The following is a 70,757-nucleotide window of genomic DNA, read 5'->3' on the forward strand; positions in this document are numbered from 1 at the left end:
TCCATTGAGCCCTATCCCTCCGTGCTAAGGTAACTGTGTAACTCGAGCTAGGCCAATCAGAGTCCCTCTCTTGGGGACTTGAATCTTGAGCAGGTACCCTAGGGACAAAAATAATTAGTTCATTTGTCTTTTGAGGCAGCCACCATTCCTGCTGCTCTGGTCCCTGGGACTACCCCGGTCACCGGCCTTTCTGTGGCTTATTGTTTATCTCATATTGCAGTTCCCTGAGCTTTCAGTAACTCTCCAGTTTGCCCTCCCCTTGTTTTTAAGCTAGACTCCATCTGCTTTTTTGTTACAGAGCTGGCCACCAACAGAGAGGAAGGAGTCCCAACTCTCTGGACTGTCTGCTTTGCCAGGAGGACTTGGGGGGGGGGGGGTTCAGTGGGGGAAGGTCTTAACATAATACTCAGCAGTAGCCTGAGAAGTTCAGAACCCCCTCGAGATTTTTGCCAGTTCTCAGAAGTATTCGGGTTTCCAGGGTTCTTGCTTCCGCACTTTGTGGCCCCACATCCCCCCAGACTCGAAGCTCAGCTTCCTGCTTGAGCTCCATTTAAAAAAACAATAGACAGAAATCCAATTGCACAAACTATTTGTGAGGATAATAGATTTCAGGGGCGGAGTGGAAGACAGGAGGGGTTAACCTCGCTCGAGTGAAAACAACTTCAAAATGGAACACGAGGCATCAAGATTTTTCAAATATCCCCGGATCGGCACTCTTCGGGGGTTGGTGGTGGTGACGAGGGTGATTCAGACCCCTTTCCCTCACCCAGCTCCAGCCTCTAAACATCTTGCTGGGTTTGCTCTGTCTCTCACCTCCGCAGGCTCTCCTAATCTCACCTCCCCACCGTCTGCCCTGGCACAAAAGCATCCATTAGCTTCATTATCTAGTACAGAGTGACTTCAGACTTCTCTCCAAAAGCTTCCGGAGATCCGACATCCAGGCCCTTGCATCTTACCTTTTATTCCCGACCCTGCAACTTCAGTAGCCAGCTGTTGGTAGCATGATATTTCCCCATGTAATTGTGACGATTATTTTTAGCCATGACCACAGACCAGCCCAGGAACCTCCATCTTAGCCTGTCCCCCTCCTCTGCTCACTGCCTTCCCAGGGCATCACCCCCGGAACCAGAGATCTGGCTGTAGCACCAGGTGCCTGCTGAGGACATGAGAATTGGTGTGATGTCCAATGTCACCATCGGGGGAAGGAGCTAAAATAAAAGAGAATGGCTCTCTGTTTCATTGAGCGCTTACTCTGGGCCAGGCCCTGAGCCACGCACCGGGTCTACATTGCCTCTTTCAGTCTTCATGAGGACCTAGGAGGTGGGGTGCCGACGTGATCCCCTGTTCCCAGATGTGGAAACTGAGGTTTGGAGGAGCGGGTGTATCTGGGCCTCCACACCCCATGACATCACTTGTTCCCGGACCACAGATACAAGACTCAAGCGCCACCCCCCCTCCACCACCATGTGGGCTGGCCTGCATTCGCTAAATCCACTTCTGGATCGTGTTTGCCCTGCAATCGACACGGTAATGGCCAGAGCCTAGAGTCCTGCTCTTCACGCTGCAAATTGAATTACATCCATCAGCCTGGCGCCAGCACTATTGTTCCCAGGGCCTTCCCAGCTTTAATTAGAATATTTTTATTTTCCCTAGGAGAGGGAGGACAGCCGATCTCAGCTTCAATAACCTTGCCGGGGGCCAGAATCTGGAAGCGCAGGGCTGGCGCGCCATCAGATGGAGCAGCGCGCAGGAGTGGGAGCAGAGGGCAGAGATTCTGTGTTGGCGTGGGGTCCCCTCTGCCCTCTCCCACCTTCTGGGAGCTGCTGTGATGCCAACAGTGGTGAAGAAGGAGCCCAGCAGGAAGTGACTTTGACGAGCGCACGTGCTTACACACACTCACTCACTAAGGCTCGAGGGACAAGGGACACAGCTCCTAGGCACACTTGGACTGAAATCAAAGTGCAGCAACCTCAGAAGGACCTGTGTGGAGAGGCTGGGAGCCAAGGCTAATGGTTCATCCCCATGCATCAGGAACCACGTAGCAAGGTGGTTAGGACAGCACTCCCCCGAAGAAACATAATGCACACTCCATATGTAATTTAAAATTTTCTAGAAGCCACATTCAAAAAAAAAAAAAAAAAGGTAAGGGGCACCTGGATGGCTCAGTCGGTTAAGCATCCGACTTTGGCCTAGGTCACGATCTCACCATTCATGGGTTTGAGCCCCACGTCGGGCTCTCTGCTGACACCTCAGAACCCGGAGCCTGCTTCGGATTCTGTGTCCCTCGCTCTCTCTGTTCCTCCCCTACTCGCACTCGATAAATACATAAACATTAAAAATGGTAAAAAGAGGGGCGCCTGGGTGGCTCAGTCGGTGGGGCGTCCGACTTCGGCTCAGGTCATGATCTTGAGTTCGAGCGCCGCGTCGGGCCCTTAAATACAATGATCTCTTGTATTTAAGCCAGTACATCCAACTATGATCATGTCAACATGGAATTAATGTGAGAAATCATTTACGAGATTTTTCAAAGGGAGTCTTCAGCATCCGGTGTGTGTTTGACATTCACAACACACCCCCGTTCAGACCTGACACTTCTCTGTGCTCACCGGCCACATGGGGCCGCCGTCCCGCCGGGTGCAGGGTGGGGGTTTGCAGAGTTGAGCCTGACGCTGTGGGCTCAAGCCCTGTCCTGGTATTCGTTTATGGCATCATCTAAGTTCCCAGCCTCTCTTCCTCACCTCCTTCGTCTGCGGGACGTTTGAGGACAATGACCTTTAACTCCCAGGCTGCTGTGGGCATTCAATGAAGCACTTCACGTCAGTCCCTTAGCAGAGCGCCGGCGCATAGTAGGTCCAGGCGTGTGAGCTCTTCAGTGACTCTACCCGTAAAGTAACGGCAGCTCACGAACCGGGCGGTGTCCTCCAGGCCAGGCCTTTTACCGGCTTGCTTGACACTATGCCTTCGCTGTAAGCCCATCACGGTGCTTTGAGGTAGGAATGATTAACATCGATATTTTACAGACGCAGCAACCGAAGCTCAGAGAGGGGCAGTAAGGATTTTACTGCCCCCAGGATGAGCTCTTCGTGCGGCTGGTGGGGGGCTTTGTGATCCGTCCCTCTCCACCTGGATAGCCAGGCGGCAGGGTGACGGAGAATATGCATGCGAGAGCCTGCTGACCTGGGCTCGAATCCCATTTCCACCACGTACTATCTCTGTGACGCCAGGCAGGTTACCGCCCCCCCCCACTCTGAGCCTCAAATTTCATCATCTGCGAAATGGGGGCAATCTACCGCATGAGGTCCTTGCCAAGATTTATTGGGTTAATATAGGAAGAGTGCTTGGCACAGAGTAAGGAGCGTAAAGTGTAGGCACTTTTATTATTTTTATTGATGGCATTTTTTATCACTGCCTGTCCCCTCTCTAAGGAAGACTGTGACTAGCAGTTCTGTCCCCCGATGGACCCCATTCTCTCCTTTCATACTGTGGGTCTTTGCCCAGCCTGTTCCTTATCTGCATCACGTCCCTTCCTTCTCTTGTTCCTTTCTGGTTTCGCCGCCCCCTTGGTCTAGAAAATCTGGACACGGTCCCCTCCCGGGGGAATCTGCTGTCCTCCCCATTCCTTCACCCCCCCCCCCCCCCCCCGTGGCTCTGGAATGGCTGCTCCCCTGTCCCGGGGTCAAACCCTGCATCAGGACAGGACCGTCCCAGCCCCAGCACAGGCCTGGCTCAGGGACACATGCGAGCTGAACAGAGATCTTCCCAATCCCTGGAAATGAGGTGGTGGCTGTCTTTCTGTGTTTGGTTCAGGCTGGCTGTTGGTTTGTGGCACAACTCCATCATTTTCTCGCCGTACGAGACACTTCACCTCTTCATTCTTTTCCCTGTACTCTATCAAGGCATAATTTACATACAATACAATGAACAAATCTTAAACCGGCTCAGTTAATTTTGCCAAATGCAACACTCTTTTTTTTTTAAATTGTTTTTAATGTTTATTTATTTTTGACAGAGAGAGAGAGAGAGAGAGAGAGAGAGAGAGACAGAGCATGAGTGGGGGAGGGGCAGAGAGAGAGAGGGAGACACAGAATCCCAAGCAGGCTCCAGGCTCCGAGCTTGTCAGCACAGAGCCCGACGCGGGGCTCGAACTCACAGACTGCGAGATCATGACCTGAGTCGAAGTCGGCCGCCCAACCGACTGAGCCACCCAGGCGCCCCCAAACGCAACACTCTTGTATCACCCTGACCGATTTATGTAAAATCCTTCCAGAAGCGTCCCTGCCCTGTGCCCCTTCCTACTCCGTACTTTTCCCCCCAGAGGTGAGCAATCCTCTGATTCCTAGCACCTTTGGGAAACTCTGCCTGCCCTTGAACTTCAGGTGCATGGACTCCTACTGCATGCTCCATCATTTCCATGAGATTCGTCCATGCTGTTGCACATCAGTGGCTCATTGCTTTTTATTGTTGAACAACATTTTGCTGTACGGACACCTAATTACCGCCCCCCTCCCCCCCCCCCCATATTCTCTTATTGGGTGGACATTTGGGCTGTTTCCTGGGAAATCTTTGTGTTTTCATTTCTTTTGGATAAATGCCTCCAAGTAGAATTGGTCCTATGATAAGACTATGTACTACTTTATTAGAAACTGACCAACAGATGCCCCAAGTGGTTGTAGTTTGTTTTCAAGACGCCACTTTCCCTGCCTAAGCTGAGGATGATACCGTGTCCTTCTGTCTTGGGGGCTTGGTGAGAAGGAAGTCAGGAACCTGCATGCCAAGTGGCTTACCCACGGTCATTATTATTCGCATTTGCTCTCCCGTGGGGTAATTTGCACCCGTGGTTGGCGGGTCCCACTGGTCTGGGTGCTGTGGGCCCTGAATGTCAGCACCAAACAGGAGACGTTTCACCTTGGAGGTGTCCTTCCTCACAGACTCCTCAGCGGGATTTCATTATCTCCCCGCTCTGTGAGGCAATTCAAATAACCACGATTATGTGCACATCCTCTGAACCAGAGAGGGCAGAAGACAAATGGCCCCCGCAAATCCCCCCTGCTGCCGGCATAAACCTCTTTCCTCCCTGGTTTAGCTTGGCCAGGAAGGGACATCCTAAACAGAATTCACGGCCTGTTCCCTGGGCCCTGCAGAGACGGCCTTCTTTAGGTTGTCATTAAGGCTCCGTCACAGGCTCAGCTAGAAACAACGGTTTCCTGGGGATTTGGATTCAGTTGTCAAAACGGCTCTGGTTTGCAACTCTGCATATAAAGTCCAAGCCCCGAAGCCTGTGATTCTGAAGCTGTGTCTCTGGGTCTCTCCTGTTTGCAGAACTTCCCACCCGTATCTTTTTATACAGATTTCCAAAGGCCCAGTGGCTCAGTCGGACAGGCATTGGTTCACCCCAGGCTTTGCCACATATTGGCTGAGTGACCTCTGACAAGTCAGTGCCTCCCTCTGGGCCTCAGCTTCCCCTCAATTTCAGTTTCTGAAAAGCAGAATTATTGCTACTTCTATGGCCTAGACCTCGAGTGCCCTCCCTCCACCAGGTAGCCACGCTCTCGTTTCCTTCCCTAACTTGGACATGGACTCATGGTCACCTGGAGTAAAACCTTTATTTTTCCATCACTCCCTGTGGCTCAAGGTAGTCATGGGACTAATTCCGGCCAGGGAGACGTGTAAACAAATGTCACCTGCAACTGCCTGGAAGGACCCTAAGAGGGAGACGTGAACTCTCTCCTGCCTGCTGACTGGAATGTGGTTGTGAGGCAGGAGCTGAAGCAGCCATTTTGGGCCATGAGGAGAGAGCCACATGCTGAGGATGACAGAACCTCCAAGAAGAAGGAACTCTAGTCATTGACATCTGTCTTGGACCAGCTGTTTCTGAACTCATTTCACCATGAGAGAAAAATAAGCTTTCTGGGGCACCTGGGTGGCTCAGTCGGTTAAGCGTCTGACTCTTGATCTCAGCTCAGGTCTTGATCTCACAGTCATGAGAGCCCCATATTGGGCTCCAGTCTGGGCATGAAGTCTACTTAAAAATAAATAAATAAATAAATAAATAAATAAATAAATAAGCAAGCTTCCTTCCTTAAGCCATGGTTACTTTATTTCTTGTCCTTGCAACCTGTCGGAATCCTAATCACTACCTGGTATTGGGAGGATTACATGAACTGATTCCTGTAAAGATGTTAGCACAGTGCCTGGCTCCTAGAAATCACTCAATACGGCATAATGTGTGTATTACTTTTTGTTTTCAGTTTATTTCGAGAGAGAGATGAAAGCAGGCTCCGCCCTGTCCACGCAGAGCCCGAAGCGGGGCTTGAGCTCACGAAGCGTGAGATGGTGACCTGAGCTGAGGTCGGATACTTAACCAAGCCACCCAGGTGCCCCAATGTTTCTATTACTTTAAAGGGATTGTGGATTGTGGCTGGACAATCGTGGGTGTCATTTCTGACTTGACTGAGGTGAAAGAAAGAAATTCTAAATAGAGCTCCCTGAGCTGGTGTGTGTGTGTGTGTGTGTGTGTGTGTGTGTGTCCTCAAGGACTACTGCCAGGATCTCCTACGTGGGGTGGGGGGGGGGGGTCTGTTTATTCCCAGGGCTTTGGTCTGGGTAAAGCTGGCTCCCACCCTCAGACAACTCCTACTCTGTCTGCTTCTAGAATCTTCTCTCTTAATTTCTAGTCACCCGGTCTGGGGCCCCGGCCTGGAAGCTGTGGGCTGTGCTATAATTCCTCAGTGTTTCCTCAGCACACGGAGTGCTCCAGGGACGAAACTGGCCCAGATGATCCCTTATTGCCTTTTTTATCCAGGAATTAAGGCCCCCTGGGCACAGCTCTGGAGGAGGCTGGGAAGGACAAGGGATCAGCCACCCCAGCTCTGATTCCTTAAAAGTAGAAATCTGAAAACAAGAGCCCTACAGGATGCGGCACAGTCGTGCTGAGTACCTTTGTCCCTGCTGCTCCTGCCAGCTGAGGCGCTCGCTTGGCCCCCAGCCACAATAACGCGAGTATTATGTGTCGAGCCCCTGCTTGGTGCTAAACCCCTTCCGTGCACTCTCTCATTTAATCTTCATGCCGTGCCTGGCATCCAGCCCACTTCGCAGGTGTGGAAGCAGAGGTTTCGTGGTCAAAGAGCACGCCCTGCATCACAGGCTCGTCTGGAGTTAGGCTCCAAGGCTTGGGTTAACCAAGACGCCACCCTCCTCAAGTTGCCTTTTCCCCCTGGAGCCCTCCGCCCTGAACTCTGCTCCCATTAGGTGCTACGGATGGTCAGGGTCCCTGCAATCTTACCCCGGGAGACAGGAGTCTCAGGCAGGGCTGGCCTCAGAATGCCTCTGCTCATTCACAGGAAGCAAACATTTTCCTTCCACACAGGAAATGCTTTATGGCTCCTTTTTGATTAGAAGAGCGATTTATGCTCTTCTAAGACATGCAGATGATACATAAAGGTGTAGAGAAACGCGTGAGCTTCCTGCCTAAGGAACCATGCGTGTGAATGTGTAGTGAGCCCTCCTGTGGGTCAGCCCGGGAGCAGGTAGTGTAGACAGGGGTGCCCAGCAGAGACTCATCCCTGCTCCCAGGAACTCCCTGCCAGCGCGTGGACCTGTGTCCAGCTCATTTTCCAGGCAAAATCACATGACACGTTTTTTCAAAAAGAATGGGGCCATCCTGTGGAACTGTCACAGTTTTTCTCTTACTATCATCTGATGATGTCCTTCCAGTCCCTAAAAGGAAAATAGACGCTACGGAGTGTGGCTTCACCAGGGCTGCCTGCAAGCAAATGGCTTCGGCTTCGGGTTCCCAGGTGAGAAATGCATTCCTCCGGTGAATACCCGCCCCGCCACAGGCTGTTCCCCTCTCTCTTCCACCGTCCCCACCTGTAAAACAAACAACACTGCCCTCCCATATTCTGTCAAAGAGCAAATGAGATAACACACCCGTAGCACAGTGCCTGACACACAGTAGGTGTTTCAAAAATGCTGGGCTCCTTCTGCTAGGACTTTGTTTTGCATATGAGCCTAGTAGGGTGATTTTGTCTTGAGTTTTATTGTTTCCAACCTGGGGTGCTGAGGCTGAGGTGCTCATGTTTCCTGGCTTAGGACACATTCACATTACTGTCTGCAAGCGTCTTCCGTGTGTCATTCATTCATTCATTTCCATTTATCCTCACGCCCCACTCTTGTCCACCCCTCCCGTACATGCCCCACAGGCAGCCAGTCTGATCCGTTTGATGTCCTTTTATTTATATTTGTCCCCGGAAAACATGTTTTGTGTGCATGTGTTTTTTTATTTACCGGAACGGCACGGTGCCGTGGGTTGCATCCTGCTTATTGTTTCCTTCGTGGTGCTGTGATATTAACATCCACCCGTGCTGTCGTGTCCGCATCTCGGACTGCCCGGACGGTGCTCCCTGGTGTGGGTCCACCATAGTTTGCCCCTCCGTTTGTGTTAGGGGCAGACCCTTACAGGGACTCAGCTTGTTGCCAGTGTAGATGGCGTGGTGGTGACCAGTCTCTCGTGTAGCCCCCCACCCCTGTCCTGCGGCCTCGGGTGAAATTTCTCTGCGGTGGATTGCCCTCGGCTGCCCTCCCAATCAGTACTTGCATACGATGCCAACATTAGCAAGTTTCTTCTGATTGACCCCACCGGGGGTCACTGCATCGGGACCCCTCCCATCCTCTGCTTGGGATCATTTTTGGAAAGCCAAACGTAAGTGTAACTTTGTAAAGGTCTTCGTAGCTATTTGGGATCCCCGCCAACTTCAGAGCTCCGGGGGCTGCTCAGAGCCTCATTGTCCTCACTTGTACGATGAGGAGAGGGGGTTAGATCATCTGGAAAATCAGCAGAGCAGAAAGGGTCAGAAGACCTTGGGTTTGAGTCCTAGCTCCGCCATTTACCAGCTATGTGCTCTTGAGCAAGTGGCTTCACCTGTCTGAGCCTCTGCTTCCCCATCTGTAACAGGGGTCCCTAAAAGTATCCATTTCCGAGGGTATTGTAAGAGATAATGAGATAATGCATGGAAAGCTCTTAGCCCCTTGCCTAGCTGTTCCCACAGCCACTCTTACTGGTGTTGATGTGAAGACTGATGATGGTTGAAATAACGAGAGAGCATAACTCCAGGTTCTGATCATCCTGAGCCTATGATAAACGCAGTAGCGCAACTAATGGCTTGACCGACTGCAGTTCATTTCTTCCCCTGCATTTCCCCATACCACCTGGAGGGGGCAGTAATAAGTCACCAGCCTGTGACCTAAGCAACGAACGTTCGGAAGATTCAGAAAAAGTCCTCTGCTGAACCTCTTTCTACGGGTTTCAAATCACGAATCCTGTCATTGGATTTCTTTCCTGCGCCCATCCCCAACCTGGCCCCTGCCAACATTTTTAAAAGGCTGGTAAGTTGAACACATTCTCCTCAGCAAGTGCCGGTCTTCTATCTAGCCTGCTGGGGTTAGCTGGCCTCCCGTGTAAATTTTAATGCAGGTGTTCAGTTTTCATTGTTTGCTGTGCACGTGGACCCTACTCTAATGGGACAGTATATCTCACTTTTATGGAGTAGATGTATGCCAGGCTGCAGACTGGCTTTTCTCTAAATCATTCTCTCGCGCTGGATCCCACTTTCTAGTATATACCTGTATTTCTTTTCCAGGTTTTATTTTTAAGCAATCTCTACACCCAACGTGGGGCTCAACCTCACAACCCCGAGGTCAAGAGTCGCACGCTCTACCGACTAAACCAGCCAGGCACCCCAGTATATACCTGTATTGATACGGGCAACAAATGTTTATTGAGCACCTAGTATGGTCCTGCCGCTGTGTTCTCCACAAGGGAAGGCAGGTATTGAACTTTCAGTGCCTAGGAGAAGGCAGATATGGAACAACGAATTACAAAGATAATAAGTTAAATTAAAATGTCACAAAGTTATTATACTGCATTACACTATGCTATGATCTAGTATGCAAACATACACAAACACAGGCACACAGAGAAGTATGGGAAGAGATAGAGCAAAATGTGACTGCTGATTTTCTTTGGATGATGGGTGTATTGAACAGGATTCTTTCAGTTGCAAGACTCAAACGCAATTTAAACTCAGTTAAGTAGGGAAAGGGATTTGTTGTCTCGTGTATTAAGCTGAATGATATGAAATTGTCTTTGGAGGGAGGGGGTCAAAAGTTGCCAAATGTTGGAATTCATATGGCTCAATTTAATAACTGAAAACTCTATTAAAAGACTGGCTTCAGGTGTAGTTGGATCCAGGTGCTGAGACACTGTCAGAAATCTCTCTCTCCCTATGTCTCAGCTCTCCTTTCTTCTGTGGAGTTGGCTTCATTCTCAGGCAAACTCTCCACACACTGAGGCAAGACTGGCCACTTCCTGCTCCCAACCTCTTTGCAACTTAGGACAAGTAAAAAGAAAAAAAAAAAGAAGAAGAAGAAAAGCCTCTTTCTCTCCGATTCCAGGGAAAGTTCTGGGCAGAGCTCTAATTGGCCGGGATTGGTTGTGCTCCCTTCCATGAACCAATCACTGTGGCCAGGGTTGGGATGCTCTAATTGGCCATTTCTGGGTCACGTGCTCCTCCCCTCACCCCACCCCCACCCCCACCCCCACCCCCACCCCCAGCCTGGGGATGGCGTCAGCCGCTAATTAGCTGGGTGGAGAGTGGGACATGTATGTTTAAATTTGAGCACGGCTACTAGATGAAATGGAAAGACATGGCTGCCTCAGAAAGATTTCAAGCAATTTTTTTTCTTTATTCTTTTTTTTTTTTTTTGCCTCTCTATGTTTCCTAAATTTCTACAATGAACATGAATTACTTGCAGAAAAACATTCTCAAGTTATTAGAAAGAAACCCAAAGGTATTGAAAATGGAATTTGGACGCGAATGTGGCCTGGCGTTATTCCAGGCCAATAATGGCTTTCTGTGTTATCCTCCAGGTACGATTTGCATTTTAACCAGAGTCAAAACACCGTGACTCCAAGGAGAGTGTAATGAAGGAATTTAGGGCACAGAGCGAGCCCAGGAGGCCCTGGAGCCCATTGTCTGCCTTCTCTAGGGCCATATTGCCACGAGATCCGGTTGACCTTGAAACGCTTTCATGCGGATTAAATCAACAACCTCAGAAGTGGTGTTTAGCTCTGAAACTCGGTTTCCTCACCGGCCAGGTGAGGGTAATAACAGTTCCTTCCTTACAGGATTGCTGTGAGATTAGCGAGCCAGCACAGGTAAGCACAGCCCTAAAACAATGGTCACCCCGTTCCTGCTCCTCCAGAAGGCCCTCTTCCCAGGCAGGCCGTGGGGGACTGAGCAAAGCTGAATTCAAAGCCAGCCCTGCCATGTACCAGCTGTGTGGCCTCCCACAGGACATGAAACCTCATGGCATCTGAGTTCCCTCGCCTGAAAACTGGGCATGAAATTATTCTCGGTGCAGAACTGAGAGAATGTGACAGGGTAGCATTAAAAAAAATTTTTTTAAGTTTATTCTGAGAGAGATTGAGAGCAGGAGTGGGGGAGGGAGAGAGAGAGAGAGAGAGAGAGGGAGAGAGAATCCCAAGCAGACTCCGCACTGACAGTGTGTAGCCTGATGTGGGGCTCAAACTCATGAACCTGTGAGATCATGACCTGAGCCGAGATCAAGTCAGACAGTTAATCCCACCGACTGAGCCACCCAGGCACCCCGCCAGGGTAGCATTTTAATAAAACAACTTGATGCTTAGCGGACACTCTGTAAACGTTTGCTATTGTTCCCTTTCTGGTGACTTTTAACCTCTTTCCCAGAATCATCAACACAGATCACATCCGTGTAATTAGAGACCGTGTTTTAGAAATATATTTACATGCATAACTATGATCATTACATAACACAGCGAGATGGCAAATTCATGCAGAATCAGCAAGTTCCTAGGCTAGGATTTTAAAGATGTTGATTTACTTCTTAAAAATTTTTTTAAAGCTTATTTATTTTGAGAGAAAGAATGTGCACAGTGGGGTCGGGGAGGGGCAGAGTGAGAGGGAGAGAGAATCCCACCCACGTAGGCTCGAACCCCTGAATCGGGAGATCATGACCTGAGCTGAAATCAAGAGTCAGACGCTTAACTCACCAAGCCAGCCAGGCTCCCCCGATTTACCTTTTCTATTTAAAAAAGATAGGGGCGCCTGGGTGGCTCAGTCGGTTAAGCGTCCGACTTCGGCTCAGGTCACGATCTCGCGGTCCGTGAGTTCGAGCCCCACGTCGGGCTCTGGGCTGACGGCTCAGAGCCTGGAGCCTGCTTCCGATTCTGTGTCTCCCTCTCTCTCTGCCCCTCCCCCGTTCATGCTCTGTCTCTCTCTGTCTCAAAAATAAATAAAAAACGTTAAAAAAAATTAAAAAAATAAAAAAGATATACGTCCAGCTGTTCCAAAATGCTAAATTACCAAAGGTGTTTACTTATAAAATTTTCTGAAGCATGACTTGGGGGCTGATATTTCACACCTTGAGTTGTCTGTCCATCCATCCATTCATCTTTCCTTTTCTTCCTTCCTTTCCTCCTTCCTTCTTTCTTTCCTGCCATCCTTCCACCCATCCATCCATTCATGAATCCATATGGCCATCCAGTCATTCATCCATATATCCATCAATCCATTCATCTGTTCATTCACCCATCCATCCACACACACCCCCACCCCCATTCATCCCTTCAACATATAATGGATGCTGTGTGCCAAGTCCTTGTTCTGGATGCTGGGCACACAGTGACAAATAGGACAAACACGGTTCCTGACCTCACCGAACTTACTCCAGGTTCCTGGGAAGCAGAACGTGACTGAAAAGGCTGAGGCTGAGCACTGATCCGGGGACTCAGCTTGGTCCCCAGGGGGGTGAGGTGGTCCTCTGGGACACCAGGTGAGTCATTCTCTGCGGTGGAAGCCCCTCCCTGCAGGTGGATCCATGAACCACCCAGGAATGGTCAGCGTGGGTGGGATTTTTAACAGGAAGAGGTGGATGTCCTTGTGTGCAGGGGCCTTGAGCCATCAACTGGCATGTTCACGTGATGTCACTTTTTTACACCCGAAATTTAAGATTGGGCTTATACCCATTTAAAAAAATTTTTTTTAACGTTTATTCACTTTTTGAGAGACTGAGACAGAGTGCGAGCAGGGCAGGGGCAGAGAGAGAGGGAGACACAGAATCTGAAGCAGGCTTCAGGCTCTGAGCTGTCAGCACAGAGCCCGACATGGGGCTTGAACCCACGAACTGTGAGATCGTGACCTGAGCCCAAGTCAGACACTTAACCGGCTGAGCCACCCAGGCACTCTGGGCTTATACCCATTTTGAGTAGACCCTCACCCTCCTGAGTTTAGCTTCAACTAATCTGAATGGGGTTTTGTTACAGCCAGCATGCCCTTACTGCAGCCTGTGAGGATTATTTTGCTTAATCTTTGTACCAGCACTGCGAAGCTGGATCTGTTACTGACACCAACTTAGAGAAGAGGAAAGACAATCTCAGACAGGTGAAGTGGCTTGGCCTGGGTCAGACACTCAGAGGCGGGGCTTGTGCCCAAGTCCTAAGCTGGATTTGAAGGCGAATGTAGGGGAGGGCACTCCAGGCGGCGTCAATTGCGTGCAGGGGAGCTGGGAGAGGGCCCACGGGCATTGCCTTGCAGCTCTGCGCAGGGAGGAGATCGAGGACGTGAACTAGGCACACAGATCTGATCGCCGCTGTCCCCAAGCACATTGGGCCCGTGTGCTGGAGAATGCCGACCTAGAGGAGGGTTACTCCACACTGCCCCATTATGAGCACACACCACACTCCCCCACCCCCCCCACCCCCCCCCCCACCCCCCGCTACCCTGGCGGAGGCTCGTGCAGTGACAGCTCTTATGACAGCCTGGACCAGGGGCCTTTTTCTGCAAACAGATTACATCATTACCTTGAGAGACGCTGCGTTGTGAGCATGACAGTTTTATGGCCTGTAGATCCCTACAACTGGAACCATCTGGACTTTTAAAAGCTTGGTAATGCAACAGCATAAACAGGCCTCTGCGCGAGTCTCACTGCGTGCTGAGATTCAGAATGAGGAGTTTGCCGTCGGGGAGGCAGCCAGGTCTGATGAGGACTCAGGCTCTTAAGGGTTTAGGCAGGGTGATTTGCTGTGCAGCCCCAGGCAGATGTCTCCCCTTTTCTGGGCTTCACTTTTCCTCCTTACTGAGCCTGTTTTCTCAACGCGTAGGGAGGCTTGGAATGAGAAATGATACGCGTGTTCTTTGTTTAAACCACCCCTAAGCCCCTTCTCTCAAGATCCCAGGGCTTCCCACCATCCTGCCACCCCCAGTTATGGAAACATCGGTTCCAAGTGGCTAGGACATGATGTGTGTGCCCAGGGTGACGGGGATGCTCACAGCAGAGCTCCGTCTGAGGCCCTAAGTGATCTGCACGAAGGGAACACACAGACGTAGCTGCAGAAATGCCGGCACGCACCGGGGGCGTGAATGAAATATTCTTCTTAAAGGCCAGGCCTTCCCTCCATCACAGCACAGGTCTCCTTGCCTCCAGCCCAGGTTTTCGGTACCTGACCTGAAGGAGACCATGAACAGACTGCTTTCAGGCCGAGCTGATGAGCCGTCTGTTTTCACGTTGTCACCCGGAAGGACAGAGTCCAGAGACATTTCCAGGTGTGGTATGTGGGGGATTGGGGAAGCTTTCGAGCCCCCAGAGCTCAGTCGGGGGAGGAAGGCAGAAGGTGAATGGTGACAGACAAGTCGATACCATGTGGCTCATGAGGTTCTGCGGCAGCGACCCACGTAGCAAGCAGATTAAGAAGAATGATAACAGGAAGTTATTGTCAACAATACAATTGTGGACACACGGCCACTCTCATGCCTCAGTGTATAAATTGGTCCCTGTAGGGAAATTTTGCCGTAGATACTGAGAATTTAGAATGTCCAGACTCTTTGATCCAACTATTCACTACTAGGGATTTATCCTAAGGCAAAAATTGGACAAGTGCAAATATTTGTATTATAGGGTCACTTGAAAGCTTGTGAGTGAAAGCTTGTAAGTCACACAAATGTCTGACCAATGAGACAGATTTTGTAAAATATACTTCTGCCCCGCAGTGGAATATATACAGCTATGTTGTTTTTTTTTTATGAGCCTGACATCTTGACATCCTTTCCTAGGCATAGAAATGATAAGGCTATTTCTGTTTTGAAACGTGGAATTAAATGATGTCAGAAGGGGGCCTGGGTGGCTCAGTCGGTTAAGCTTCCGACTTCAGCTCAGGTCAAGAGCTCACAGTTCGTGAGTTTGAGCCCCGCCTTGGGCTCTCTGCTGTCCGCACAGAGCCTGCTTCGGATCCTCTGTCCCCCTCTCTCTCTGCCCCTCCTCTGCCCATTCTGTCACTCTCTCAAAAATAAGTAAACTTAAAAAAACAAAGATCTTTAAAACATGATGTCAGAAAACTAGACTCCATTCACAAGACTCTTACTTTTCTCCATCCCCATGGTTTGCTCACAGAGAAGGTTCTTCTCGTTCAGCTTCCTGGACGTCATCTTGCCCAAAGTTCCCAGATCTTCCCAGGGGCTCCAAGCCCTGCTGGAAGTGAAGGCTTTGTTTTCTGAACCTCACTCTCCTGTTGTGTTTCATTGTCTGCCTGGTATTAAGGTGAGCTATGCCTGTGCCTTCCATGCCTTCCTGAACTTGGCTAGATCCATGTCTGAAACACCTTTGATCCCCAGGGCATGGATAATTGTGGGGAAGGAGTAAATGATGCCTAGCAAATTCTCTAACATGAGAGAGAAGTTTATGTGAGGCCCTGCAGCTAATTTCTATACCAAATGCCTTAGTGTCGCTTGATATTCTGGCTGGTGTTGCCTTGAACTTGCCCCACGTCCTCATGAAGGTCAGCACCAGCTCCTGCTTGCTGTGATGCCTGTGATAAAGAATCCACAAATGTGTGAAACCGCCAAACTAAAGGGGGAAGGAAGAAAAGGTGCTGACCTAAGTAACTTTGGAAACGTGCAGAGTCTGAGAGACTAAAGGATACCGGAGTTGAAGAATTACGTGAATGGATGGTGCATGGTGGGAACCAGGCTTCTCATTGTTGAAGTATAAAATGAACAAGGGTAGGAGGCTAGATGATTCGTGTGGTAATAGATTAGAGCTGGGGACATCGGTATGAACTCATGTATAGCTTAAAATATGTACATGCTGGGGTTTTTGTGTGTGTTTCTTTTTTATTTTAGAGAGAGCGAGTGTGAACAGGGGAGAGGGACAGAGGGAGGGAGAGAGAGAGAGAGAGAGAGAGAATTTTAAGCAGGCTCCATGCTCAGGGCGGAGGCTGACTCAGGGCTTGATCCCATGGGAGCATGACCTGAGCCAAAATCGAAAGTTGGACACTCAACCGACTGAACCACCCATGTACCCCATACATATTGTTACACACAGAAATATTTATATACACTTGTGTATATGTAGGTCAGCGTGCTGACAGTTCCTGCTCTTCACTGAGAGGGCCTAGAAGCAATGACACCCCAGTAGCAACACAAACATCTAATGCCTGGGTCTTGGTTTAAAACCCCATTCTCCCATAAAAGGAACCAGGGATTGTAGGAGAAATGGCTGATTCAATGACCAGGACGGTAAATATGCAAGGTGAGCCGGGAGCACCTTATCCTGCCATACTGTAAGAATGCGCTCCAAACTAAAAACGAAAAAGAAATTGGGGTATGTCAAAGGAACAAAGGAACCAACTGAGAAGCTCCCAGGGGCCCAAGCTGGGACAATGTGAACCAGATAAATAAAGAATTATTGGATTATAACTCAACATGTAAAACAAATAGCCATGAGTCCATACTGATATAAATAAATGATTGAATAACTTAAATGGGAAAGAGACACAAGTATCCCATGCGGAAGAATTCCAAATAATTTATGTAGATACTCTGCCCTCAAGGAGGGGGAGCATAACTCTTCACTTCTCAAGTGTGGGCCAAGTGTGGGCTGTGCAGGTTAACTTCCCTCCAAAGTGTACGGGATGGAAAGGGGGCAAATGAGCACCTTGACAGTGGAGAAATCTGACAGACAGTACCTCAGCCAGATGGGATCAAGGCCCACATCAGGGGTCACGTGTCATGTTAATGCTATGTATCCTTGATATGATGTGATGAAAATTTTACGTCTCCAGTCTTCCTCCCCAAAACCCATAACCCCAGTCAATTCGTTAAGGGAAAAAAATCAGACAAGGGTGCCTGGCTGGCCCAGTTGGAAGAACGTGCGACTCTTGATCTCATGAGTTCGAGCCCCACGTTGGGTGTAGACATTACTTAAATAAACGAATGAGAACTTAAAAAAAAAAAATTTTTTTGGTACTAATAGAGACATTCTACAAAATACCTAACCAGTACTCCTGAAAAGTGTCACGGTCATCCAAAATGAGGCAAGTCTGTGAAACCTAAGGAGACATGGCAACTATATGAAAGGTGCCATCGTGGATGGGATTCTGGATGCCAGAAGGGAAGTTAAGTGAAAAGTAAGGAAAATGTGAATAAAATATGAAGTCTGGTTAATAATTAGGCATCAGTATCAGCTCATCAGCTGTAACAAATGTACCGTATTGAGGTAAGATGATACTAATAGGCAAAACTGAGCGGGGATACGTGGGAAGTCTCCGTACTCTCTTCTCAAATTTTCTGTCAGTGTAAAACTTTTCTAAAAAAGTTCAGTCTATCTTTTAAAAAATTACCAATTAGGTGCAGGTGAAGAATGATATCTTGAGTTTTCCTTAGTTAACTTTCTTTGTTTACTGTTGCTGTGAAGCGTTTTCATGTATGTGGTGGCTACTTCTATTTCTTCTGTGGATTGCCGATTGTCACGTTGTAGGGTTATTTGTTATGCGGCATTATTGCAGCCATAGCTAACTGATACAATCTTACTGAATTCCTGCAGCCCTATGAAGTATTATTTGTCCCCTTTCCATTATTCAAATATCCATTAAACAGACGAAGCAATGGAGACCCAGAGAGACTAAGTCATTTCCCCAAATTCGGACTCAGTGTCTCACCTAAGCTTTGAACCCACGGCTGTCTGACTCCAGAATTTTCTGACCACCACGCTATACTGTGAAGTACCATGAGTGATGATGGCAGGGGGAGGGGAGGGAATCCTGACAGCTAGTTGGGCGTCCAGTGACGAGCTTTGAATTCTGCGCTTTCGTGTAGGGATGCCAGTATGCCAAAGAGGGGCACCATGCAGCTAAACTAGAAATGATAGAGGATATCCTCGGGGCGCCTGGCTGGCTCAGTCGGTGGAGCGTGCGACTCTTAATCTCAGGATTGCGGGTTCGAGCCCCACGTTGGGTGTAGAGATTACTTAAAAATAAAATCTTAAAACAAGGAGATCCTCGAGTGGCTGCCATGAGAAATGGCTCGTGAGGGCACCAAACTTCCTGTCCCAAGCAGGGGGGCTGGGGTAGGACACTCCAGACTCTGCTGAGAACAGCAAAATGGGCTCTCTGGAGTTGTGCCTGGAAGAAATGTGATTGTCAGGTGCTAGCAGGCAGCACAATCCCATGCCATACATTATCATAATTTAACGTCAAGGCTCTGAATACTGGAGCCAGGAAGCACTATCTCCTCTCAAGAATGCTTAACCAACGCCCAAGATGTGGGGGCCCCCACTCACTGGCCCCTGCCTTCCCAGGGCTCGACCTCAAGGAGGTGGACTGAAATCTGAAGGTTCTGGGCTCAAGAACCAGGTTTGACTTCTGGCTCGGCTGACTGTGCTGTGCGGCCTGGGGCAAGTCAGCTCAGTGCTCTGGTCCTTGGTTTGTTCATTAGAAAATGAGAACCGTAGCCCTTGCCTTACTGACCTCACGGAATTTTCCAGTGGATAAATCATAGTACTGATGGTTACCGCACACTCTCCACATACCAGAATTTTGCATGCATCGACTCTTTGAATACTCACAGCAATCTCAATGGACGGGTGCTTATACTATCCTCGTTGTACAGATGGAAAAACAGGTCTGGAGGCAAAAACAGACTGGTCACTTGCCTGAGGTCACCCAGCCTGCAAAGATTAAGTCAGAATTTAGAGCCCATCTTGTTCACCAAAGAGGATGTCACTCACCATATTCCCATATGATGCTAGACGGAAAAAAAGCTTGAGGGACTTGGGACCCTTGGGGAAGAAATTGGCGGGGGGGAGGGGGGGCAGGCTGGAGAAGCAGGATAGGGTGGGCGTGGTTACCAGCCAGGGCTTGGTCCTTATCGCCGGTTGGGGGTTTGGAGAAGCAAGGTGCAGAGAGAAACCAGCCTGAGTGGACAAAGCTGGCAGAGGGGACAAAAGAGAGTTGTGGCAGCTGCCCAAAAATAATGCAAATCTGGTGAAGACAGAAACACCGGAAGGGGAGTTTTAGGAAGCTTTGCTCACAGATGGGCTCTGTAATCTCCATCCTCTGGCCTCCGCTACACCTGCAGTAAAATCCCCGGGTTTTGCCAATGCCTTAAGAGGTGAATCCAGGTGCGCTTTGGATTTTGACAGCCTGAGACTGGCCACAGAGTGGCCAGGGGGCCGACCCCATTCCTCCGCCCTGGGCTCCTTGGCATGAGCCTGCCTCAGGCCCAGGACAGCCCCAGGGAGTCCGCAGGCTGCGGTTTCCAGAAGCTCTGGCTCTGAGGCCATCAAGGACAACAGATTTGTTTTTTTTAAGTTTATGTATTTAGAGAGAGAGCGCGCCGCAGGGGAGGGGCAGAGAGAAAGGGAGAGAGAGAATCCCAAGCAGGCTCTGTGCCGTCTGCCCAGAGCCTGATGTAGGGATCCATCCCACAAACCGTGAGAACATGACCTGAGCGGAAATTGAGAATTGGATGCTCAACCAACAGAGCCACTCCTGCGCCCCAAGGACAACAGCTTTTTAAAGGAGTTAACTGTTGGGGCACCTGGGTGGCTCAGTCGGTTAAGCGGCCGACTTCGGCTCAGGTCATGATCTCGCGGTCTGTGAGTTCGAGCCCCGCATTGGGCTCTGTGCTGACAGCTCAGAGCCTGGAGCCTGTTTCGGATTCTGTGTCTCCCTCTCTCTGACCCTCCCCCGTTCATGCTCTGTCTCTCTCTGTCTCAAAAATAAAAACGTTAAAAAAAAATTTTTTTTAAAGGAGTTAACTGTGCAGGCGTAGCATCCTAGCTGGGTCCTGGCCGAGGTGTCTTCTCGAACAGATGTGAGTTAGAGGCCCAGTCAGCCTTCTCTTTCTCTTCCTTTTACCTTTTTCTTGGCCATTCCTTCTTTCTCTTTCTCTCATTTTCTTCCTTCCTTCTCTCTCGCTTCCCATCTCCCCCTTTCCCTCCAGGTCCCGCTCTCTTGGACAGCAGGATCCTGGTGAGTTGTTTTTTTTTTTTTTTTTTTCATCATCTCATCTGGTAAAATATGGATCATTCACCTTCCATTCTCGGGGTTATTTTCTAAGCGTTTCTTCCACGTAGCTACACAACCTTCTTCCTTGTTAATGGCTACGTGATGTGCCACCAAGTACTCTCATTTGCATAACGGGCTCCCTGTTGTGGAACACTAGGTAGTTTCGAGGTTTTGTATCCTTACAGGTGAAAGTATTCGTTTTTTCTGGTCTGCCGTGTGTGGGGCTCGTGGGTCCAAGTTAAGTGGGGGCCTGGGAGGCACGAGGTAGATGATTGGCATGGGGTGGTAGTTCGTCCAGGAGCTGCTTCCTGCCTGCCATCATCCCCAGGGCAGCTCTGAGTATACAGCAGGTGCCTCACGAATGCTGCCTGAGGATGCCTCTCGGCCTCTATTCCTGCACCTGGCATACTGCCTCAGTGCGCTCTCCATTGAAGCGTCCTCTTTCCCACCTGGCCGTGACCTTCCATAGCCTTTTTATCTCTATGTCCCCCGTGCCTGGCACCAGGAAGCCCCTCAGGAATGGAAGGGAAGGAAACAAAGTAAAGGAAGAGGAAGCCAGAGAACGCTCACTTACTCTGGCCACCCCTCATTAATAGGGCCTGGGATTGCCGTGGGACATTAGTGACAGAACATGTTGACATTGTGTAATTTATTAGCCTGAACTATACAAATTATACCTTCCCCCAGGATGCCCGCGACGAGAAGCTGCTTTTCATGAGTTTATCCTGGGGACTCGAATAAATAAGCAGAGAAACAAAAAAACCTCATGAATTTTTTAAAGAGCTTATTGGAATCAGGAGAAAACCTGGTGTTCCGGGTGCAGAAGTAAGTATCCAATAGATCAGCATTCATTTCTCTTTACCCTCTGAAGTCTTTTTTAATCCTCTTGCTTGCCAGTGTTAATCCGTGTTTTTCTGTGAATTTCCCTCCAGATTGGCAAGCGAACAATACCCACCCAGGGGGCCTCTCCCCATGCATTTCCCACCACACTGGGGGAGGGGGGGGAGGCCAGTGCCTGGTGAAGGGTGGGCCTTGGAGCCCCAGAGGTGCTGTGACCCCATCCTCTGCCTGCACCTGTAGGGAGTGAGATTAGAGGTGTGGAATTGCCGCGCTGAGAGCCTTGGTGTGCTCTTAAAAAAAGCTTCTTGGCTACGAGAAACACCTGAGTTGATCATCCCCCAAATGTCAGCCTCGCCGAAAGTTAAGCGGTTTACAAGGTCTTGCTGAGAAATTCCATGTATTAGAAGCTAATAGAAGGTCAGCATTTTCCATTTCGATATTTTTTTTCTTCCTGCTGCCCAGGGTCTAGGTAATACTCCCTTTGGCATTTTGAAGACGCTTCTACGAATTGTGGCATGGTAGCTAAGCGCTTGATGGGATTTACCCTCCCAAAGCCTGTGAAACAGAAGTTGTTATTATGCCCATTTTATAAATGAGGAAATTGAGGCTTGAGTGGAGAGGGGTCCCTTGCCCAAAGTCACACACAGCAGGTGATGGAGCTGGGTTCTGTCTGATGTCTGTCGGAATCCAAAGCCCATGCTTCGATGCATTATGACTTCTTCCTCTACTCGGCACGTCGGGAATGTCTCCTCCCCTCCCTTCCCCTCTGCAGACGTCTTCCTCGGTGGTGACTCCGTAATCGATGCTAGCAGCCTGAGATCCAAGTTAGAGAACTGCAACCTTGAATAGGCACAGTGGACATTCCATCTCTGGTTTCCTGTAATTTCCTGCAGCCAAGGTCAGTGAACTATAGCCCTTGGTCCAAATCCGGCCCGCTGCCAGTTTATGTAAATAAAGTTTTATTGGCACTCAGCCACGCACATTCATTTACACATGGTCTGTGGCTGCTTTCAATGCTACAAAAGCACAGATGAGTAGTGGGACAGACACCATATGGTCCACAAAGCCTAAAATATTGACTTTCAGGCGGTTAGAGAAAAAGTTTTCTGACTCCTACAATGCAGAGTTGTCAACGTTTATTACCCCAGAATCTAACGTGATAAATGATAACATCACTCCTATGAGTAGATGGCATTTTTGGAGGGCCAACTATGAGCCAGGCATTCTGCTAGTTGCTTTCGGGGGATGATCTCCTGGAATCCTCCAACAATAGCATCGAGCAGGTGCTCCAAGAGGTGAGTAACTGCCCATAGTCACAGTCACGGGGTCTGAGACACGACCCTTGAGCTGTCTGGCAGTTCATACACTGCAAAGTGTTCTACAGCAATAAAGCACCGTTTCCAGATTGTCTACCCAGTGCCTGGCATCATGCTGGATGCTGGGATGCAGCGTGATACATGACAAGCAAGGGACGGTCTCCATCCTTGGGAAACCCGTGGACTTATGGGAAAGACAGGCCTCCATCTAGATCAGCTGGCGAGATGAGCAGTCAAGAGCTCACAGGAGGAAGAAGCACTGAGAAGGTGAACTTCGAATTAGGTCTTTCATGACGAACAGAAATGTGATCATTGAAATAGAAGAGAGAGAAGAACACCCCAGGGACAAGTTAAGCAAAGGCTTGGATTGAAATAATTGCCAGGCACCTGAGTCCAGGGTGAGTGAGGGGCAGAAGGGAGCAGAGGGTGGTCACAAACGACAATAGGACTTGTTCGAGACTGGAAGAGGAGAGGTTGGGATGTGATGCTGGGGACTTTGAAAATGTGTTTTCCTTGGGGCGCCTGGGTGGCGCAGTCGGTTAAGCGTCCGACTTCAGCCAGGTCACGATCTCGCGGTCTGTGAGTTCGAGCCCCGCGTCAGGCTCTGGGCTGATGGCTCGGAGCCTGGAGCCTGTTTCCAGTTCTGTGTCTCCCTCTCTCTCTGCCCCTCCCCCGTTCATGCTCTGTCTCTCTCTGTCCCAAAAATAAATAAAAAACGTTGAAAAAAAAAAATTTAAAAAAAAAAAGAAAAAAAAAAAAAAGAAAATGTGTTTTCCTTCTCTTATCTAGAAAGAGCCTCAGGTTTTGCCATCCCTTTTCCATCTGGTAGGTAGTAGGTGCTCAAGAAATGCTTCCAAGAGTCAAATGTCAGCCCTCTCAACAGGGAGCAAGCTTGCATTTGTCTGTCCTTGCGGGACGCTCACATGGCAGCAGGCAGCAACAACCACCCAGGTGACAATGACTCATGCACCTGGGACCACCAGGCTTCCAAAGAGTTTCAAGTTCGAGGTTGACTCCATTGGGTCTCTGGAGAGGGGCTTTCCAGAAAAGTCTCCTACTTTCCTACCTGTGCTCAGATGGCAGGACAGGGGTCTTGTGCCCTGAAAGAACTACCCTTGCATCATTGATCATTTGCTTGGGTTGGGTGAGGAGATGGGGAGAGCCCGGCCTTTGGGGTCATCACCATCCCCCATCCACCGTCCGTAGGTTTCTGGTGTGTGACCTTGGGCAAGTTCCCTACTTTCTCAGAGCCTCGGTTTTCTCGTATATAAAATGGAGGCCATTCCTGTGTCATGGGGTTGTTATGACAAGTACAGCCTGCCATATAGTAAAGGCCCAATATTTATGATCGGTTATTATTTTTACTATGATTAGCGATCAGATTTCTGTATCAGTCGGCATTTGCTGCCATTATGCCAACAGTCTGTGTGATTTATAAAAGCATTTATTTTTTGTTTCCTCTCACAGTTTCCTGGATCCGTTGGGGACGGCTCTGCAGATTGGGTTTAACCATCTCCCTTGTCTTTTATCCTGGGACCGGTGCTCACCTAAGACATGCTCCTCTGAAGGCAGGGAACAGAAATTTCAAGAGAGGCGAGTGAAAACTCAGGCCCCGCCTAAGGCCTGCGCTCAGAACTGGCCCACAGTTATCTCAAAATATCCCATCGGCCAAAGCAAGTCACACGGCCCAGCCCAATAGCACGGGTGGAGAAAGGCGGAAGAATTGTGTCACTCCCACAGCTGCCAGGATTCCTAGCGCGGCTGCTGGCCATATGATTCCACCACCTACCCAACATTGCCTTCCGTATTTCGCACAGAAGTCTGTCTCCAATCACAGAGCATCTTAGAGATTGGTGACTGTCCATAGGACACTGTATGTTTTGTATCAGTGGGGTTCGGACGAGGCAGTCTCTAGCTGAATTTCCGGACCAAGATTAATTTGCTGCTGGAATGTGAAGACAGCCACCCTCACACCCCCACCGCGGGTCCAGCGTGAGGGAAAATAACGAGACAGCCCCCGTGTTGGATAATGACCGCCCAAATTCCAATACTCAGGGCCCAACATTGCCCGTTCAGTTTCCTCTGGCTGAAATTCTTGGTTGTTCCGCTGCTAAAACCAGGGTGGCTACTTACTCTGGGCACCAATGGCTGTTCTTAGCCATATTGATAAACAAGGCTTCCAAAATCATCTCAATACCAGGAAGAGTTCATTTAAAACAGGAGCAGCAACACCACCAATGACAAAATCGACAGGTCAGTCATGTGGCGTCCACCCTCGCCCAGGGGAGCCTGGTGATGAGTTGAGGAGTATTTTTGGACACGGACAACAGCAGGCCTGGCCCAGATCCACTCATTCCTTCAGCAGAGCTTCCCAGGGAGTTCCAGTTATTTCCCAATTTGTTCCAGCCACACCACCTTTTGTGGCTTCGTTTGGGCATTGAGGTCATCGAGAGATGATTGACTTGGGCAAAGCAGAGAGTAGAGGGAGGAAAGATTCTTCACTTACTCACCCACTCCCTAATTGCTGAGTGTCTTCAGGGTCCTGAACTGGGGGTTCAAAGCTGAAGGAAGCAGAAGGTCCACTGCGCTGGCGGTTTAGCGCGGCAGATCCTCCTTCCACGTATCTTTTTTAGGGTAGGTGGTTGGCTTCCCATCAGCCCCCGCGCGGCAGATGATTGGTTCAAGCTAATCCCGGCCGTACGATTCTCTTGCGGATAATTGGTTGAGGAGTTAGCCTGTGACCCAGTTCTGCCCAATGAGAAGTGAGGGAAAAATCTGTCCGTGGCCTTTGAGAAACTTTCCCTCACGACTAAGGAGGAGCTGGAGGAAGGGGTGGGTGCTGCTCCCCCGCGTTTGCAGTACGTGCAGGTGTGACAGCCGCACTTTTGACAGCCATCTTGCCACGTGCCGCAAGGTAAGAGATGAAACTCGCTCCGGCAATGGCAGAATGGAGAGATGGGGACTATATCCTCACTGATATCATTGAGCTACTAAGTCTTTTTTTTTTTTTTTAATGTTTTTATTTATTTTTGAAGGACACAGAGAGACCGAGCATGAGCAGGGGAGGAGCAGAGAGAGAGGGCGACACAGAATCCGAAGCAGGCTCCAGGCTCTGAGCTGTCAGCACAGAGCCCGACGCGGGGCTCAAACTCACGAACCGTGAGACCATGACCTGAGCCGAAGTCGGCCGCCCAACCGACTGAGCCACCCAGGCGCCCCGAGCTGCCAAGTCTTTAAGTGCAAAGGCCACTCTATCCTTGGACTTCCCACTCTGCGGGGTAAGAGGTTTCCTCCAGGATAGGTGGGGGTTTCTGTTATCCGCATCCCAAGGCTTCCTACTTAATGCTGCAGTATTATTGTAGAAACTTGATTTATCTATAAAGGAGCAGGCGTGGAGAAGTGGGTTAACTTGTCAGCTGGGAAACACGGGAAATAGGTTGTGAACCAGGACTCTCTGCCTCCAGCCGTCTGTCCGCATAGGTGACCTTATAGCTGGCCTCTGAGAATGCGCATAACAGATGTGAAGCATCCAGTATGGGCCGTGCTGGATGCTGAGGGGGTAGGGAGCTCATGCCCAGAGAGAATGGTGAAGAGCCTATCAGAAGAGCAGAACACGGCGGTGCCTGGGTGGTTCAGTCAAGTTGAGCATCGGACTTCGGTCCGGGTCATGATCTCGCAGTTCTTGAGTTGGAGCCCCGCTCATGTTCTCTCTCTCAAAAATAAACAACACATTTAAAAAATTTAAAAAAGAAAGGAAGAGCAGAACATGACAGGTGACATGCTTTGCTAGTGCTGGGCTCCAACCCCCCTCCCATCCCCCCGTACCGTGCACAGCAAACGGCCGCATTACCTAGGATCATTTGGTCCAGTGGAAAGCACTCCCATTTCACATTCAGATTAGACCTGGGTTCGAATCCTGCCTCTGCTACTCCTTAGCGCTGTGACACTGGGTATGTCCCACCACCTCCGAGTCCGTTACCTTGTGGTTCTGAGGACTGGACGTGATGAATGCACATTGCCGGACAGTTGGAAGATGCTCAGACGAATGATAACTATGAGGACGCTTATGGCAGGATTATTACGAACTTTGAGAATCACACCGCAAAAGGAGTGCGGTTCTAATGGCAGGAAGACCCAGGTCCCAGTCCCAGCTCTGCCACGATGAGCTGTGTGACGTCAAGCCATCCCTGCCCTCTCTGGCCCATTTACTTGCTCCCATCTGTAGAATGATGGGGTTTGGCTTGGCCAATTGTTTTCAAACTCTGCTCCATGGAGCTCTAGAGATTCACTGGCTCCGTAACGAGGAAGAGGCCCAGTAGCTGGAATGGGGCGCCCCCCCCCCCCCCCGCCCCGCTTCAACCCCATGGTTCTTTTGTTATTTCTTTCATGGGACTGGGTTTTCTGGAAGATGCTCTTTGAAGAGAGGCTTCTGTTGCTTTAATTTCAAAAAAGAAGAAGAAAAAGGCAGCCTGAAATACTCCAGATTAGATTACTAAATTCCTTCCATTCATTCAGTGGTTGACAGTGTGAACTTTGGAGTTCAACCCACCCGATTTGAAGGATGACTCTGACATTATCTACCTTCGTTAACTTGGGGAAGCAAATAATTTCCTGAGCCAGTTTCTAATCATCTGCCAGCCATTCCTGGGAGTCTCTTTCCCCTCATCTCTGCCAGCAGGAGGTGTTCTAGCTCTTTAAAATGTTTGCCAGTTCAATGGGTACAAAATGGTGTTTCATCGTCACTTTACCTTGCATTTCCCTGACTTGTGGAGAATTTAAGCACGTTTGCCTGTATTTATTTGTTGGCCGCTCAGATTTCTTCTGTGAATTCTCATCCTTTGTTCATTTTTCTATTGGATCATTTGTCACTTGTTAATTTGTGAGAGCTCTTTACTATAGTGTGGACATTACCCTAATACGGTATGGATTTTATCTTTTACCTGCGTTACGGCTCTTTTCTAGAACGATCACTTGTCCTTTTTTTTTTTTTTTTTTTTCAATCCTATAATAATGATTCCCCCACTGCACTGTCTTGTGAGGATTAAAACACGAGTAGAATTCCTGGTATGTGGTTCGGTAACTTATTTTTATTACTTACAAGCTTTGGTGCGGGTACAGGATTCTGGAGCTATCCCAATGTGTGTGTGCTAAAATGCCATTGGCCGAAGCAAGTCACACGGTTGAGCCGAGAAAGAGAGAGGAAGCACCGTGGTCACGTGGGCATGGGGAGGGATAAGAATTGCGGCCACCGTTGCATTCTGCCACAATGGTCCGGCACAGAGATCAAGACTGCAGGTTGTGGAAACGGAAAGACCTGGATTCTGGCACCTCTGGCTGCTGAGATTGCCACACCTCCCCCATGGCCCCCTTAGCTTGCCTATACCAGAGCCGTTTTCCCACAAGCCTTTGTTGTCAGCCAGCTGCGGCCGCCAGAAATCTCTTTTCAACGTTGCCTTCCAGCTGCTAATACCCTCTTTCTCTTTCAAGGATATTTGCATTAAAAGATCCTTGCTGCCTTTTCTGATGACCAGGGAACACATGCTCAGTGCACGGTGATCCAGCAATATAGATAGAGATCCAGCTCCGTGACTCTGCTCTGAGTGGAGACTTTCCTCTGTTCACATGTTCTTCCAGACGGTCCTTCTGTGCCCATCTGAGATCTCTTCTCTCTGTCAAATACAGGCTCATGCTTTACACGCGTACCCTTCGCACTTAACAATAGCGTGAGTGCTCTCCTGTGAAGAGTGTGGTCAGTGGCTAGGGCTTCAGAATGGTCTAGAAAGGAGAATACCAAAATGCAGATTCCCACACCTCATTCCTAAACAGTCCATTTTGAAAGGTCTGAAGGGAGTCCAGGAACCCGTGTTTTTAACTAACTGTAGATCCACAGGGCAGGTGACCCTTGAATAATGCAGGGGTCGGGGCACCGTGCACAGTCTAAATTCCACATACAACTTTTGACTCCCCCCAAATTTATTTATTTTTTTATCTATAATTTTTTTTCTGTTTATTCATTTTTGAGAGACAGAGACAGAGCACGAGCAGGGGAGGGGCAGAGAGAGAGAGAGGAGACACAGAATCCGAAGCAGGCTCCAGGCTCCGAGCTGTCAGCACAGAGCCCGATGTGGGGCTTGAACTCCCGAACTATGAGATCATGACCTGAGCTGAAGTTGGACACTTAACTGACTGGGCCACCCAGGCGCTCCGACTCCCCCCAAATTTAAATACTAATAGCTTACTCTTGTCCAAAACTCTTACTGACCACACAGCACACATGTTGTATATTATATGGATTATATACTGTATTCTTACAATAACGTAAGTTAGAGAAAAGAAAATGGTATTAAGATCATAAGGCAGAGAAAATACATTTACAGAACCATACTGTATTTATTGAAACACAATCCATGCAGGGGCACCGGGGTGGTTCAGTCGGTTAAACGTCCGACTCTTGGTTTCAGCTCAGGTCATGGTCATGTGGTTTCATGAGTTCGAGCCTGCATCGGGCTCTGTGCAGGCAGTGCAGGGCCCGCTTGGGATTCTCTCTCTCTCCCTCTCTCTCTCTCTCTCTGCCCCTTCCCCCTCAACCTGTCTCTCTCAAAATAAATAAATAAAACTCAAAAAAAAAATCCATGTATACGTGGGCCCACACAGTTCAAACCCCTGTTGTTGAAGGTCAACTACATTTGTATTTTTTTTTTCAACGTTTTTTATTTATTTTTGGGACAGAGAGAGACAGAGCATGAACAGGGGAGGGGCAGAGAGAGAGAGGGAGACACAGAATCGGAAACAGGCTCCAGGCTCCGAGCCATCAGCCCAGAGCCTGACGCGGGGCTCAAACTCACGGACCGCGAGATCGTGACCTGGCTGAAGTCGGATGCTCAACCGACTGCGCCACCCAGGCACCCCTACATTTGTATTTTAATAGGACCTCCTTGCCTGGTGCTAATTTTGGGTAACAATGCGGGGAGGGGGGGGGTATATCCAATGAAAGGAAAGACATGCCCGAGGACACCTGCCTTTCCCAGAGGAAGGAGCCTACACTGCCTTCAAGCCACAATTTCTTTGCCATCCGCCCAGGTATGGCTCCCTAAGCAACCAGGGAACCATTAACCCGAGGTCTGATACTTCCCAGCTTCATGTCCTTACCAAGCGACCACCTCTCTGAGCCTCAGTCGGCTCATCTGTAACATGGGAATCCTACTGAGTGTCAGGGCCATCGAGAGAGAGGCAGTGACTTCACACGTAGCACCACCCGCTTGGGGGTTGGGCTCTGGGTAGATCTTCCAGAAACAGAATCTCCCTTCCCCCTCATGAGATGAGCAGAGCAGGGACTCACTGGCCCGCTTGGGGGAAAGCCAGAGAGTCCCCGAGGGGAGCAGCAGCCACACCAGGTGTCTTGACGAATTAATTATGGGAAATTAGGGCAAGTCAGGTTTCCGCCTCCAGGAATCTCACGTTAAGGTCGGGAGGATAGTGCGGGATTTTAATCATTCTCCAGGGGCTGGAGACGAGAAAGGCTCTTCCTGCCGGGACAGATGATAAGTAGGGGAACCAATCAAAATATGCAAATACAGCTGAGGAAGAGGCTGGGGACACCTCCAGAGAGTGCCAAGGCCTTTTCTGGATGTTTGCTGGCTGGGGACTCTTAACCCAGCGTACAAACCTGAGAGAGGCATTCATAACTCCTGACCTCAATTCTCTACCGTCTCCTGTATCCTCTCCTTTTCCGATGTGACTTTGCAGCAGCTGCCATTAAGAAGTAGAATCTGTTTCCTTAAAAGCCCTTGAACCTGGGCTAGCCCTGGCACTTGTTTTGACCTCCAGCATATGGCAGAAGTGGATATGGTGGCTCCCAGCACGGGGGTCACGAGGACTGGGATACTTCCCACCCTCTGTTTTGGAATCTTGACCGACCACCGTGAGGACCAGCCTGAGCTAGACTTCTAGAGGATGGGACACCCCCGGATGACCCCCAAGTATGTAAGAAAGCTCAACCCAGCCCAGCCAGCGGAGCCACCGACACGACTCCAGCTGTCCTCGGACCCATCAGTGAGCCCGGCTGGGGCCAGAAGAACCTCCAGCTGACCTGCAGACAGTGAGCAAAATAATCGTTTATGGTTTTAAGCCAGGAGCTTTGGAGTAGTTCGTTAGGCGGCAATAGCTAACCGATACAGTGTATGTGTGATATAATGATGTAAGAATAATAAAATTGTAGGAAGAATGATCACATACCACATCGCCAAGGACTGTGCAGGTGATGCTCCCTGTCTCTATTTGTATCGGTATTTAATGATCACAATGACCCACCTCATCCGACGGGGGAGGGAACTGAGGCTTGGTACAGGTTTGCCTTAATTGTCTGTCGTCAGAGGCCAGGATTGGAACTTAGCTCTGACTCCAGAGTTTGCCTTGTACTGTCTCCTAAGGGCACTGACTAATCCACAGAGAAGCTGTTCCCAGGGCAAGGCCAGGTTCCCCAGGCGGCCCGGAAGGCCCCCCACCCCATGACCTAGCCCCCCGATTCCCCCTTTTGATGCTTCTCCAAAAACATCCATACTTTTGCCCCAGCCATTCTCTCTCCCTGGGGTTGACCTTCCTTTCTTTTCTACCCAAAAAACTCTTATGCGACCTTCAAGACCCAGCTCTGTCTCACTCTTATTGACTCTTAGATACAAGTCATAAAAAGTCCCTTTTTCAAATAGGCACAGCCCCGAAGCACAGTTGATGTCCCACATGAATGGAACTCCAGAGGTGAGGGAGGAAGGAAAGTCCCAGTGTGGTTGAGACAGCTGTTCTGTGGTGTTCTCGAGGGTCCCCCGTCCCTGCCATGTCTTTGCTCTGTCAGCTGCCCTCACAGCGGGTTGCAGGAGAGCGGCTGTAGACCTGGCTTGGCATCCAGACCCAGCCACGTCCAGAGAAATCAGAGGGTTATTTCTTTTTAACCTTGTGTCTCATTTTGAGAGTCAAGGAGGCCCCTCCGTGCAGCCTCCAGGCAGATTTCCCTCAAGTCTCCTTGGCCAGGACTGGGTCATGTGTCCTTCTCCGAGCCAATCGCTGGCAGGAATAGGATTGTATCGCTATCATTGACTTTGACACATCCAGTCATCCCTGATGGGTCAACCACCATGGCCATGAGCCATGTCCTCAGGAAGTTGCCTTTGACTCTTGAGGCTGGAGCAGGTGCCTCCATTGGGGTTCTCAGAGCTCGCCAACCTTGCCCATTATAACACAGCAGGGCCCCTAGAACGTGGCCCCCTCCAGCACAGCTGGGGTCGCCGTGTGTTACAGGGGCTGCTTCTTTGGTTAGAGGGGCTGCATCCCCTCTAACTTAGCTCTATCATCCTCATCCGTTGTCTCCTGCACAACAGCCCCCCCCAATGCTCCCACGCTTAGAGTTACTTACCCGACATCCTGCGCCAAATATGAACTTCATGACAGCAGGTGTTGTTACCGCCTCCTTTGCTGTATCGTCAGCCCCCAGCAGAGTCCCTGTCCCACTGAAGTGCCCAATAAATATTTGTTTTGCCCGTGGCTTATTTGCTAAGACTGGAACTCTAGATCAATGCAGGAGAAGGAGCTGCAAGAGAAGTATTGGGGTGTCACCTTCAAGGGCACCTTTATGCAGATTTCCACCAGGAATGGCTTGAGCCTCAGCTGGATGCCCACTGAGGCTTCACCAGCCACGCGGCACCATCACTTTCATGGCCCCGAATAATAGTCAACAACTGCGGGTGTACATGGCTCACAAAGGGTCTGCCCACGTGTTAGCCCTCTGATCCTTACAGCAACTCCCAGAGCCATGTGGGAACCTCATTTTGTAGATGACTCCTGGAGGGGTAAAGGGACACACAGAGGCTGGGCTGTTAATTGCCGGGGCTGAGATTTGCGTACTGAGTCTGCGTTGATTTCAAACTGGTGCTCCCTCTGATTCATAAAAAAACACCAATGGGTTTCCAGCTTCCAACTCTGGCACCGTCTAGGTGGCTGTCCTTGGGATAACACGTAACTGTTGACCACTGCCTGTATGATTTTGTGGAAGAAGCATTTTTTTTCTCCCTTACAATAGCAAAGAAATTTTATTAAACAGGGTGTTTTGTACTGTTATCCAGCAAATATTCACTCTCCCCTCCCTGGTCAATGAGGAGAGTGCATTTCCTCGGCCCATGGATGTGGGGCTTGGCGATGTGGATTGATTTGGCCAAAGGAATGTGGGCAGAAATGATGGTGTGCTAGTTCTAGGCAGTGGCCTTAGGAATGGCAAGTTTCTGCCAGTACTTGCTCTCCCTAAGAGAACAGCATTTCCAGATAGGAGCTTCTCCTTCACCCTGGGGCCCAACAGAGAAGACACATGGGGCAGACCCAATTCTGACCCGTACCCTTCAGATATATGTAAGTGAAAAGTAACTCTGTTGGAGCCCACTGAGATTTGGGGGGATGTTTGTCACACGGCTTTATCATAGCAAAAGCTGACTAATACACTCTGTTCCTGGATTATGCAAAGCCTTTTCCGTGCATTAGCTTATTCGGTCCTCACAACAATCTCCGAGGGGAGTACTATCACATTTCTGCTGATCTGTGACTCCTTTTGTCCATCCCTGCATCAGCAGAGCCTAGGGCACTGCGTGGCACATGGTGTAGAGACAATATTTTAGAGAACATATTTAGATGAATTAATAAAGTCAAGGTAGGAACTGTGTGGCACTTTCCTGCTTTGTGGCCAATACCTGATTGATAATAATGAACTGCTATGCAGCAGGCACTGCTGACGTTGGTTTAAATAAGAAATTATCCCACCAAATAGTTATCAAGCATCTACTTCAATCCAGCATTGTTCTAGATGCTGGGAATAGAGCAGTGAACAAAAGAGACCAAACCCCTGCCTTCCTGGGGCTGAAAATCTACCCGGGGCGAGATAGAAAACAAATAAAATATATATAAACCCACGATACAATATAGTCAGTAATCACTGTCATGAAAAAACAAATCGGAGCCAGGAAAGGAGATGAAGAGGGACGAGGGTAGTATTGTAGTTTCTAACCAGGCAAGGAGGGACGGTCTCTCGGAAGGGGTGGCTTCTGAACAAAGACTTGGAAAAGGTGACTGAGAGGCATGAATGTCCGGGGGGAAGACTGACCGGTGGAAATAACAATTATTAATCCATTTGATGGATGACTAAATGGGCTTGGAAGGATAAAATTACTTGCCCATCGTCAGATGGCAAGTGGCAGAGCTGGGATTTGGGCCAGTTTTCTGGACCCAGGTAACCCGACTCCAGTGCCTATGCCCTTAACTACTTAATAGAGGGTCTTAATGGTGGTGGTGGGGGGGGGGGCTCTGACCTAGCGGTGGGTCTGGGAATCCTTGCGCTGATCCCAGGGCCTCCACCCTGTGCCCTGAGTCGTATCTTCATCTGCCTTTCAGCCGATGACAGTGGGAAACCACTTGGGTTCCTGATGGATTCAGTGCTCTCCAAATGCTCTGCCGTATTAGCCGTGGAAATGGGCTTTGTCTTGTCCAGGAGTCATCGCTTGATGAAATGAACAGGCACTCAACCTCCCGAAGCCAAAGGTGATTTAAAAACATTGCAAGAGCCAGCCTTAGATGAGGCTTATGCAAACAATCTCTTTAATTTGTTGGGAGGAGGTGGGGGGGGGGTCTTTTGGCTCCCGGGGCCCTGGATTCCCACCGTAGGCATCTGGTAGGTCAGCGTCCACCACCTGCCCCAGGATCCTCTGCTGCTGGTGCCTAGGACCGAGGTTAACCTGGAGAGGAGAGATGGGGTCCAGATGCTGTCTCCCGGCTGCCAGTGGGCAGAGGCGGAGAACACGGCTCCTCTGGGTTGCCAGACCCCAGCATGGTGCCCAGCACATGGTCGACACTCAGTATAGATTTCGGGTCAAAAAACTTCTGCTTGGCACAGTTTCTCAGAAGACAAAGCAGATGCAGCCAAAAGAAACCCAAGCAATGGATTCCAAGGCCAGGGACTGAAGATGTGTCCCGGGGGGGGGGCGGGGGCAGGGGTTGGGGGCTGCCACAGGTGTGCTTGCCTACTCTATCCTGCCGCCTTCAATGAGCCTGGACAACTAAGAGCCTGGCTCCTTAAAAAAGAGACCCCTTAGGCTTCCCCTTTAGGAGTCTCAGGGGGCCTCCTAGGTTGAATGTCCCCATAAGAGACACTGAGAGAAGAAGCAGATCCTTGGGAACAGGAGTAGGAGAGGGTTGGGAGCCGGGAAGGGAAGGAAACCAGCACAGTCTGTGTTAATAAGCTGGTAAGGGCCGTGGGCAGCCCCACTGGGGGACTCTGGGGCAGACAGGGTATAATGTGCCCAGAGTTGTCCTACCCCAGGACGAGCACCTGGTGCATTTACCCACTTAGTGTCATTTGCCAATTCCCCAGCTCTTACGGCTGAGACCCAGGCTCGCACAAGAAACTACTGCCCTTTAAGAGACTGATGAGTGCACGGGAGTATGGGCCAGACAGCGACAGCAGCAGCCACAGAGGGTCTGAGGGTCTCCTCCCCGCACCATGAATGCAGTCCCAGTGGAGAACATCTCTGATCTCCGGAAAAGCCCTGCCCATAGGTGGGGAGAGAATGAACTTTGGAACCACGCGTCCTGGGCTCAAATCCCAGCTCTTGGAGGCTCACCGTCTACTTTCTCTGCTGCCGAAGACGGTTTACACCCAGCAAAGGGAGATCTCAGAAAAGGCTGAGCCTGAGTGGAGGGTGTGGAGGTGGCCTGGTTATTCTTAGCAAGGAACGAAGAGAGGCAAAAGATGCTTTGGGCTGCCAGGGCCACATAGCACCTTTCAGAGGGAGCAGCCAGACCACAGTCGTTCCTGGCTCGCCAAATTTGGTTGGAAATTCTTTCCACCCCAGGCAGCGGGGAATTCAGGGAATTCGGGGTGGGCCTGCCAGGGCCTTCAGAGACCCTTAAATAAAATTTCTCAGCTCTGGTGTCAGAACAGTGGTCAGACGTGATGAGGGCTGTTCGAACAGCCGGGCCTGGCAAGCAGGACCCCGGAGGCTGGGCTCCTGGCCCATCTATAGTTTTCCTTCCCGTCTGAAAGCTTTGATTCATGCAAGGGCCGGCCCAAGGAGGGTGAGGGGAACTGAAAAGGTACGTGTCCTCAGAACCAAGGAAGAGGGAAGGACATTGCCACCACCTTGCTGACGCCCCGGCTTTCAAAGGTTCAGGAAGAGCTGAATGGCATTGAGACCATTGGCTTTTTGGTCCAAACTGTTGTTGCCCTCCAGGAGAGAACAAAAGTCCTTTTCTAGGGCACAGACTCTGTGGGTAAGACAGAGGGTAAGGGGTAAGAGCACAGCCTCTGGACTCAAAAGAGTCCCATTTCTGTCACTAAGAAGCTGTGTAGCACTGGACAGGTCATTTAACATGTAAAGATTAATTAAAAGGGAACCTCACTAAAAGGGAGTCAGGAGGCCAGAAGGGAGTCTGGGGGGAGGGGGAGAGTATCACTCAGATACCAATTTTAAGAAGAATTGTCAATTACAGACTCCCAACAGAATTCAGGAAATTATCATCAATTACAGGCCCCAACAGGGAGAGATGTACATTACATCCCCTGTAAGAAATCAACTATCCCAGCAACTCAGCTAGTGAGAAACTGTCCTGAACTCTTGCTTTGTTTAAGGGCCTTTCATGCAAAACAACCCCACTAACTTCCTCTTTCTCCATAAAGCGTTTCTTTCCTTTGTTTGTTGCACTTGCCCCTGGTTTTACTGTTTTGCAACTCTCTGCTATTCCCGAATAAACCCATTTTGCTGATAAGATAACCTCTGTTCTTCAGATGAACAGATGTTGCCGTGCCTCCGTTTCCTCAACCAGTCATCCCTACATTATGGGGTCGCTGTGAGGATTAAATGAACATTCAGTTCTTGGAGCAGAGCCTGGTTTACCCAAAGTCGTTGGTAGATAGTAACCCACGAGTCTGGCACAGGAAAGTATTCCATTAATAGCAACTATCCTGCGTACTGGCTGCTTTTCCATCTGTCCAGTCTGTCGTAGAGTGTTTAAGGCTTGCAGACGTGAGGTGGCTCAGTCAGTTGAGTGTCCGACTTCAGCTCAGGTCATGATCTCCCAGTTCGTGAGTTTGAGCCCCACGTCAGGCTCTGTGCCGACAGCTCAGAGCCTGGAGCCTGCTTCGGATTCTGTGTCTCTCTCTCTCTCTCTCTCTCTCTCTCTGCCTCTCCCTCACTCATGCTCTGTCTCTGTCAAAAATAAATAAACGCGGGGCGCCTGGGTGGCGCAGTCGGTTAAGCGTCCGACTTCAGCCAGGTCACGATCTCGCGGTCTGTGAGTTCGAGCCCCGCGTCAGGCTCTGGGCTGATGGCTTGGAGCCTGGAGCCTGTTTCCGATTCTGTGTCTCCCTCTCTCTCTGACCCTCCCCCGTTCATGCTCTGTCTCTCTCTGTCCCAAAAATAAATAAAAAACGTTGAAAAAAAAAATTAAAAAAATAAATAAATAAATAAATAAACGTTAAAAAATTTAAAAAAAGAAAAAGACTTGCAGACGTGAAGGACAGGTCTTGCAAACGACTCAGGTTTGTCATCTGTAAAATAGGAATAATCGTAGGAGCCACTTTATAGAGCTGCCATGAAGATTAAGTAAGTGAATTGAAGCTCCTTCACCACAGTGCCTGGCACACAGGAAGCACATGGTACTTACTCATTTTTGTTACCACTTGTTACTTAGTTTGGCTAGAATTATTCATCAATCCCCTGCTCAGTCATCAAACACTTCTGTCGCAGGCTTCAGCTCTCCGAGAAAAGTCAGATGTGCTATTAGCCTCCACAGGCGAATTCTAAGGATCTATGTGTTTCCCCTCAGGAAAGGGGTTTGTTTCCAGAAGGGAGAGGAGAACGGGAAGGCAGATGTCACAATGTCCACTCTGGCTCCTAGGTTCCTAGATCTTCGCGTATAGTTGTGGGGATGAGCTGGTACCCAAAATGGACAAGAACGATGCCAGGAAGCAGGGCTCATACCCATCCTTTCTGACTCTTGAGTCTTCTGCTGTGCTGTCTGGGAAGCCAGGAGCAGTGTAGCCCATGGAAGGGGCCGTACGTTCTAGGGAGAGGAAGAGGCTGTTTCCCATCCAGGCTGGATCTGGGCTGGGTCATTAGGAACCTTGCAGCAATGCTAACCACAACACCCAGCGTCTCCCCGGATTGGACCGCTTTTGATGAGGCTTCTCCAGGCAAACAGGTGCACTCTGATAAAGTAAACTTGGGAAACCTGCCTGCTGGTCTGACACCAAAAGAGCTGTGTTTGAGGGTCTTGAGAAACCCCCCATGAAGGAACCCTTTCATTTGAATTTAACCCGTGGTTACCTTGTAAAACCTACTAACATCCGCCCCTGTAATCTACTAACACTTCAGGGAAGGCCAGCACAGGCCAGTGCATTCAAGATCTTTGCCGGGCAGAGGAGTTTCACAGCTTGGAGAAAAAGCCCTTGTTTGCCCTCCCCGCCCCCACCCCCCACCTCCGGGGCCTTTTTGGAAACCCCCCTGCCTCTGTCTCTGCGTGGGCAGGGCCAAGCCTTGCAAAGCAGCTCCGTGCAGCTGGTTCGGCTGAGCAGAATAAAGTGGCAATATTCAAGAAAAGTCCTCAATTACCTAGATTCTCAGGAGAAACCAACTGGGGGGTGAGGCCCAGAAATTGGGGAAATGCAGTGCATAATAATAACCACTGGGAAAAAAAATCCAACCAAGGAAAATAATTTGGAGAATTATTGAGTGCCAGAACCCCAAAGCTATAAACAGGATGTTTGAAAAGATTTCAAGCATAAAGGTCACAATCTGCAATTTAAATGGATAGTTTGTTGCCTTTTTTCTTGGTTATGGTTGGGTGCCACCAATTAGTAGGAGTGTGTGTGTGTGTGTGTGTGTGTGTGTAAAGGTTTTTCAAAGAGCGCTTCTCAATCAGGCTGGGTTGGTTGACAGCCTCTGAGCCCACACAGGGGTGGGCACATCCTTTATAGCATGAGAACAAGCGGAACTCATGCCCCGCAGTAAGGGCCTTCTTCCTCTTTCTGGAAAAATAATAAAAGTAATAATAATAACAGCATAAATCTCTGATCACTGCCAGCTCTCCTGCAGTGAGTTTACCCGGAAGAACTGTATCATTGAAAAATCATCCCTGGGGTGGGAATGCCCCAAGGTTCAACCTAGTCCAATGCTTGTTATTTAAAAACAAATTTTTTAATATTTATTTTTATTTTGGGGATAGCACAGGTGGGGGAGGGGCGTCGAGAGGGGGATAGAGGACCTGAGGCAGGCCCTGAGCTGACAGGCTGACAGCAGTGAGCACAATGTGGGGCTTGAGCTCAAGAGCCGCGAAATCATGACCTGAGCCGAAGTCTGATGCTGAAACAACTGGGCCACCGAGGTGCCCCTACATATTCTTTTCTTTCTTTATTTTTTTGAGAGATAGAAAGTGAGTGGGGAAGGGGCAGAGAGAGAGAGGGAGACAGAGAATCCCAAGCAGGCTCTGCGCTGACAGGCGCGGGGCTCGAACCCACGAACCGTTGACATCATGACCTGAGCTGAAACCAAGAGTCAGAAACTTAACCATGGAGCCGCCCAGGCGCCCCCAGAGGACATCGTTAACCCGAGTCGTACTTATCAACTTGGTGAGCAAGTTGGTGAGCGCAAGGAGAAGGAGTCTGTTCAGCTGAATCTTGGTGTTATTCCCTCAAGCCTTTGTTCCGTGGACAAATGCCAAAGGCGGTTATTTTGTGGCTTGGGGAGAGGTCAGGGAGCTGACAACCAGGCGAGCCTGAGTGTCCTTCTCAAGGTTGGGACCCTGTCTGTTGCTCATGGGAGGGTATTTGTGACAGTGTTAGGCAGACAGAGTAAACTTGGAATGGCTGTCAGGACAGGATTCTTCTGATGTGCACGTGAAATAACGGGGCATCTTTGTGGAGAATTAGCTAAACTACTACATAGTTATTTTCGCATTGGCATCCACTCTGCGTGGCCCAATGGCCTGCAGGGGCCTTCAGGCGACACTAGCCCCTTCAACGGCCACGTGTCCTAGATTAACGGCCTGTGGTCATCAGGTAAGTGTAGGTTCCTGATAGGACTCCCCCAAAGGCCCTTGTGATGAGCTTTCTCTCCTGCCTCCCAGGGCCACGAAGCCTACCAAACCCACTCGTTTTGTTTTGAATTTCCCAAGCTAGCTTTAGACCGGAAACCCCAAAGCCCTCTACCCACGGACCCTAATAAAGGCGTGTGCCCCTTGCACTCCGCCTTGACCTCCCCTCTGGGCTCCTCAAGGTGGCTCAGGATCTCCTCCCTGACTGGGGAGTAATGCACGAACTCTCTTTCAAACCTCCCGGTCTCCTAGAACTGTGGCGCAACATCCAGCCCCCTGGGGCTGTGCTTAACAAATGTTAATTTAACAAAGACACGGCGATCTCTCTGAAATGCAGATTCCGACTCTCGAAATCTGCCAGGAAAGAAGGGATTCTGCAATTCCAGCAAGCCCCTGGGTGAACCTGGTTTCGAGAACACTTTTGACTAGGGAGGCTCTAGACCAGCAGTGTCCCATGGAATGTTCTGTGCTGAGGATGGTGTTCTGTATCATGCTGCCCAGCACAGTAGCCACCAGGTACGTGTGCCTACTGAGTCCTTGAAAGGTGGCAAGTGAGACTGCATAACTGAATTTTAAATGTTATTTTGTTACAGAACCAGGCTGGAACGCTGGCGGAAAAACCAAGCGGCACTCGGAGATCTTGGTGGATCAGAGATTTATTTAACACCGGTGGGCTCAGAGGAGACCGTTTCTCCAGCGATCTGAACGCCGAATGCAAGTGGGAAGGATAATTTATAGTTGTCAGCTTCCATATCCGTGGGGGTTTTCATGCGCGCGGCAAACAGGGCAAAAGAAGAACCTGGAAGAGGGGCGTCCAAGCCAGAGACCAGAGCTTGTTTCAATCCCCTTGGCCACCTTTGGCCTACTTTATTCATTTCTCCATCAATTTAAGTTTAGTTATTTTAATGTTTATTTATTTTTGACAGACAGAGCATGAGCACGGGAGGGGCAGAGAGAGAGACAGACAGACAGACAGAATCCGAAGCAGGCTCCAGGCTCCAAGCTGTCAGCACACAGCCCGACGCGGGGCTCGAACTCACAGACCACGAGATCAGGACCTGAGCCGAAGTCGGACGCTCAACAGACTGAGCCACCCAGGTGCCCCATGTTTAATTATTTTATTTTTTTAAAGGTTTTTTTTTTTTTTTCAATGTTTATTTTTGAAAGACAGAGACAGAGCGCGAGCAGGGGAGGGGCAGAGAGAGAGAGAGAGAGAGAGAGAGAGAGAGAATCCAAAGCAGGCTCCAGGCTCTGAGCTGTCAGCACAGAGCCCGATGTAAGGCTAGAACTCACAAACCGCGAGATCATGACCTGAGCCAAAGTTGGACGCTTAACCAACTGAGCCACCCAGGTGCCCCAATTTTAATTATTTTAAATTTCAATAGCTAAGTCAGGCTAGTGGCTGCTTCATCGCACAGCAACAACTGCAGACTGAGTTCTCTATGGGCAGGGACCTTCTTCTTATCTTACTCTTGCGTCCCCATTAGCAGAGTGTCTGTTCTACACCAGGTCCTTAATAAATATTTGTTGACCGGGGCACCTGGGTGGCTTAGCCGGTTAAGCGTCCGACTTCAGCTCAGGTCGTGATCTTATGGTTCGTGAGTTTGAGCCCCACACAGGGCTCTCTGCTCTCAGCACAGAGCCTGCTTCAGATTCTCTGTCCCCCTCCTCCATCGCTTGCACTCGTGCTCTCTCTCTTAAAAATAAATAAACATTGGGGCGCCTGGGTGGCTCAGTCGGTTAAGCTTCCGACTTCAGCTCAGGTCACGATCTCACGGTCCGTGAGTTCGGGCCCTGCGTCGGGCTCTGGGCTGATGATGGCCCAGAGCCTGGAGCCTGCTTCCGATTCTGTGTCTCCCTCTCTCTCTGACCCTCCCCCGTTCATGCTCTGCCTCTCTCTGTCTCAAAAATAAATAAACGTTAAAAAAAAAAAAAATTAAAATAAATAAATAAATAAATAAACATTAAAATAAATAAATATTTGTTGACTACATTATTGCATAATGTAATTGAAAAGAGTTTTAAACCTTGTTTGTTAGGACCCTAGGGTTGTTAAGTGACCAAAACACACTTTATGGTTGTGAGACCAAAACCCACCTTGAACTTGAACCTGCCAAAGACTTCATGGGCTCTTATGACCCAATTGTAGAAAGATCAGGGGTGTGGCTGATCTTGGGGAGGGTTGGAGCCAGGAACTAATTCAACAACATACTTTCTCTTTAGCCTTTGTCTGCGTGAAGGTTCATTCCCTCAAGGTAAGTCATCCTCACTGGACTCAAACCAACATCACAGGTAGCTCTGGATATCTAAACATAGAAACTCCCTGATGAGGCTTTGGGATGATGGTGGGGTTCGGGGGGTCTGGAGCCGACGACCAAGAAAGAATTCTTGAAGATGTCTTTGGTGCGAAAAGGTGATTTTATTAAAGCACAGGGACAGGACCTGTGGGAAGAGCGGCCCAGGGATCCTGAGGACAGAATTGTTATATGCTTGGGAGCTTGGGGGAGGTCAAGTCCCGGGTAAGTTTCCAGTGCGATTTTCCTATGCTAAAGAAGATTCCCAGGATAGTGGAGGCCCAGCTATTGTCAAGCTAAGGTTGTTTTTCCCTCTAGCAAAGCGTTAACATTAAGACAGCGGGGGACTTCCTGGGGAAACATTTTACTCTGCTGGCCTCAAGCAGTTGCCAATGGGCTGCGGGTTATAAGGAAATTGAATTTTACCTGCCATTTCCTTTTTGCCTTTGTTCCCCACATCACTATGGAGGGGTGATGTGGGGGCTCCAGGAAACAGAGTCTATAGGTTTCCGGAGATGAGGCTATTGATAAGACTACCTTTTTCTTGTAATTTACTAGGATATTTGTAAACTGATGGAGACGAATGTCCTGCAGGACGGTGATCTCTCAGTTAACCATTGGTTTTCCCCTTTCCTTTGTTCTTGGGCAGCCAGGAGTGCCTGAGGACTGTCACGCACATCCCACCTTGGGGGTGGGGGTGTTTGTGGCCTGTCACCTTGACTTATGCTCCCCCATCAGCGCTGACCACACGAAATAGGGTTGTTTCCCACCAACTAGTCAGAAAACTCCCAGGGAATTTCCCTGATTGGCTGAGTTTGGGTCGTGTGCCGTTTCCTGAACCAATCGCTGTGGGCGGGGCCTTGGGATTCTAAGACTGGCCAAGCGAGACCCAAAGGTGTCCCTTCCTCCTTCCGGATGGCTTCCCCCAGATACACAAGGTTAGAGTGGAAAGAAGCAGTTCTCACAAAGATGGGGTATGCTTTTCTGGGCAACTAGAAGAATCAGCGTGGACGGAAGGGCGGAGGGAGGGCTCCCAGCTTCTGTGAATGGTTGTTGAGAGACATGTTGTCTACACTAAGGACGCGGAATTGCCTTCTCGGATTATATCCAAAGGCATAAAGAAGATAACAAGATTCCATTTTCCGGACTGGTTTCGCTGTACTCTCCTGTCCCTGCGGTGTTAGTGAAGCCATGGGGTTCTAGAAACCAAGGCCCCTCAAGGGAAGGCACTATTTGAACTGGAAAAACGAGCAGGAGTTTGTTGGATGGAGAAGCGGAATGAGGGAAAGAACATTCCAGGGAGGGGAATGGCATATGCAAAGAAAGGCAAGGTGGTGAAGGAGCGTGGGGAGGTATGAAGAGTCTGCTAGACAGGGCACATGGGAATGGTGGGAAAGGAAGCAGGAAGTAGATTTGAGGCCCGGTTGCAGGCCGGGCTCCGTGAAGGAGCCTGGGCTTTCAGCTGTGAGAAACAGGAAGCCATTTGGAGGACTTAAGCAGGGGGGTGGTGTAGTCAGAGCCGTGTATGTTCTAAGAGATCGCTGTGGCTGGATTTGGAGGATGGCCAAGCTGGTGACAGGAGGCAGGGTGGCAAGGATGAGGCTGTCCCAATATGTCTTGAAGGACCGGCCGCCTCCAAGGTGGGCGGCGAAACACCAAGCTGGGCTCAGGCTGCTGGTGCCCTCTCTCCCCATCTTCTGCTCGGACCTGCCCTGGCCGGATCCAGTTCTCATCTGAGCCACTTGCCAGCGCTGGGCAGGTTGCCCTGAGCCCTGAGCCTCACTTTCCTCATCTGGAAAATGGGAGTAAGGAATTCCCGAAATGCAGGGCGGTTGTGAGTTTGTGAAGCTGAAATGGATGTGATTGACGCCAGGCCAGCAGACGCCAGACCTGCCCACAGTAGGCGATGAACAAATGTTTTTCCTTTAAAAATTTTTTTTAACGTTTATTCATTTTTTGAGAGAGAGAGAGAGAGTAGGGGAGGGGCAGAGGGAGAGGGAGACACAGAATCCAAAGCAGGCTTCAGGCTCTTAGCTCTCAGCACAGAGCCCGACGCAGGGCTCGAACTCACGGACCGTGAGATCATGACCTGAGCCAGTCGGAGGCCCAACCGACTGAGCCACCCAGGCGCCCCTGTTGCTGTTGTTTGTTATGTGTTGTGGCTCCTGAGTTCATTTGCATGGAGAAAGGTTGAACACTGAAGACATGGGAAAGAAATAACCTTCAAAACACTGAAGCTTCTGGGGCTCTTTGGTGGCTCGGTCTGTTAAGCGTCTGACTTCGGCTCTGTTTGTGATCTCTAGGTTTGTGAGTCAAGCCCTGAGTCAGGCTCACTGCCGACAGAGTGGAGCCTGCTTCGGATCCTCTGTCCACCCCCTCACCCCCCCCCCCCCCCCGCCCTGTGTGTGTGTGCACGCTCTCTCTCTCTCACAAAAATAAACATTTAAAAGCAAAAACAGCTCTGTAACTAGGTCAGGCTGACTACTCCTGAATTCCAAGGTAACAAAAACCCCTTCAGCCCACAAGCCCATGGCTCACTCTCCTCCTAGGACACTCATGTGTCTGAGTTGGAACGTGCCAGAAGAAGCTAGTTTCCAAAAGCATTTCTCTGGAGTCCGGGCTGGAGTCTCCGGGGAGAATGAGGGCATTGGGCTACATTTTAGCCTGGGTCTTGGAATGACCTGTTTGCTGGGCCTGACAGCCACATGTCCCTGTGGAAAAACCCCAGTGTGGAGCCAGGACAACCCAGGGCTGAGACCTCCAAGTTCTGCGAGTTCAAGAAAGTTGCCTCACCTCGGTGGGCCTCAGTTTCTCCATTTGGAGGATGGGAACAGTACTGACGACACGGGGCTGTTGTAGGGATTAAATCAGCGAATGCATGTGGCACATGGGTCACACGGCTGTGCCTCCAGTTTGGGATCAGAAATGTGCATTTATTTAAAAAAAATTTTTTAATGCTTATTTACTTTTGAGAGAGAGAGAGACAGAACATGAGTGGGGGAGGGGCAGAGAGAGGGAGACACATTCTGAAGCAGGCTCCAGGCCCTGAACTGTCAGCAGCACAGAGCCCGATGCGGGGCTCGAGCTCACAGACCATGAGATCTTGACCTGAGCCGAAGTCGGATGCTTAACCCACTGAGCCATCCAGGCAGCCCCAGAAATGTGCACTTATTGAGTCCCTATGATGTGTAAGCTCCTCGCTAAGTGCTGACAATACACAGACAGATAAGATACGGATCCTTGGCTTCCCAGGCTGGGGGCACAGATACCCGAATGAATACACAATAAATGATGTTGTAAGATAGTCACTGCTCACTACTGCCCCCCTCTGTAAAAGATGTGTCAGGGTCTGTTGCATATGATTTTTCCACATAAGTAAAGGTATATTTCACGGTGATATTCTTGCCGCCGAGCTGAGCCATGGCCTGAGGATCTTCCTGCCCAGATCTTCCTTCCCCGGGCTGTTCTCAGGTATCAGACCCGCACCACAGTCTGAAGCCTCTTCCTGTCCAGTCTTGCTTCGTCTGTCTTTCTTCTCTCCGGAGCCTTTCTCCGTCAATCCCATGCCCTTCTGATTTCATCCATTCTGATTCTTCCTGCATCGCGGAGGATCTGAAGTCGGTGAGCAGAACATCCTGGCTCACAGTGATGCCTGATGTGTGAGTGACTAGGGTGAGAAATGGGGAATAGCGCCCCTGGCGGAAGAATTGAGGGGACAGGGCATGGCTGGTGAGGGAATGGGTTCAAAAGTGACTGGTTCCAGTCCCTTCTGGTGTTCAGTCTTGGGTGACTCGCTTAACCCCTCTGTGCCTGTTTCCACGGCTGAAAATGGGAGTCATGAAGTTATGACTTCCTTCCTAGGGCTGCTGGATTAAATGAGATAATCTACACCCAATGGCTTAGAGTGGGTCCTTGAGAGAGCCGAAGTGCAGGACCAGCAGCGCACCTGCCTGGAGTCCCGTGGGGGCCAGATTGGCTTCACGTTTCTGGGGCCGCTGCAGACTCTCAGAGAATTCCAAAGCTTCTCTTGCAGAAATGAGACCTTGGCGGAGGGGGCGGGGGGAGGGGTGGCAAAGGTCGCTGTCTGCTCTGCCCACAAGTATGGCTCTGGGAGAAGGGTCCACCTCATGGGTATTTTGGCTGGGATGTGTGGTGTCTCCATGGCAGTTTGACCGTTATCTGGGTCATCCGATCCCGGGGACCTGCCAAATCAGATAATTTGGGTGGTTTGCCTGTCTCTCTGGATCAGATGTCCTGAGTAATGGCCCTTGTCTCCACCTGGCTGGGTCCTCCGCAGACAATCCCCCTTTCAGTGAGCCTGAAATGAAAGCTGGTTTCAGCTGCTATGTTCAAGGTCAAGGCTTAGGAGAGGATGTCAATTTAGAAGCCCACAGTTACCCTCTTTATTACATGGCTCCCTCCATGACCGTGCATAAGCATCGGTAACTAATAAAGGGTGAAATACTACGATTGGCAAATGGTTTACATTAAACATTTTAATTGTGTAATATACGACCATAAGCGTACAAACAATGCATACAGCTCATGCATTTTCACAAGAACACACCCTTGAAGCCAGTAGTCAGACCAACAAAAGGAACACTTTCAGTTCCCGGAAGAGCCCCCCCCCCCCCCCCGCCACCCCCCCCACGCCACACCAGACGTATTTCCAACCTCTCCCCGAAGCATAAACACTGTTCTGACTTCTGGCATCCTGGTTACTTTTGCAGTGAACTTTATAGGAATATCAGCAGACAGCAACTTTGGGGCTGGTTGGTTTTGTTTGCACCGTTTGTGACATTCATCTGTGTGGTCGTGGTGACAGACCTGTGTTCATTCTCATTGCTGGAGAGTATTCTGTTGAAGGAATCCAACACTATTTGTCCATTCTTCCACCAATGGACGTTTGGGTTGTCTCCAGTTTCAGGGCTGTTACAAATAGTGCATTCTCGTTGGTGTATTTTTGAAGATGCATGCATATGTGTGTTAGGCATCAGAGTTTTTACTATTTAAAAAAGTATAAAATAGAAAGGGATGCCCTTAAGCCATAATTGTTCTCGATCTCTTTCATGGTGATATAAATATGCCTTGGGATTAGGAAAGGAAGGGGTGAAGCCACATCAGGATGTGTCCCGCTGCCTCTGGGATCTGTGTCTCTGTTTTAGCAGGTGTCCCGTGTGACCATTGTGGGTTCCCCGGAAGGAAGTGAGGGTTTCTGCAGGTTTTTGTGGGAAGCCCCATACATCGCCTTACCCAGAGGGGGCCCTCCACACCCCTCCCGTCCTCAATACTGCCTCCCATGCTCCCCACGACCTCAGACAGCTTACCCTACCTCTCTAACTTCAGGGGTTTCATCTGTAAAGACCAGTTAAAAATGGCTGATCTTTGGGGTGCCTGGCTGGCTCAGTCGTTAACACATGCAACTCTTGATTTTGGGGTTGTAAGTTCGAGCCCCACGTTGGGTGTAGAGATTAATTAAAAATGAAATCTTAAAAAAAAAAAAAAGAGATGGCTGATCTTCTTGGATGTCTCCGATTCTCAAACAATTTCAAATTAACTGCCATTGACAATTATGATATAAAATACAAATAGCTATCATTTGTTGAGTGCTTCCATTTCTGTAAACAATTTACACCCATAATCTCATTAAAATTTTTTTTAAATGTTTTTATTTATTTTTGAGACAGAGAGAGACAGAGCATGAGCAGGGGAGGGACAGAGAGAGGGGGAGACACAGAATCGGAAGCAGGCTCCAGGTTCTGAGCTGTCAGCACAGAGCCTGACGAAGGGCTCGAACTCACAAGGCAGGAGATCATGACCTGAGGCTAAGTCGGATGCTTAACCGACTGAGCCACCCAGGTGCCCCAACACCCATAACCTCATTTAGTTCTTCCAAGATTTATCAGCCCTATTCTAATGTTCAGGAAATTGAAGCTCAGAGAGGTTTAATCCCTTATTCGAGACACACAGCAAATATCAGAACAGGGGTTGGAGTTAGGTCTTTACTTTCAACTGCTACCAGTTTCTTTTTCTTTAACAAAGTATTTCAGGCACACAGAAAAGTCCAGAAAACAATAAAACTTCTATGTGTCCACCAAACTGCAGTAGAAATAGCACACTAAAAACCGTTAAAGCTCTCTGCCATCTCCCCACCCTTCCCCAACCCAGATAGCAATAACACCTCTCCTGAACTTGGTGTTCACGGTATCTATGCTTGTACTCCACATGTATGTGCTCTGTAAAAATATACTGAATTGTTTTTCATAGTTTTGAACTTTATTAAATGGTAGTATCACGTGTGGATCCTTTTGCAACCAGCTTTTTTTATTCACTCAATGCTGTAATCTTTGAGATTTATCCATGATGATACATGGAGTTCGAGTTCAGTAATTTTCACTGCTGTATGGTGCCTTCCCTTTAAGAAAATACCAGAATGGATCCCTCTCTTCTGCTGTTGGGCGTTCAGATTCTTTCCAGCGTTCTGCCATTAAAAGGTGCTGCAGTATACATTCTTCCACTTTTACGTGCCGTTGCCTCTTGTACTGAATTTTTAATGGGTCAATTCTCCTGATCATACCAGATTTTCGTTTAATCTGCGTCTCCCTGCAATCAGACTGGACAGTTTGATTAATTCATCGTTTTTTTTCCAGAGCACCTGTGCTCTAGACTGAATGTGTGTGTTCCTCCAAAATTCATACATTGAAACCTGACTCCTAATGTGATAGATAGTCCAGGGAGGTGAGGCCTTTGGAAGGTGAGTAGGTTACGTGGGTGGAGCCCTCATGGATGGGATTCTTGCCCTTACAAAAGAGACCACAGAGAAATCCCTCGGCCGCTTCCACCGTAAGAGGACACAGCAAGAAAATGGCTGTTTGTGAACCAGGAAGTGGGCTTTCACCAGACCCTGAATCTGCTGGCGCCTTGATCTTGGACTTCCCAGCCCCCGGAACTGGGAGGAATAAATGTCTATTTGTCCGTCAGCCACCCAGTCTTCGGTATTTTTGTTGCTGAAGCCCGAACGGACTAAGAGAGCCTACTACGTGCCCAGCACCGCAGTGCCAGGGACGCAAAAGTGGCTGAAAGGCACAGCTCTTGAACTCCGGGAGTCTGTGTGCAGACCAACCACTATGGGATGGGAGAGGGGGATGCAGGGGACTCACAGGAGGGCTCTGAATGGAGGGGCCAGGGAGCAGAGGGAGATTCCATGCAGAAAGCAGAGATGCAGGATTGCAGAGGAGGTGATCAGCCCATCCTGGGCATCATGCCCAAACCCCTTACAGTTACGGGACCTCCTCCACTGTGTATCTGCACCTAGTGCAAAGTCACAGTGACCTTTGCAAGCCCCTTTTCTCGATCTCGTTCTCTCTTCCACACATTAACAGCAACGCGTGAGTCAGTTGTTTAGTGCCTGGAAGAAAAAAAATTGGATTCTGGGAAAGCCACACAGGCTTGAATTCCAGAATTCTGTCCAGAGCCCTGAATGAATGGCATCCGTACTTTGCCTCGGATTTGTCGTCTCCATGATAATAGATCGTGCCTCACGTGCGCAATGCAAGTAGCTCTGTGATACGGTCTATACATGCCTATCATTTAATCCGCACAAAACCCTCATAAGGTTGGAACCACTATCCTCTGGCTTTTGGAAGATGAGGCCCAGAGAGGTTAATTAATTTACCCAAGGCCACCGAGCTCTGGCTGACTCTAGCCTCCTTCGTGTTAACCCTCTGAGCTCTGCTAGGATTGGCCTGACATTTCTGGAGGCCAGTCCCCTCCTCTCCACTTGAGAAAAATACAATCAAAGGGGACTTACTTACCACCGGACACAGCCCGCTCATTACTCTAACATTCTCCCCACTTACACCAGCTACTCAGGAAATTAGAGCAAATCCTATTTTTAGACGCTGTGGCTCAAAGGACGGTGATGTATTGGTTAGCGACTTGTTTTACAAACGTAGCTTAGAGGTGTTACCTGATCTTACGCACGGAAACTCTCTTACATCACCGTTTTGATCTTTATAATTTATTTCAAGGATTGCTTTCTTGCTTCTCTTTCCTCCGTGAATGCTGCAACAGACGTGGGCCAGAAACAGTAAGATTCTGAAGTAGAAGGTGTGGGGAGAGGAGGAGGTTCCCCTCAGCCACCTGGAACACAAATGATGGCCTGGATAAGGAGTGAGCAGAGCCAGTTGTCAGCAACAATTAGAGTTTGTCCAGTGGTTGGGTCTAGACGAAGCGGACCTTGCTGCTTCCTGCCCAAACGGGCTGTGTGTGTTTTAGACAAAAAAACCCTCCAGCTTTACCACTCATTTTTTTATAGCTAATCACAATCTCCTGGTTTCAAAGGCCAGCGGTGGGGCTAAAGGATGTTTGTCGGGGGCCCTGGGAACCCCAAGAATTAGGCCAGGGGGTGAAGCAGAACCAGCAGCCCTCTCCCCCTACCCCCCAACATGGCGGCATGGGCTTTCTGACCGAGTTGACCCCAGAGGGCAGGTGGGGGAAAGGCACTTCTTCCAAAAGATGGTTTCGGGTCAACTGGCCGTCTGTATGGAGGAAAACATACTTGTCTCCAGAGCCCCCCACTTTTCACTGCTACAAAATGCCACGATGCTCTGTCCTTATGTGCTTATGTGACGATCCCTGTACAGACTCTAACATCACTGTTAACGCGTCTACAGATTGTGCCGCTCTCAGAGTGGTTTCCAATGCATAATTTTCCCAGACGCCTAGGAAGAGTCGGGGAAGACATTGTCCGTCCTCTCGTGGACAACGAAGCCAACTCTAAAGGGTGAGTGCCCAACCCGAAGACACTTGCCTAGCACTTGAACTTCACTTGTTTGATTCCAAGTCTCTTTCCGCTTCTCCACGGGCCCGATGCCCATTCCTGAGGGGGGTTCGGGAGGGGTAGGGGGAAGTGGGCTTTGGTAGCACCGGACTGGGGGCGGCTGGAGAGCAGTAGGGCTTTCCCCAGATCTCCACCACCTTGCAGCGGGCAAGGTGTCAGTTGCCTCACCTTGGCGAGGTGTCAGTCCCTAGACCTCGGCTAGGAGGAGGTTTGTCCCCTAGACAGAGCAAGGGGGATCTGAGTTGGGGAGGAACCGGGAGGACGTGAGAAAGGTGCTGCCTCTGCCTTTTGGAATCGTGCTGGCCACCGGGTGGGCAGGGGCCAGAAGAGCTGGGGTCTGATCGAAACTCTGCCATGAGCTTGCCGTGCATCCTTGGACAGAGGATTTCATCGCCCCGGGCCTCAGCTTCCTCCTCTCTAAATGGACTAATTCCAATACCTATCACCTGAGGTGCTTGGGAAGCATTAGTGGGAATTGTGCCTGTCACTTAGGAAGGACTCAACAGTTGTTGGCAACAGTTGCTGTGAATTGGGCGTCTGCTGGTCTTTATCTCACGTAATCCTCGCAACGACTCCAGGGGGTTGGTGTTCCGTCCCAGGTTGTGGACATGAACCAGAGGCTCTGAGAGTTGACAGCTGCTCGGGACAGAGGCCAGATGTGAATGTAGGTCGCCTGCACTTTTAAGACCCTGTCCTGCCTCTGTCCCTCTGGGGCTGGCCGGGTGGGAATGCTTTGCTCCAGATGGGGTTGGGCAGGCTAGGAGGTGTGTGTGACCTCCGAAGTGTCAGCACCCCAGGCAAATGAGTGAATTGGATTTCTAAGAGCACAGGAGCAGTGGGAGAATGGAAGGTGTCAGAGCAGGGTTTGTCCAGTGGTAACTGGGTCCGATGCCCCAATCTCCAGCCTGGTAGGCTTTCTTTTATTTGTTAAAAAATTATTTATTGAGAGAGAGAGAGAGAGAGAGAGAGAGAGAATGAGTGGGGAGGGGCAGAGAGAGAGAGAGGGAGAGAGAGAGAGAGAGAGAGACAGAGAGACAGAGAGAGAATCCCAAGCAGGCTCCAATGCCATCAGCTCGGAGCCCAATTCCGGGTCCAAACTCACGAACCTGGAGGTCATGACCTGAGCCGAAACCAAGAGTCAGGAGCTCAACCGACTGAGCCACCCAGGTGCCCCCCTGGTAGGCTTTTTACTGGAGCAGCAGGGTAATTGCATCTGGAGTTGTTGGGGTTGGGGGAAACGGGGGGGGGGGGGTACAGCCTTAGCAGAGGATTCATGAGTTGCACTCCCCATCCCCTGATGCAGAATGGTGCCCACGGGATGATTCCCTTTGCGCCAACCGCCTTTGCGTGCAGGTATGGAAACGAGATCCGAGGAGCTCCATCAAGATCTTACTAATCACTACCTCTGGATGGTGGGAATAGAGTTGACTTCCTTTCCTTCACGTGATTTGCTATTTTCTGAAATACTTACATCAGACAAGAATTAATTTTCTAATTGGGAAAAAATGTGCTCTGATTAAAGTGATGCAGCTGCTAATTCCTGCTGCCACTCCCAACAAACAGTAGGCCATGGTAGGGCTTCCCCTTCAGTCCCAGGCTTAACAGATACTGGTTTTGGAGTCAGAAGGTCCAGGGACCAGCTCTGACACCTTCTCACCGAGCTAACTCGGGTGAACTTCTTAACCCCCCTGGGGGGGCGGGGCGGGAATCAAATCTCTCATCTGAAAAACTGGATTTGGAACTAGCTTCCTCCTAGGGCGGTTTCCATGACTTAAGGCGATGATGTATTTGAAACTACATTGGCCAGGTGCTTGGCATTTAGGAGGCTCTCTCTCCATGGTGGTTCCCAGGACAGCAGCTCCCTTCCGGGAGATTTGCTGGAGTTCCTTTGAAGGTGGGCAGTATCTCTATCACTCCCACTTTACAGAGGACGATCCAGAGGCTCAGAGGGGTGCTGAGACCCAGGGTCACAGAGCTCAGAAGGAATCTTCTGCAACAGGCTCAGAGAGGGTAAGTGATCAGCTCGAGGTCACACAGCGTAAGCCTACTTCCTGTAAAAACAAGAGACGAAGTACCAACGGACCCAACTGCCCTTTGTGGCAGTTGCTATTTGCAAGGTAACCTGCGAAGCCTCCTGAACGCAGCAGCAGCAGCAGCAGCAGGAGCAAACCCTCTGCCAGCTATTTGGCGCTTCCTCAATGCCAGCAGCTTGGCCCTTCGCCTCATCGGCTCCGTTAATTCTCCAAACCACCCCGGAAGCGGGTCTGCGAGCCCATTTTACAGGCGGGCAGACCGAGGCCGGGAGGCCTGGCGGCTGCGGGAAGACCGGGTGGCACGCAAGGAGTTAAGCGGCGGCGGTGCTGTGGCTCCGCGCGAGGAGCGCGCCCGGTCGAGGCGCGCTGCTGGCGGCGGCGGCAGCGGCGGCGGCGGCGGCGCGGGGAGCTCGGGCCGGAGACGGGAAGTCCGGGCGGCGAGCGAGGCAGCGCGCGAGGCGGCGAGCGGGAGGCGAGGCGGCCGGAGCCCCGCGCCCAGCCGCCGCCCGCTCCCGGCGCGCCCCGGGCTCGCCCTCCCCGGGCCGGGTGACCGCGCGGGGCCTCGTCGCGGCGCGGGGCGCCCGCAGTGCCGCCCGCCCGCCCGCCCGGGCGCCAGGCTCGCGGGAGCCCGGCTTCCACTTCGCGCCGCCGCCCGCCCGCCTCCCCGGCTCGCCGGCTGGCGTCGCCACCGCCTCCTCGTCCCCCGGCCGCCGCTGTCGCCGCTGCTGCAATCCAGGACGCACACTCTTCCACTTTCCCGCTGGCGGCGCGCAGGACGCCCCTCGCGCCGACCCCAGAGAGCTAGCACCCCCCCCCCCCCCCGGGGCCCCGGCCGGAGCGGGCTCGGCGGCCAGCGAGGAAATCCGGACTCGGCTTTCCCTGATGCCACTGCAGCAGCTGGCAGCCGGGAAGGCGCCCACGGAGCGGTCGCGCCGAGCGGGACGCGCGAGCCGCGGAGGGAGACCCCGGCGCCTGCTGGGATCCGCTGGCAGAGTTTGCAAGTGGCCGCGACCCCAGGTAAGGGCTGAGGCGCCCGGACCGGGCGGGAGGGCTCCAGAGGGGAGCGGGGCGCCGAGCTGCTGCGAAAGATTCCTGCCGCCCCCAGACCGGGCTTCCAGGTCCAGCCGCTTCCCCGCAGGCTGGGGGCTCGGCGCCCGGAGTCAGGTGTGTAGCGAAAAGCCGAGCAAGTGGTGACAACCCAGCGTTGGTAAATGACAAACTTTCTCTCCTCTGGCAGAGGGTGGGACATTCCGGCTCCTTCGGGCGGCCTTCCTGCGGGCATCCCAATGGGTCCCCAAAGGCAGGCAGGCAGGCACTCGAGGCTTCTCAGGCTCAGCTGGGCCACGGGGAAGGCGGTGGGCCCCTTTAATTTAATTCACGAATTACCCCCTTTCTCGGCCAGTTCAGAGTACCGAGGGAGAAGGAGCTGGTCATGTTTCCAGTTTGGCTTTACGAGGTGCTTGTTGCGGTGATGCTGGGGTGCATGCGGTTTCCTGGCCGGCATCCAGCGCTGCCCAGGGGACGGGCTTTGTGTGAGTGCTTTGCAGGCTTGCTTCTGTCCATTCCTGCCCTGTGTGTGTCAGGAGGCGAGGAGAGGACTGGGGACAGGGGGACCCACGCAGTCAGAATCCCACGGCCCCAAGTGTCATCCCAGGAAGAAACTCCTCTCCTTGGCGGATACACTAGGAGAGGTGGGGATCACCTCCCATTAACTGCAGCTCCTTAGATGAGCAAAAGACGGCGGAAGTTACCTGGGCCGCTCAATGAGACCATTCAGAGCCTGGGGAGGGACCAACTTTGTGTGGAAAAGGGGCTGGAATGGACAGCTGGGTAGAGGCTCCTGGCATCGTCATCTGTGGCTCTGGGGAAGTGGGTAGTCCCCCCACAATCTAGATCCCTCGAGGCTCTGCCGAGCCCGGCACATAGCTCATGAGTTCGGCCAGATTATTCTTCCTCCTAATGAGAAGCATGGTCTACAGAGGCCACCTGGTCTCTGAGGATCATTTTGGAGCCACCCCAGTGGTCACAGCCTTCTAGATGCATCGTGCTTCTTAGCCGGGCTACAGCCTAGGGCTCGGGTCATCTCGATGGACGGAAGTGCTTCTGACTGTGACCTGAAGGGTGGAAATAGTTCGCTGGTCCTGCTTGGGCTGGGCCTCTGCCTCCGGGGAATGGCATCGCTGTGCGATGCTGGGACTGTTCTTGAGGTAGGGGTCTCAGGACCTTCTGTTCTTGCTTAGGATTCTGACCTGGGACCCTGCTAGGAGCTGCCTCCCTGGGCTGCGGAGACCTGAGGTCAGAGGCTGGTGCTCGCTGGCCCAGGGCAGCCTCGTCTGTGGGTCAGAAGACAGAGCTGCCAGACTGCAGTCCATTTGCTGTGTGACTTTGGGCAAATCGCTAGACTTCCCTGGGCTCTGGTTGCTGCCTCTGCAAGATGGAGAGATTTCACGAGTCCTCGGAGGTCCTAGTGCAGACGCTCTTCGGCCCTGAGCGCTCGTCAGGGATGAGGTTTTCAAAACCCCGTAACGTAGTTCGGTGTGTAAGAGGCGTCTGAGTGCGTCCAGTCGCTTCGCCCTCCGAACCTCGGCCGTCTCTGTAAGGCGGGGAGTTCCCTGTTCCTGTTAGGAAGGGTGTGGGTGGGGGACTGACATGGTGCGTGGAAAGTGCTTACTGTAGAGTCTGGTGAGGACTGGGGCTCCACGGACACGGGCAGGCAGCAGCAGGGCTGTCTGTTTTTGGGTCTCGTGTGCGAGCACGCGGGTGCCGTTTTCCCCGGGGAGGCTGTCCCAGTCCCACCTGAGCGCCAGGTGATGGCGACTGGGGGGGGGGGGGGCAGGGCCCTTGTTCTCTCCAATCAGCTGACACCTGCAATCCCCACCCCCTTACTGCTTCCTCATAAGAGCTCCGCTGGGCCAGCAGCTCCTAGAGGGGAGCTCGGGGAGGTCTGGGAGGGATGCCTGCACCCAGCTGCTGCGTCGCCATGACAACAGAAGGTGGAGGTAAGCTGTCTCCATGGCTTCAACTTTGCGGCTGTGTAGGGACCCGGGGCCAGGAAGTTCAGTGCGTCTGGATGTCAGGCACCCGGTCTGCTGAGGCTGTTGGAACAGGCGAAGCTGCTGTTCCCTACAGGAACAGCTGCGCCAGGGAAAGTGCTGTGTGTGGGGGGGTGGGGGTTGGGGGGGGTAAGGGAGAAGGGTTTCTGAGATTGCGGAGAAATGCAGTAGATGGGTCAGTCTTCTTTCTCTCTGAGTTGGTTCCGAGGCTTGGGACATCTGTGTCCTTCCCCACGCTAGGGCTCCCCTGGGTCCATGCTGAGCCCGCTGGTGGGGAAGGCAGACCTCACCTCGGCCGCCCCGGAGTGAGTTCATGGGCGTGCGGTAGGGACTCGGGCAGAGGCAGTTCTGCGGGGAGCTCGCTCAGTCCGTGGCCTTGACTCTTAGGACTCTAATGAGCAGTTTGTTTTCTTGGCGGAGTAGGACGTGGGTGTGTGTGTGTCAATGCCGTGTGTGAGCGCGTGTGTAAACGAGTGCGTTCTCACGCAGGTTTGTGCACATGGGCTCACGGGAGTCTGACTTACGTAGAAACCTTACGTGTGTGTGCGCATGTGAATAGTGTCAGGCTGGGTGTGTACTTGTGAGATTGCATGTCCGTGGATTTACGAGTGTGTGTGTGTGTGTGTGTGTGTGTGTGCATGTGCCTGCGAGGGAACGGGTGCCTGCGTGAGTCAGAGCAGGTGTGGGTGTGTGTGCACACTTGGGAGCGTGCAGCCGTTGGGTGTATGCGAGTTGGACGTGTGTCTGTGACCGGGCAGGTGCCCGGCCGCTCGGCTGCACACGCGGGTCTGGCGGGTCTGTGTGGCGATGCGTGTGTCGGAGAGGCCAGGCGGGTCTGCCTGGGTGCGACGTGCTTTAGCAGCTGTGCGAGCTGCCTGCACCTGTGTGTGGGGGCGTTTGTGAGCGCCTGCACGCGTGTGCAAGGATGTGGTGTGGACTTGTGGTACGCGCTTAGAGCCTGCACGTCTTCCAGGGTGCCTTTGTGTCTGTGCACGTGTGTATACAGCGTTGCACACTTGCCTGACTCTGTGTACGTGTGTGGACGTGGTTGTTGGGGTGCATCCTCTGTGAGCTCGTCTGTGTCTGTGTGTGTTTCTGTGGGTGTCTACCTGTGTGTGTGGCAGGGTAAACTTTTTGTGCATCCCCGTATATGCGTGTATCTCTGAGGGCGTGTGTGCCTGTGTGTGGCATTGCATACTTGATTGTATCTCTGCGTGTACGTGTGTGTTTCTGAGGGTCGGTACTGGTGTGTTCGTTGCAGCGTCCATTTGAGCGTGTGTCCGTGTGCAGGTGTCTCTGAACGTGTGTTTGGGGGGTTGCGGTGTACCTTTTGCACACATCTGCTGTGTATGAGTGAGTTTCTGAGTGTGTGTGTGCCTGGGGTGTATTTTCCTGTCTGTGGGGGTGGTAGGATTTCTGTGTGTATAGTGTGTGTGTGTGTGTGTGTGTGTGTGTGTGTGTGTGTTCCGAGCATGTGTGTCTCTGTAGATATGTCTGAGTGTCCACAAGGGTGTGTGTGGGGGGTGTAAGCACTACCAAGAGCTTCTCAACAGAAAACATCTCTGAACCTTTGAAACTGCCCTTTGTGGGCGCCTGGGGGGCTCAGTCAGTTAAGCGTCTGACTTCGGCTCAGGTCGTGATCTCACGGTCCGCAAGTTCGAGCCCTGCGTCGGGCTCTGGGCCGATAGCTCGGAGCCTGGAGCCCGCTTCGGATTCTGCGTCTCCCTCTCTCTCTGCCCCTCCCCCGCTCACACTCTGTCTCTCAAAAAGAAATAAAACAGTAAAAAAAACAATAAAACCACTCTTCGCCCTGCCCCCCCCCCCTCAAGTTGGGACCGTGTTGTGCTGTGCACCCACCAGGTGTTGCTTCAGTGATCTGTGCCAGCTCCGAGCAGGTTGTCGTGACGTTGTGTGTGCAGTTTTTCAAGTGCCTCTGCTCTGAAGTCCCTGTACCGCCCCCCCCCCCCCCCCACAGGCACCTCGGGTCTCTCTCACCCAAAGCCCGCGCTCAGGACGGTTGCTGAAAAACTCACAGATGTTAAGAGCGCAGGTATAATTTTAGGCAGAAGGTCTGAAAATAGGCAGCCTAGGATGCACTGAACGTCTCGACAGCAGTGTTTCTAATTAGGAGCAACTTGTTTTCCTTAAATAAACAAATCAAGTGAGGAAAGAAATTGCCTGAGATTAATGGCTCCCCGGAGCAGGTCCAGATGTTGGGAAGATGGGGATGGGGTCCCCAAGGACTGTAAGTGTTGAGTGCTTGGGGTCTCTTCCAGATTTTGACCGCATGTTGATAGGCAGGGGCAGGACAGGAAGCCGGTGAGGAGGGCAGGGCCGGCGTCGGGCCCCCTTTCCGAGCTTTGGCTGGTGTTTGGTGATTGGGGTATAGAAGCATCAGTGGCCTGTACCCCTGCCCTTAGCTGTGAGGCTCTGCCATTTTTCTCCCTCAGGGTGCTCCTTCACTTTGGGTTTGGCCACGTGACTGACTTTGGTCATTAGCGGGAGGTGGACGTGACTGCGGGTCCGTTCCAAGCTTAGGTCTCGAGGGGCCTTGTGCGTTTCTGCCGTGGCGAAGGGAAGAGCTCCCCCAAGGCCGCTGGTGCCCCTCAGCCTGGCCCCAGAATGAACACAAGTCCGACCACCCTGAGCCCAAACCTCAATAAAGAGCCAAGCTCAGCCAAGCTCCTTCCTGCTGGCCACAAGCGGGTTAGCGAGGTCAGTGCTCCTTATTGCGCGTTCCTGGGGTTTTATGGTTGTTTGTTACGCACCGTTACTGTGGTTGTAGCTAACCGATGCAGTTACCAGCAGTCTGTATTTCCTCCTCTTTCGCTGCGTCATGAATACCTGTACTTCCGACCGTGGATATCCCCCTTCCTACCTTGCTTTCTGCTCATCTCAACCTCAGCGGTGATAAGGATGATGACACATGATGTTTTGGGAAGTGCTGACCAGACATCATGCCCCAATGCCCTGGGAGGTAGTTTTCTGTTACTGTCTTCTCCTGTAATCTACCACAGATTGCCCCATCTCACAGCCCAGAAGAGGCATCCGGGGAATTTGCACCCAGATCCCCGACGTCATAGACCATTTTTTCAAAAATCTTTTTCATGCGTATTTATTTATTTTGAGACGGAGCGAGAGCGCAAGCAGGGGAGGGGCAGAGACACAGGGAAAGAGAGAGTCCTAAGCAGGCTCTGTGCTGTCAGTGCAGGGCCCGATGCCGGGCTTGATCTTGTGAACCATGAGGTCATGACCGGAGCTGACATTCAGAGCAGATCGCTTAAGTGACCAAGCCAAGCAGGCTCCCCCAGAGACACGTGTTTAAAGACGATGATGTCATAGTGCCTCCCCAGTGCCCGCAGGCATTTTCGACAAGACTGATGGCATAGCATACATTTGGCCTTTTCCGTTTAACGCACCTGGAGGTTGGATAGGCAGGAATGAATCATGTCATCGAAGTGGGAAGGGTCTGTCTAGATCGAGGAATGATTTGTTCATTCATTCATTCATTCCCACATTCATTCATTCAGCGTCCGTGATTGCTGATAATCCGTATTGGCTCAGAATCTTACAACTGTCCTGTTCTGTGCTGGGCACAGAAGATACAGAGGTAAGAGACCCCAGTTCTGTCTTCAGGCGCCTACAGTTTGGAGAGGAGGAAAGAGGCAGAAGAGACTGGGATCCAGCCTAGTCTTGACCTCTAACTGGGAACAGCTTCAGCCCTCCCACCTGGCTGTTGAAAAATCAAAGGTCGTCATGTTGACTAAGTCCTTCACACTATGCTTGGCACGTGGGAAACCCCAATAAACGGTATCTTTTCTTCCTCGTGTTCTTCCTCTTCTTTCTTATGGAGGAGACAGTTGAATGTCATAGCCAGAGCAATGCCGAGGTAGCCGAAACCAGGGGTCACGGGTAATAACCGTCTTTGTCTGAAACTGTGAGGTATTTCAGGAGGCGGGATTTAGTGCCAAAACCAGAAGAATCCCATGCAAACCAGGAAAAGCTACTTACCTTAGTCCTAGAGGAGGTGTTGGACCCCACTTGGAACGATTTAGAACAGAGCTTGGTAAACACAGGCCAACTCCAATCCACCGACTGCTTTTATAAATAAAGTTTTATTGGGGCACAGGTGAGCCATTCGTTAATACATTGTCTATAACTGCTTTCCGGCGATAACTGCCGAGTTGAGTAGTTGTGGCAGAGTCCATATGGCTTGCGCAGCCTGAGATATTTAGTATCAGATCCTTACAGGAAAAAAAATTGCCGACCTCCGAGCTGAAAAGCCCAGCCAGGGTCCTGGGCGTCAGCCAGGAGTGGGGAGGCAAGAAGTCAGTGCACTTGGCTGAATCACTGTGGATCAGGTGGTACATAGGGCTTGCCTCCAGGGGCTCAGGAAGAGGGTAGCACCTCCAGAGGTTCATGAGCTTGGAGAATTCTTAGATGGGGAGATGTAGACCCAGAGAAGGGAAGACACTCCAGGGCCATCCAGCCAGTGGGAAGCAGGTGACTAGGGTCTTAATACCTGGCGACTGGAGTATAGCTGGGTGCTCTTCTCACCTCCAACTCCAACAAATGCATCCTGGAGTCCTGGGCGGCAGGAGGGCCCGGCCCCGTGTGCTTCTCACGTCCAGGTGTTCAAGTTTCTAGCACAGCTCCCAGGTATATTGTTAAGGTTGCTGATTCCTTTAAATTCTCTGTGTAGCCCCCGCGAGTGCAGGTGACGAGAAGGGCTTCCGGATGGGAAGTGAAGGATCCGGGTCCCCACTCTGCCACCCTTTGACTTTGTGGCCTTGAGCAAGTCTCTTCCCCTTTCTGGGCCTCGGTTTTTCCATCTGGAGAATGGGAGAGGAATGATACGTAATTGCTAAGGACTTTACCAGTAAGGCCTTTGATGGTCCCATTTTCTTTCTCGTAGGTGGCATAGCCCCAGAGTCTTAAGATCTGTGCCTCTGCTCCAGGGTTGTCCTGCAGGATCCTGTTCTGCGGACCCTCCTGAGGATGAGAATAATGATGGTGATGCTAATGGGAATCATCCTCCTGGCCTCCGTTTGTAGGGTGAATCAGAGCTTCACTGCTGTTCCCTGACCGAGTCCTTGTGGCAGTCAGTCCTGTGAGTTAAAGGACCCCTGTCTCTTCAGGTGAGAACACAGAGGCTCAGAGAGGTTCGTTCGCTTAGCAGGGTCACACAGCCAGTAAGGGGCAGAGCTGGGGTTTGAGCCCAGGTCTGTCTGACCCCAAAACCTGTGTGCCCGGCCTCTCCTGTGTCCCCCCTCTGCTGTGTGGCCACTGGCTTTCCCAGGTGGAGGCGATGAGCTATTTCAGGAACCCCTCAGAGGCAGGCTGCTTTCTCTTCCCTGTGATTTATTAACGTGGGCGTGTCACGAGCCAGACCGGGCTCCGTTCTCACAGGCCTGATGATGGCCAGTGCAGGTCTGTGGGCAAGGCTGCGGCCTGGGTGGGAGTGAGTGACCGTGCATGGCCAGAGGGTCACCCCCCCCCCCCCCCCCCCAGGACACTGAAGGGCAGTTGACTCACATGGGCCTGAGGTGCTAGGACTGTGTGCATTGGCAGATTCACAGTCCCTGGACCTCCAGGAAGCTGGGGCCACACGACGTTTGCCATGATGAACCATGTAGTTTCTGGAGATGGCAGAACATTCGTGTTTCTCCTTCTCTTAGATTGTCCCCAAGGTGAGCCCTACTGTGCCGGGATGGCCCTGATGTCTCCCTGCGCAAGGTGTCCATTGATGAGCGAATGGCCTGGGTTCTTTGTCGTTTGAATGCCCATCCTGTGGGACAAAGAGAAAATCCAGAATCTCTGGAACCATCGGACTTGCTTTCATTCTCATAAAGCTTTTAAGCGTAACACCGTAATAACTGCGGCCGTATTTCCTGGAAACTCTGCTATATAAAAAAATAGAACAAGAAAGGCATCCCATTCAATTGCCACAGTGTCTCTATCAGGAAAGAGCCAGCATTTCTCGCTCAGAGACTATTTACTCATACTTTGTACACCATTCTGACGAGCTCGGTGACCTGATTTCCCAGACTTGTAGCCTCTAGAGGGAGCAGATTGGACGTGTGTGGGTGGGTAGAGAAAACATGGTGACCGCAGCCAGGAGTGACAGCTGGCAGCCTGAGAACAAGGTACAGATGAAGAGATTATAAAAATGAGCATGAAGGGGCGCCAGGGTGGCTTGGTCCGTTAAGCATCCGACTTGGGCTCAGGTCATGATCTCGCGGTTTGTGAGATCGAGCCTCGCGTGAGGCTCGCTGCTGTCAGCACAGAGCCTGGAACCTGCTTGGAATCCTCTGTCCCCTTCTGTCCTCTTCTCTCCCACTCAGTGTCACACCGTGTGGCCTATCGGAGAACAGCAAAGGTGCTGGCTTCTGTGATGGCGTTAAGGACCAGTGAGCCCCATTCGGTTGGCAGAGCGAAGGGTGAAGAATCATTCATTGTATAAAATACTTCAGTCCCCGTGGTTAACTGATAAATGTTTCTGTGTACGATGCTTCAGGTGTCTGAAAATTCTCTGAGACGGAACTCTTCATTTCTTACGGTGTTGAGTGAGTGACATCTTCCTGTACCTAGAAGACTATCTGGCACATGGTGGGAGCTCAGGAAATAAACACTCTTTGAAACACCCAGGCAAATCTGGGTGTTCCAGTGCCGGTCTCTTAACAACAGCCAGTGAGCGGTTCCATCTCTGGCCTCAGTGTTCTCATCTGTTTAAGGGGGGGGGGGGGGTGCGCAGCTGCAAACGGGCTAACACTGCTGCTGAAAAACCAGAGCACCTCTGTCTGTGCTCGGCGTCCGACTTGGGACGTTTGCTTCCGTCGCGTGTATCTCATTCGGGAGCCAGCCATCTGCAGAAAGCAGGCTGGCGAGGGCATTATGAGGCGGGGTTCTGGCTGTCGGGTGGTTCGCCTGCAGAAAGACCCTCCAGCACAAGACACTGGGATGGAGTTGGGTGATGAGCCAGCCTAGTAGATGCCACGGCCCCAGAGAACGACAGCAGCACCTTCTACACCCGTGTCCTGTAGCCTGCCTCACTCCGGTCTGATTTTGGAGTAGGGACCAAGACCTTGGTCTGCACGGTTGAACAGGCTTGCGTTCGGTTCTCAGCTCTGCCACTTACCCGCTGGGCGACCTTTGGCAAGTTGCTTGAGCGCACCGTGCCTCCGTCTCCCCATCTTTGAAATGGGAACGACCCTGCCAGCTGGGATGAGTTGTTACGGGGATTCAGTGAGATCACGCCCGGTGGCTAGTAAGTACACAGTGTGATCATCTAAGCCAGAAGACAAGTCGTTTGCTCACGTGGGCGTAGCTTAGGTGTCTCCTGGGCCTCTGTTCAGGACCCGTGGGGGAAAGGAGGCTGCCATTTGCTGCATTTTCCTCAGACCAGCTGGGGCATCGCCAGCAAGTTTTTCTCTTTGAACTTGAGCATCCTCTTCCATTCGAAAGCACATTTGGGCATTCGTTCATTTATGCGGCGTTCCTTTATTGGGTGCCTACCTCACACGAGAGCTTCCCGGTTCTGTGCTAGGCCCTGGAAGGTGACTCCAACTGGCAAACCATCCAACAACAACGAATCTAGCAAGGCACAGGCTAGAGGGGCAGAACCGGGACTCGAACGCGGACCCAACCCTAGAGCCCATAGTCTTTCTCAGCCTGGTCTCCTGCCTCGGGCGCCATGCACACCCAAAGGCGGACGTGCGAGCAGATTTTGAGACAAGCTGGGAGGACATGGGTCGGGGCTGTGGACACGGGAAAGGGAAGTCCTGGTGTTGAGAGAATCCGTGGCATGCCGACCCCCGGCGGGGTTCACCCGTTTGTTTGCTCTACAAGTTTTTATTTGAGCACTTGCTGTATGCAAGCCCTGCGAAGGCAGTGGAGACAAAAACAAGACGCTGTCCTGCATATGGTTACAACTCAAAGTAACTGTCAGGAGGCAAGGTGCCTGACACCGGGAAGGCACAGATGAGGGCCTTTGAAAGGAAGGCTGCCTTGAGAAAGAGAAAAATGAGCTGGGATCTGAAGGCTGAGCAGGATTAACCAGGCGAAGGATGGGAAGACAGAGGAAGCAGCATGTGCAAAGGTCCTGGGGTAGGAAGGAGAGTGGCGTGAACCCGGGACATGGACGCTGGGGCTTTTAGGGTGGGGAGGAGCTGGTACACAATGTAAGTGGACAATTCTCAGGGTCTTGTGGACTGCGTATGTGTTTTGTTCTTTATCCTTCTAGCAGTGGAGAGCCTTGTAAAGATTTTAAGCGCAGAGTGTGAAATGATTCCGTTAAATCCTGGTCAGAGCCGCAAGAAAAACCCCGCACCCCCATGTGAGGTGGGAGCCCATTGAAATCCCACCAAAGAGGGAGCTGAGCAGACACCAGTGATTTCAGGATTTCAGCCTCATTATGCAAAACACACAGCCTTCCAAGGGAGAGGTGAGCATTGGAAAAAAGAGTCAACAAATTAGTTTTTTAATCTGCTTTAAGTTGCAGAAATGCCCCGTCTTCCTTCCATTGTCACCTGATGGCCTATAGGCTATTTTAACTTTTATTAGAGAATTTGTTTTTTTTTTTTTAAATTAAAGGAGTTTTTTCTTTTTGAAAAACAGATCCCAGCCGTGTCTTGATAAGATAGAATTAAAAATGGCACTGGGGAAATGCCACGGAAAGCTTTGATTTTCCTCCTTATGGCATCTGAACTGATTTAAATAATAATTATATATTTCATCATGCTGCCACCGCCCCTCCCTTCCTGGCCTTCCCAACACAACACAGTTTCCCAGCAGCTCTGCGCATACACTGTCCCTAAAATCCTTAACTCGGTGCTCCGAGCGGCGCGGGGACGGCCGTAAGAGACCCGTGAGATTTCTGACCTAAGTGCTTTAGGTTTAGGGCAAAATCTTGCTCAAATTCATTGTTAGCACACATTCACAGCTGTGTGGCCTTGGGTAATTTACGTCAATCCCCTTAGCCTGCAATTGGTCCCTCATGTAAAATGGAAATAACGTTAGTGTTTATACTTACCAGGATTCTTTTGGTCGTAAGAGACAGAAGATTCAACTGAAACGTCACTACATTCTTACCCTGAGGCACGAAAGGGAACATCTGGGCTCGTGTAACTAGCTGGTTAGCTTCAGGTGTGGCTGGGTCCAGGGGCTCAACTGTGTTACAGCTCTCTCCCTTGCTCTCTCTCTCTCTCTCTCTTCCTCCTCCCTCCCTCCCTCACGGTTTTTTGGCTCTCCATTTCTCTGTGTGCGCTTCCTACTGAGGCAGGCTCTGGCTGTCTTCTGGGCACAAATGCCCATCAGTGTCTCCATGTTTACATGGTGCCAGCTGCAAGCCCAGTTCCAGCAAGTGCTGGAACTGAGCCCTGGGGCCTCCTGGGGCCAGTCACCATGGCCAAAGAAACAGAGACATGTAAGTTGGCCCCAATCTAAGTCACGTGACCCCTGGAGCCTTGTGGGGGTGGGGCGGATACTCTTGGCTGCTTCCTAAGCCACAAAGACCGACGGGGGGAGAGGGATGGGTCCCCAAAGGGAAATCAGGACCCGGGGAACCCAAGAAGGGGAAGTGAATGCTGGGCAGGCTAAAATGACTTCTTGGTAGACAGCTTGTCACCAGTTGCTGGGATGCTGAAGTGAGTTCAAGCATGCGAGGTCCTCGGTATGTGCTGACTCGCGTTAGTATTGCCATGTCGATGATTGCCACCAGCACGGGATTCTAGAAGCTGTGGGGTGGGGGCGGTGGGGGCGCTCTGCAAGTAGTTAGGGTGATGGGGACACCCCTGCCCGGGAGACTCGGCCTGGACGTCCCCTTGACCGCTGCGAGCCTTGGACCTGTCCCTTCCCTTCCAGCTCTGGTCTCTGAAAGCCACTGTCCCTAACACGTTCCCCTCTTGTGTCACTTGACCAGCCAAAAGCTGTGATGGCTCAGGGGAGGTGGGGAGGGGTCGCGTATGCAGACCCCTACAGGGGCGGGCGGGTCCCATGGGAAGGAGACAGAGCAGAGGGATAGTAGTGAAGCAGAGACCAGCTGCCTTGTCATCGGAGGCTCTTGCTTCTAGTCCCAGCCCACTGTCGCAGGGGAGTGCCGAGCCCTGGGTGGCCACCTGTCTCCACTGTTTTTTCCAAGAGAATTCCAAGGTTTGTGTTTGTTTAAGTTTGTTTACTTTTTGAGAGAGAGAGAGAGAGCAGAGGAGGGGCAGAGAGAAGGAGAGGGAGAGAGAGAATCCCAAGCAGGCTCCACACTGTCAGCGCAGAGCCCGATGTGGGGCTTGAACCCATGAACCGTGAGGTCATGACCCGAGCCAAAATCAAGAGTCGGATGCTTTACCGACTGAGCCACCCAGGCACCCAGAGGATTCCGAGGCTTTATGCAAAATTCACCCAGTTGTAAATGTTGGCCACCAAATTCAGATGTTTCTATTTTATTTTATTTTATTTTATTTTATTTTATTTTATTTTATTTTATTTTATTTTATTTTATTTTTTAAACATAATTTTCATGTTTATTAGTATATGCAAACAAAGAAGCTTCCTGCCCCCCCCCCCCCCCCACCGCTTGGATTCTGTGTCTCCCCGTCTCTGTGCCCCTCCCCCGCTTGTGCTCTGTCTCTCAAAAATATATAAACATTTAAAAAAATTTAAAAAAAAGCACAGTTACTGTCCTAGATTTTAAAATGCTATTTGTAAAGTTATTAGAAACATACAGGTTTTTAGTCAAATTCATGGTCCCTTCATATAGTAGGAAATACTGATTGTAACACACAGGACAGACCAAACAAGCATGTCCGTGGGTGTATTTGGATCCGTGCTGTAAAGTCAGGTGTCCCCAGCGAAGGGGACACGGAGCCTGTCCTGCCTGAACTGTAGAGAGCTTGTGTTGTGGATGACCTCAGAAGACACACCCGGCTCGGTGTTCTGGAAACCGGGGTCATGCACGTTCAGCATCCCCTTGGATGGTCACAGGGGGACCTTTACACTGTGAGCTGCACCGTTTGTAACAGGCTCTGTGGATGGAATTCTGTGAGAACAGCCGCTTAGACGCGGTTCATTTTGCTGCCCGAGATTATTAATGTTCTCTCTGATTTCCTGCTTCACACTGTTGATATCCTGGTATAAACCTTTCCCTGCAGAGGCTGAGAAGGTAATTCAACCGCCGTCCCTTCAGGTGAGGCAGGATTCAATCCTGGCTCCCACTCTCTGCTGTGTGACTGAGGGCAGGTCACTTTGCCTCTCTGAGTCTCTGTGTTCTCTTCGGTAACAGGGATCCTCGGAGCTCCTGCCTCCTAAGGAGGGGTCAGGCGCAGAGTAGGTACTCAGCAAAGCTCAGCTTCTCCTGGGAGCTGGTTCTGCTCCTTCTACATACTACATACCAGGCCCTTTCCCAGCACAGACGCCCTTTTCCGCTCACAGCAGCCTGAGGCTAGCGGCTTTACCATCACGGTCACCTTTTGTACGGGTGTGGAAACTGAGGCTCTGAGCAGTGAGAGGATTTGCCAAGGTCACAGAGTGAGGGCACGCAGAGCTGAATTTGAACTCCAGCCTGTGTGCATCCAGAGGTCGTGGCTCTTCGGAGAGGGGCCTACCTCCTTAGGGAATCAGTTGGGCATATACACCAAACCGATGGGTGTAAGGACCCCTTAGCTGCGGAGTCTAGACCCAGCTCTGCTGCTAACATGCTGTGTCACCTCAGGAAAATTTCTTCACCTCTCTGGCTCTCTTTTCCCTCGCTCCTGAAAAGACCTCGTTCCCTTCCGCCACCTCGGGGCCTTTGCACACGCTGTGTCATCTGGCCGGCATGCTTCCCTCCCCATCGCTACCCTTCTTCACCTGGTTAATTGCAGCTCCTGCTTTGCGTCTTGGCTGAAGCATTGCTTCTGAGAATTCCTCTGGGGCTCCCTTAGACCGGGTCAGATCTCCCCTGCCATGAGCTCTCCAGACTCTGGATCAGCCCTTCAGGGTCTGTGATTCTAGCGCTGAATGACGATGTAAACTGCCCTGTGTTGCCTCTACCGGACTGTCTGCTCTGGGTGAGGGTCACAACACCCCCGAGCCCCCCTGCTGGGCTCACACTCCAGACCTGCCACACGGTGCAGCAAAAGGGTGTGGTTATTCCCTGAAATTTAAAAGGAGGGCTGAGGGCGCCTGGGCGGCTCAGCCAGTTAAGCATCCGACGCTTGGTTTCGGCTCAGGTCACGATCTCACCGTCTGGGAGTTCGAGCCCCGCATCGGGCTCTGTGCGGACAGCGTGGAGCCTGCTTGGGATTCTCTCTCTGTCCCTCTGCCCCTCCTCTCCTCGCGCGCTCTCTCTCAAAGTAAGTAAAACTTAAAAAAAAAATAAACAAAAGGGGGGCCGAGGACCCTCATACACTGCCGGCAGGAGCGTGAATTAGCTCGGCCGCTTTGGAAGACCACTTGGCAGTGTTTGCCGAAGTGGCATGAGACCGCCTCTAATCTTCTTTTCCACTTTGGGACGATAGACTCCACAAAAATCAGGGTGTATGTATATATTCTCTACTTCCTGGTGAATCTGTCACGATAGGTATGTGAGGATATGCGTATGCTCATATAATAACACCATTAGAGTGAAAAAGCCGAAATGTAGCCAGATGTGCTTTACGGTAAAAGAGCCACGTGACGGGAAGTTCCGTCGCACCGTGGAATAACACACGGCAGTAAAAAGGAACACGGTCCGGCTACCTGCCACGAAAGGGTGGATCACAGAAGAGCAATGCCAGGCAAACAAGATGCTCCCGGATGATCCCATAGTATACAATTCTCATTACAACAGGCTTGAAATAGAAGCCTGACTTTAGTGTTTGAGGGGTGCCTGCACACCGAGTTTAAACCATTCCACCTGGCCAGAGGACACGATTAGCCCCTTTTTTCAGAACGTGATAAGGTTGGAGGGTTGATTGGCCCAGAAAAAGTAGACAAAGAAAATATGAAAGAAGGAGAAAAATAAAACCCGAGAAGCATTTTCGAGTTTCTGGTTCTGTAGGCTACCAAAAGAGGGAGATACGCTGTCCTGGATGGAGGGGTCAGATAACAGGACTGGGACGGGATAAGAATCAGGACGTGGGGCCCCGAGGTGGGGCAGCTGAGTGCTGCCCAGGGTGGGCTGGCCTAGAGGTCCAGAAGAATTAGGTCTTTGGACTTGCTGTCCTGGCTGTTTGCCCACGGCCTTGACCTCCCTTTCTGTGCAGACAGGAGGGTGGGCCTGGATCCTGATCTTGAATCTGGGCCCTGGCCGGAGAGCAGGAACGCTATGATTGTTACCGGACCTTGGAGCTTGGGCCAGAATGGAATGGGGTCAAGGGCTTCCAGAGGCTTCTGCAAGTCTGGCTCATGGTTTGGATTATTAACTCCTTGATGACGAACTTCATCCATCCATTTAGGAAACATACGTAAATCTCCTGCTCGCCATTCTGTCAACAAACGTGAATTGATCTTACCTCGGGCTAGACTCTGCAAAGCATCAGGGATACATTTGGGGCGATCCACTGGGTTTGGTTTGTCTGAGATTTTCTGTTTAGTTTGGTTTTGCTTTGAGAGAGAGAGAGAGGGTGCAAGAGAGAGACAGAATCCCATGAGGGGCAGAGAGAGAGAAAGGAGCGGGGCTCACGTGAAGCAGGTCTCGAGCTCACCCGACGCGGGACTTGAACTCACAAACCGCGAGATCACGCCCTGAGCCAAAGTCGGATGTTTAATCGACTGTGTCACCCAGGTGTCCCTGGGATTTTCTGTTTTCGCACTAAGTCTAAGCATCCCGGGGACCTCTGGGTCCCAGGCAAACCTGGATGGCTGGCCCACGGTGAGCTAGATGCTTCTGATGCCCACTCTCACAGAACTCACAGCCTGGCAGAGGAGGCAGGGAGATCCAAACCAGGAGATCAGCACTTCAGGGGAGAAAGCACCGGGTGGTGTGAAAGCCCGCCCGGAAGAGACCTCTCACCCAGCAGAGGGGGTCCAGGAAGACTTCCTGGAGGAGGTGGCATCTAAACTGAGGCTTTTGGGAGGAATAGGGTCAGGCAGGAGTGAAGGGTAAGGGCGGGCGGGGGGTGGGGGGAGGGAGGTGGGGTTCCTGACAGGTGAGAGAGGCCAGACAGAGCCTGTTGTGGTGAGGAGGTGAGTCAGGTGCTCTGTGGCTGGAGGGTGGAGGTGAATAGGGCTGGAGGGGAAGCAAGAACCAAAAGGGGCATGTGACGGTAGACCTTTTGGGTCAGGGTGGGCACCCACCAGGCGTCTGGGAACCTTGCGAGGGAACAGAGCAGGGGACCGGAGGCACCAAGTTTCTAATTAAAGACGGTCCTGGCTGCCATGCGGACAAAGGAGGAGACTGACGGGGGGAGGGGGCAGGTAAGAGTGGATGTAAAGGGACCACTTCCTCATCCTTCCAGATGCTCAGGCTCGAAGCTTCACCTCTGACTTCTTGCTTCCTCTCCTGCCCCCCAAAGGACCTTCAGTAAATCTGGCCGCTTCTCACCTCCTCCATTGCCATCCTGGCATCCTGGCCCAGCTTGGCTCTTCCTCCACAGCCCTTCCCACCTTCCAGTCTCCCCTTTGGTTGACTGACTGACTTTGTTTACTCTCTGCTGCTTTTCCAGAGAATGGCGTTTCTCAGCCTCGAGGCTGTTGATGTTTGGGACCTGGTAATTCTCTGTTGGACGGGGCTCACTGTGCATTGTTGGATGTTGAGGGGTATCCCTGGCCTCTACCTGCCGGATGCCAGTAGCATCCCCTCCCCCAGGCACTGACAGCTGAAGACACATCTCCGGACGTGGGCAGGTGTCCCTAGGAGGGGAAGGGGACGGAATCACCCCCAGTTAAGAACTGTTGCACTGAGGGGCGCCTGGAGTGGCTTGGTCGGTTA

General features: G+C 51.1%; 3 long non-coding RNA genes across 3 annotated transcripts; 2 read left to right on the plus strand and 1 right to left on the minus strand.

Moving 5' to 3' along the window:
- Positions 1–8,128: 8,128 nt before the first annotated feature.
- Positions 8,129–25,297, minus strand: LOC122203985. Its single transcript, XR_006195424.1, has 4 exons — positions 25,047–25,297; positions 18,937–19,038; positions 9,749–9,844; positions 8,129–8,823 (listed from the first exon to the last, which is right to left on the minus strand). It is a non-coding gene; the product is annotated as an uncharacterized LOC122203985 (long non-coding RNA).
- Positions 13,843–17,485, plus strand: LOC122203986. Its single transcript, XR_006195425.1, has 3 exons — positions 13,843–13,985; positions 14,524–14,642; positions 17,347–17,485. It is a non-coding gene; the product is annotated as an uncharacterized LOC122203986 (long non-coding RNA).
- A 396-nt stretch (positions 25,298–25,693) lies between the features above and the next one.
- Positions 25,694–35,419, plus strand: LOC122204086. Its single transcript, XR_006195480.1, has 3 exons — positions 25,694–25,814; positions 33,961–34,107; positions 34,937–35,419. It is a non-coding gene; the product is annotated as an uncharacterized LOC122204086 (long non-coding RNA).
- The last annotated feature ends 35,338 nt before the right edge of the window (positions 35,420–70,757 follow it).

Source organism: Panthera leo, chromosome D3 (assembly GCF_018350215.1).
Source record: "Panthera leo isolate Ple1 chromosome D3, P.leo_Ple1_pat1.1, whole genome shotgun sequence".
NCBI lineage: Eukaryota > Metazoa > Chordata > Mammalia > Carnivora > Felidae > Panthera > Panthera leo.